The 72,089-nt window shown below is 44.5% G+C and overlaps 1 protein-coding gene across 1 annotated transcript; it reads right to left on the bottom strand.

The window, feature by feature from the left end:
- Window positions 1–16,988: 16,988 nt before the first annotated feature.
- Window positions 16,989–57,130, bottom strand: si:ch211-202p1.5 (uncharacterized protein LOC103909337 homolog). Its single transcript, XM_061706964.1, has 4 exons — window positions 56,847–57,130; window positions 34,580–34,736; window positions 18,053–18,172; window positions 16,989–17,970 (listed from the first exon to the last, which is right to left on the bottom strand). Exons 1-4 carry the CDS (start codon window positions 56,923–56,925, stop codon window positions 17,877–17,879), a joined length of 450 nt encoding a protein of 149 aa, XP_061562948.1. The 5' UTR covers window positions 56,926–57,130; the 3' UTR covers window positions 16,989–17,876.
- Window positions 57,131–72,089: the final 14,959 nt, after the last annotated feature.

Genomic DNA, 72,089 nt, shown 5'->3' with positions numbered 1-72,089 from the left:
CACTAACTCCTCGGTTCGGAGAAACTTTTAAAATAAAATAAAAGCTAAACGGACTGAGTCTCCGTTAGGTGCTGGAGACGCTTCGGTTGACCCACATGTTTGAATGAATGAATGAATGAATGAATGAATGAATGAATGAATGAATGAATGAATGAATACTTTATTTGAACATGGTTAAAAATATATGTATAAATATATATATATATATATATATATATATATATATATATATATATATATATATATATATATATATATATATATATACATATATATATATATATATGTATATATATATATATATATATATATATATATATATATATATATATATATACATATATATATATATATATGTATATATATATATATATATATATATATATATATATATATATATATATATATATACTCACTCATCACTCACTCACTCATATTCTTCCGCTTATCCGTTCCCGGGTCGCGGGGGCAGTAGCCTCAGCAGAGATGCCACTTTCTTCACTCCAGCTCTTCCTCCATCTCTTCCTCCAGCTCCTCCGAAGGGAGTCCGAGGCATTCCCAGGCCAGCTGAGAGACATAGTCTCTCCAGCATGTCGCTCCTCCCGGGTGACCGAACTCCTCACCCTATCTCTAAGGGAGCGTCCAGACGCCCTGCGGAGGAAACTCTTCTCTAAGGGAGCGTCCAGCCACCCTACGTAGGAAACTCATCTCTAAGGGAGGAAACTCATCTCTAAGGGAGCGTCCAGCCGCCCTGCGGAGGAAACTCATCTCTAAGGGAGGAAACTCATCTCTAAGGGAGGAAACTCATCTCTAAGGGAGCGTCCAGCCACCCTGCGGAGGAAACTCATCTCTAAGGGAGCGTCCAGCCACCCTGCGGAGGAAACTCATCTCTAAGGGAGCGTCCAGCCACCCTGCAGAGGAAACTCATCTCTAAGGGAGCGTCCAGCCACCCTGCGGAGGAAACTCATCTCTAAGGGAGGAAACTCATCTCTAAGGGAGCGTCTAGCCACCCTGCAGAGGAAACTCATCTCTAAGGGAGGAAACTCATCTCTAAGGGAGCGTCCAGACGCCCTGCGTAGGAAACTCATCTCTAAGGGAGGAAACTCATCTCTAAGGGAGGAAACTCATCTCTAAGGGAGCGTCCAGCCACCCTGCGGAGGAAACTCATCTCTAAGGGAGCGTCCAGCCACCCTGCGGAGGAAACTCATCTCTAAGGGAGCGTCCAGCCACCCTGCGGAGGAAACTCATCTCTAAGGGAGCGTCCAGCCACCCTGCAGAAGAAACTCATCTGTAAGGGAGCGTCCAGCCACCCTGCAGAGGAAACTCATCTCTAAGGGAGCGTCCAGCCATCCTGCGGAGGAAACTCATCTCTAAGGGAGCGTCCAGCCACCCTGCAGAGGAAACTCATCTCTAAGGGAGCGTCCAGCCACCCTGCGGAGGAAACTCATCTCTAAGGAGCGTCCAGCCACCCTGCGGAGGAAACTCATCTCTAAGGGAGGAAACTCATCTCTAAGGGAGTGTCCAGCCACCCTGCAGAGGAAACTCATCTCTAAGGGAGCGTCCAGACGCCCTGCGGAGGAAACTCATCTCTAAGGGAGTGTCCAGCCACCCTGCAGAGGAAACTCATCTCTAAGGGAGTGTCCAGCCACCCTGCAGAAGAAACTCATCTCTAAGGGAGCGTCCAGCCACCCTGCAGAGGAAACTCATCTCTAAGGGAGCGTCCAGACGCCCTGCGGATGAAACTCATCTCTAAGGGAGCGTCCAGCCACCCTGCGGAGGAAACTCATCTCTAAGGGAGCGTCCAGCCACCCTGCGGAGGAAACTCATCTCGGCCGCTTGTATCCGTGATCTTGTCCTTTCGGTCACTACCCAAAGTTCATGACCATAGGTGAGGGTAGGGGCGTAGATTGACCGGTAAATCGAGAGCTTTGCCTTTCGACTCAGCTCCTTCTTCACCACGACGGTCCGGTACATCGACCACATAACTGCGGACGCTGCACCGATCCGTCTGTCAATCTCACACTCCATCGTTCCCTCACCCGTGAACAACGAGATACTTGAACTCCTCCACCTGAGGCAGGACTTCTCCACCCACCCGGAGAAGGCACGCCACCCTTTACATATATATATATATATATATATATATATATATATATATATATATATATATATATATATATATATATATATATCTATATAAAAAACCTAAAACAAATCAACAAGCCTCACAAGCAACCAAAACATGTTCAAAAGGATTAGGAGGAAGTCGTAGATTTATTTAATCCTAACCCTTATTTTGATTATCATCGTCAGCACAAAAAATCTTATCCCAATGTGGAATAACTTTAACGGAAAATAGAAAATATTGTATTTTAACTTTAATGTAAATATTATACTATGGCTGTACTTCCAGTATTAAATCTTGTAATATTTATTTACACACCACTTATATTATATATATATATATATATATATATATATATATATATATATATATACACATTTTGGTTGTTGTCCTCTCTTTCAGGGTTCAGGGAAACATGTGGCGACAACGATTGGAAAGGTTTCTGGAATTCAGTATTGATCAGGCTCGGCCACACGGCCTCCCAGAATCCTTCCAGCCTTTCAGCGATCACACGGCCCAGAGGGAGTTTATGTAACATTCTCTGCCAAAATCCAAACAGATAATAATTCCTTCAGAACATGCAATGATTTATGTGGTTTGGGAAACTGTGTGAAAGCTCTCTTTAATGGGTTTAATTAAGTTTCCCATGAAGTGGACCAGGATCCGGTGGACTGGAGGAATCGGCTTTAGGACTTAGTCTGATATCAGAATCTCCACCGCAGATAAGGTTAGTTCATGTGTTCATAGCTGGAACCCATACCAGAACTCGTTTCAGCTAAGATTAAATTTAAAAAATCTAATTTTAAAATAGAAAAATTCCCAATCAGAACAAGGAGCACAAACATTAACAGAGATATCAATAACCTTTTTACACCAACATTAACTCCAACATAAACACCAACAAAAACACCAAAATTAACATCAACATTAACACAAACACCATCAACACCAACAATAACACCAACAGTAACAGCAACAATAACACATACTACTTTCCCCATTATCCCGGAACTTCCAGCTCCGCCTTCAGCAGGAGAAACTCTCACTGGATCCTCGTTCAGACTGAAGTTTAGAAGTCTTTGACCGGGTCGTTCCAGAACTGGGATTCTTTTATTTTTCATCATTCTGGTGTCGATCTGCTACCGTGTTTGGGATCCCTCAGGGAGGCCTGGAGGCTTTTTGTTTTTGTTTTTGCGTTTCAGAGTCTGATCTTGGGGTAGATCTGCTGGGACGTCCACTTCTGGGAGGATTTTTTTTTCATTTTTTTATTATTTATTTCATTTCATTAAAAGAAAAAAAACAGTTGAATATAATTACAACAAATTTCTTTCCTTGAATAAAAAGGAACAGAAAGAAGACTAAGCTTATTTTATCTGTCCCTTTTTCCTAAGAAATCAAATTTCAATTAATGTAATAATACAAAAAAAATTACGCAATTTAAAAAAAAACACTTTCCAATAAACGTAATGTAAAAAAACAACAAACAAACAAAAAACATAAAACAAAACTACAACAGAGTTATAAAATAACACCAAATAGCTGTCGTCAAAAAAAGGTTGTTGTATTCTTTATTGATTCAAAGAAAACAAATATGACAATGGTGCTAAAAAGAGAGAGGAAATAAAAAAAGAAAACCCACCTAACTTAACAATTATCATGATATTTTTTCTTCAAACTGGCTTTTATTCTTCTTTTAAATGTAATGTTTGATTTGCATTCTTTGACTTCTGTATCCAGTTTGTTCCATAAAGTGATACCTTTTACAGAAACACAACGTTCCATTAATTTCGTCCTGAATTCTGTTTTTTTAAAGATCTCTGTTCCTTTTAAGTTATACTTATTTTCATCTTTTTTCACATTTTTTCTGTATATTGATTGGCAACATTTTCTTACGAGCTAATTCCCACAAAATTTGCAGAATTCTGTGGTTCCACTAGGATTAACAACCGAAAGTTTTCCCCTTGTGCATAATCTTTGTCACTGTTGAACACTGAAGTCCAAAAAGTTTGGAAATGCTTTTAAAACCTTTAAACAGCCAGTGGATGAAGTGGATGGAGGCAGTAGGTGGGTACTTAGGATTGTGTCAGGGTTTGACACTTCCCCCCAGTTTGAGTTTCAGTTCTGTCCCCCCTGTTTCCCATTTGCCCTGATTGTGTCTGCACCTGTGTCTCGTCGTGTCTCGTTATCCCCTGTGTATATCTGGTCTTGTCATACCCTTGTTCCCTGTCGGTCCGTACTGTTTGTTCCCTCCATGTTTCCCCTGGTTTTTTGGATTCCTGTTTTTGTTGAGTTTAGATCCTGCCAAGCAGTGCTTTTGTTTTTACCAGTTGTGGAATAAATCCTTTTGTTTTTGAGAACTCCTGCCTCCGGCCTCCCTCTCTCTCCTGCGTTTGGGTCCACACCTTACGCCCACACGTGACCTAACGGACCGACCAGCATGGACCCAGCAGGAGAGAGTGCCGCCTTCTGGGCCATCGTTTACCAGGAGGCGGCCCTCACGATCCCTGGAAGGCAGCACCCCGACGAGCTGGACTCCCCGGACGAGGAGGAGTCCCCCTTCTGGGCAACACGCGTGGCTCGAGGTGGCCCCCGAAGCATCCAGGCTCTGGGGCGACGACTACGGCGTCGATGTCAGCCCCAGCTCCGCATCCTGTCTGCCCCTGTTCCGGCTCCCCGCATCCTGTCTGCCCCTGTTCCGGCTCCCTGCATCCTGTCTGCCCCTGTTCCGGCTCCCCGCATCCTGTCTGCCCCTGTTCCGGCTCCCCGCATCCTGTATGCCGATGTTCCGGCTCCCCGCATCCTGTCTGCCCCTGTTCCGGCTCCCCGCATCCTGTCTGTCCCTGATACGGCTCCCCGCATCCTGTCTGCCCCTGTTCCAGCTCCCCGCATCCTGTCTGCCCCTGTTCCGGCTCCCCGCATCCTGTCTGCCCCTGTTCCGGCTCCCCGCATCCTGTCTGCCCCTGTTCCTGAGGCGGTCCCGCCGCCAGTCTCCGTTACTGAGGCGGTCCTACCCATCTCTGTTCCTCTTCCTGAGGCAATCCTGGATGGATCTGCCCAGCCCCGAGAACGGCCCTCTGGCCGGTGTGCCTGGTCCCGAGTCTGGTTCCGGGGTTGGCCCCCCAAAATGACTCTCCGGTCGGCCCGGCCCCGTCGGCGTCCCCCGGAACTCTCTCGCCGGTCTGCCCGGCCTCGAGGGCGGCCCCCCGGAACTTTGGCCGTGTGTGGCCCCCCTCCAGGCCCCCTCCGCCCGCCCTGGGTGTGGACTGTGGGGACATCTGGGATCTGTCCCTTGAGGGGGGGGTACTGTCAGGGTTTGACACTTCCCCCCAGTTTGAGTTTCAGTTCTGTCCCTCCTGTGTCCCATCTGCCCTGATTGTGTCTGCACCTGTGTCTCGTCATGTCTCGTTATCCCCTGTGTATATCTGGTCTTGTCATTCCTTTGTTGCCTGTCAGTCCGTACTGTTTGTTCTCTCCATGTTTCCCCTGGTTTTTTGGATTCCTGTTTTTGTTGAGTTTAGATCCTGCCAAGCAGTGCTTTTGTTTTTACCAGTTGTGGAATAAATCCTTTTGTTTTTGAGAACTCCTGCCTCAGGCCTCCCTCTCTCTCCTGCGTTTGGGTCCACACCTTACCCCCACACGTGACAGGATTGCCCACATATTATTTGTTTAGGCCTTATTTTTGTTAAATAGTCAAGGGCGCAATAGAAACATTTACGTCACTGTTCATCTGAGGTCTAATTTTGTTATATTTTTCAACAAAAATGTGGATTGAAAGACCAAGTACTAGGTTTTTTCACCACTGTCAGCATTATATTGTTTTGACATCATTGCAAACCTTGAAACTAAGTGGTTTGAAAGAGTTCCGACTCGCCGTTTCCACGGCTGCTGGACTCGGTAGGTGTCCTGGAGAGTTTTCACTCGTCAGCTGAAGGAAAACGCCTTCATGAACTGCTGTTTGGAAACAAGAGGCTGACCTTCACAATAAAAGCACCCGGCTACGGCCACAGAGATGAGTTTCAAGTAACACGAAGCAGACGTTTCTCCTTCTGCCGCCTGTGGATTTAATAAAGAGAGTGATTTCAGGTTTGTAGGAGAATCTGCTCACCTGAGGTCACTTTATTGGCATTTTATGTAAATATCCCCTGGAGGAACATCACGTTAACACAAACCCAGCAGACGTCTTTCAGCAACGTTTGGTGGGTTTTTACGTGTCGCCTGAAGCTCCTCCACCCGGCAGAGGCCTGTAGTCAGTACTGGAGTTGAGGGGGGTTGAGAGGGATGGTATCCCCCCGCTGAAATGAAAACGGTCAAAATCATCCCCCTGTAAAACTGCCATCCCCCCTTTTCCATCCCTTATGTAATTTCATCAATGAATGTGATTTTACTGCTATTTCAACATTTAGAGTCATCACCAGAAAAATAACACCAGAAAAATAACTTATTTGACAATTTTCACCTGTTTCAAGTAAATATTCACTTGAAATAAGTAGAAAAATCTGCCAGTTGGACAAGATTTATCTTCTTATTACAAGCAAAAAATCTTGTTCCACTGGCAGATTTTTCTACTTATTTCAAGTGAAAATCTACTTGAAACAGGTGAAAATTGTTGTTTTTTCCAGTGATGAGTCTTGTTTTAAGTGTAATGGGATTTTTTTACTAAAATGAGACATTTTAACTAGAAATAAGACAAATATTCTTGTTAGGATTTGGAGTTTTTGCAGTGATCCATTTTACTTATCCTGTGAAGGACAGAGTCATATTGATAAGTTCAGAAAAGTGTTTTTTATTGTTGTGTTTTGATGTATTTGATGTAAGCCCAGTGGATATTTAAAGCTTACAGAAGGCTGCATTTAACTGCTGCTATGTCATTCCTGCAGTATTTCTGCAGCTGTTTTGGTCACTGCTATTATTTGTAATATATTATATTATTTATAATCAGCACAAATGATCTGTCCCCATATGATAAAATCCACCATCCCCCCTGATTTGTTTTTTACAACTCGAGTACTGGCTGTGGTTCTTGTTTTATCAGAATCTATAGATTAGGATAATCTATAGCCGGGCTCAGCGTCACTATTTGTAGTTTTCAACTAGAAAAAGCAGCGTTATGGTTGAGAATAGTCAAAGAACTGTTCATCTTTATGGTGCTCGCAGGCGGTGGGTTGCCTCCCTCCTACTTCTCCCCTCTGTGGGGTTGCTGGTGGCCTGGGTTCCGGGTACTTCCGTGTCGGCCTCTGGCCTCGCGGGTGGCGGGGTTGCTCCCCCCCCTCCCCCACTATAGATACACTTCAGGTAGAGCTTTGTTTGGTTTATTACACACACACACACACACACACACACACACACACACACACACACACACACACACACACGCACGCACGCACGCGCGCACGCACACATGCACACACACACACACACACACACACACACACACACACACACACACACACACACACATAGTCACTTAGTCACATGCATACACACACACACACACACACACACACACGCATGATCATATACATACACACACACACACATAGACATACACACTGGCTTGTTCACCTGCATGCTTGCTCTCTAGTTTTTGGGGTTAGGTAGCGGTAGCGGTAGCGGTAGCTTAGCTCAGACTGTGATCAGATCTCAAGATTTAGGTCGATTGCTGTTATTGTTTTGGTTGGCTCCGTGCCGGTTTCGTGTTTTGTTTGTGGTTTTTGGTTGCAGATTTCCAGTGCTTGACGTATGTCTCCGTGTGTTCCTGCTTCCTGGATTGGCAGTGGATGTCGTCACCCCCCCCCCAAAAAAAAAAAAAAAATCACTGGGTTTGTATGTGTATATTTATGTATGTGTACGCATATGTATGCGTATATATATTAAATATAGTAATAATGCACATACCTTTGGTTTCTACGGTCATGGTATCAATCATTAATATGTGTGCAGACAAGGTAAAAAAAAAAAAGAGCTAAAAATAATAAATATCCTGTAACAGCTGATATTAAAGTTCATCTGTTAAAACTGACTTCTAAAACTTTTGGACAAATAAAAACGGGCACTTTTTCATCTGGAAAGATGAAAAAGATGTTCTTCAAAATGTTAAACCATCCATCCATCCATCCATCCATCCATCCATCCATCCATCCATCCATCCATCCATCAATCCATCCATCATCCATCCATCCATCCATCCATCCATCATCCATCCATCCATCCATCCATCCATCCATCATCCATCCATCCATCCATCCATCCATCCTTCCATCCATCCGTCCATCCATCCATCCATCCATCCATCCATCCATCCATCCATCCATCCTTCCATCCATCCATCCATCCATCCATCCATCCATCCATCCATCCATCCATCCATCCACCATCCTACAGAGGAGTTTTTGATAAATATCGGTCCTGATGATTGTCGTTCCAGTTCCTCTCACAGCAGAATAACAGAATAACAGAATAACAGCAGGTACACAGACGGGTTTAGGGTTAAACAGGAAATAAATACTTTATTTTACAGTCCCACATCTGCGTGCATCATTTCTCAGAGACACGAGGACACGAGGAAGTAAAGGTGCGAAGAACAGGTACAAACACACAGAGAGAGAGAGACAGCAACGGGGTTACTGCGCGCTTCTCTACACAGGCAGATATATTATTATCATCATTATTAATTATTATTATTCACATTTATACGACTCTGAAACCTCACAGCTCCAAATCTGATGTGTTCTGGCAGGTTTTAAAACCACATGGTGCAGTTATAGTTGCTAAAAGTGTTGGCTCTTGTATCTGACAGCGCGTCTCAGGATGGGTTCCCATGGCAATGGACGGTGGTCGGTTTCCAGCCTTCCTTACGAACACATGTGCATTTCTCTGCTACGTTGCTAAATCAAATCACACTATTATTCTATTACTAAGTTCTCCTCGTGGAATTAAACATTTGTGATGTTAAGCAGAGATAAAAGTCGGCTTCAGGAAAAACACAGGAGAGAGTTGAGTTCCTGACAGATGTGCTTCCGTCTGGACGGAACCCTCCAGAAACCTCTGGAATCTGACCGAGAGTCAACGTTCTGACCGGGTTTGTGTTGTGTTGTGTTGTGTTGTGTTGTGTTGTGTTTGCTGGTTTTGGTCTGGAAGGATCCCAGCAAAGAGCTTAGCGAAGCAGGCAACTTGCTAAACAACGTTTCTGGTTTTTCCACCAGAGTACAAATGAGACGTCCTCGTCGTGCAGATGTTCACCAGAAGCTGTGAGGAGCCGGCAGCCATGATGGATCGTTTCAGGAACCGTCCAAGTGGAAGTTGGACTGAACTTGATGTCTGTCAGCGGTGTAGCTTAATCGACTACAACCGGAGGAACCGCTGGAGTTCAGCTAGTCCTGGTTTCAACTTTACTAGTCCTGGTTTCAGGACTAGTCCTGGTTATAGTTCTACTAGTCCTGGTTTCAGTTCTACTAGTCCTGGTTTCGGTTCTACTAGTCCTGGTTTTAGTTCTACTAGTCCTGGTTCCAGTTCTACTAGTCCTGGTTCCAGTTCTACTAGTCCTGGTTTCAACTTTACTAGTCCTGGTTTCAGTTTCTACTAGTCCTGGTTTCAACTTTACTAGTCCTGGTTTCAGGACTAGTCCTGGTTATAGTTCTACTAGTCCTGGTTTCAGTTACTAGTCCTGGTTTCAGTTCTACTAGTCCTGGTTTCAACTTTACTAGTCCTGGTTTCAGTTTCTACTAGTCCTGGTTTCAGGTCTACTAGTCCTGGTTCCAGTTCTACTAGTCCTGGTTCCAGTTCTACTAGTCCTGGTTTCAGTTCTACTAGTCCTGGTTCCAGTTCTACTAGTCCTGGTTCCAGTTCTACTAGTCCTGGTTTCAGTTCTACTAGTCCTGGTTTCTGCTCTACTAGTCCTGGTTTCATTTACTAGTCCTGGTTTCAGTTCTACTAGTCCTGGTTTCAGTTCTACTAGTCCTGATTTCATCTCTACTAGTCCTAGTTTCAGTTCTACTAGTCCTGGTTCCAGTTCTACTAGTCCTGGTTTCAATCCTACTAGTCCTGGTTTCAGTTACTAGTCCTGGTTTCAGTTCTACTAGTCCTGATTTCATCTCTACTAGTCCTAGTTTCAGTTCTACTAGTCCTGGTTCCAGTTCTACTAGTCCTGGTTTCATCTCTACTAGTCCTGGTTTCAGTTCTACTAGTCCTGATTTCTACTAGTCATTGTTTCATCTCTACTAGTCCTGGTTTCATCTCTACTAGTCCTGGTTTCAGTTCTACTAGTCCTGATTTCTACTAGTCATTGTTTCATCTCTACTAGTCCTGGTTTCATCTCTACTAGTCCTGGTTTCATCTCTACTAGTCCTGGTTTCATCTCTACTAGTCCTGGTTTCATCTCTACTAGTCCTGATTTCATCTCTACTAGTCCTAGTTTCAGTTCTACTAGTCCTGGTTTCAGTTCTACTAGTCCTGATTTCATCTCTACTAGTCATTGTTTCATCTCTACTAGTCCTGGTTTCATCTCTACTAGTCCTGATTTCATCTCTACTAGTCCTAGTTTCAGTTCTACTAGTCCTGGTTTCAGTTCTACTAGTCCTGATTTCATCTCTACTAGTCCTAGTTTCAGTTCTACTAGTCCTGGTTCCAGTTCTACTAGTCCTGATTCCAGTTCTACTAGTCCTGGTTTCAGTTACTAGTCCTGGTTTCAACTTTACTAGTCCTGGTTTCAGTTCTACTAGTCCTGGTTTCAGTTCTACTAGTCCTGGTTTCAGTTACTAGTCCTGGTTTCAGTTCTACTAGTCCTGGTTTCAGTTCTACTAGTCCTGGTTCCAGTTCTACTAGTCCTGGTTTCAGTTACTAGTCCTGGTTTCAGATCTACTAGTCCTGGTTTCAGTTACTAGTCCTGGTTTCAGTTCTACTAGTCCTGGTTTCAGTTACTAGTCCTGGTTTCAGTTCTACTAGTCCTGGTTTCAGTTATTAGTCCTGGTTTCAGTTCTACTAGTCCTGGTTTCAGTTCTACTAGTCCTGGTTTCATCTCTACTAGTCCTGATTTCATCTCTACTAGTCCTAGTTTCAGTTCTACTAGTCCTGGTTTCAGTTCTACTAGTCCTGATTTCATCTCTACTAGTCCTAGTTTCAGTTCTACTAGTCCTGGTTCCAGTTCTACTAGTCCTGATTCCAGTTCTACTAGTCCTGGTTTCAACTTTACTAGTCCTGGTTTCAGTTCTACTAGTCCTGGTTTCAGTTCTACTAGTCCTGGTATCAGTTCTACTAGTCCTGGTTTCAGTTACTAGTCCTGGTTTCAGTTCTACTAGTCCTGGTTTCAGTTCTACTAGTCCTGGTTCCAGTTCTACTAGTCCTGGTTTCAGTTACTAGTCCTGGTTTCAGATCTACTAGTGCTGGTTTCAGATCTACTAGTCCTGGTTTCAGTTCTACTAGTCCTGGTTTCTACTAGTCCTGGTTTCAGATCTACTAGTCCTGGTTTCAGTTCTACTAGTCCTGATTTCAGTTACTAGTCCTGGTTTCAGTTCTACTAGTCCTGGTTTCAGTTACTAGTCCTGGTTTCAGTTCTACTAGTCCTGGTTTCAGTTCTACGTCCTGGTTTCAGTTCTACTAGTCCTGGTTTCAGTTACTAGTCTGGTTTCAGTTCTACTAGTCCTGGTTTCAGTTCTACTAGTCCTGGTTTCAGTTACTAGTCCTGGTTTCAGTTCTACTAGTCCTGGTTTCAGTTCTACTAGTCCTGGTTTCAGTTACTAGTCCTGGTTTCAGTTCTACAAGTCCTGGTTTCAGTTACTAGTCCTGGTTTCAGTTCTACTAGTCCTGGTTTCAGTTCTACTAGTCCTGGTTTCAGTTACTAGTCCTGGTTTCAGTTCTACTAGTCCTGGTTTCAGTTTTACTAGTCCTGGTTTCAGGTCTACTAGTCCTGGTTTCAACTTTACTAGTCCTGGTTTCAGTTTCTACTAGTCCTGGTTTCAGGTCTACTAGTCCTGGTTCCAGTTCTACTAGTCCTGGTTCCAGTTCTACTAGTCCTGGTTTCAGTTCTACTAGTCCTGGTTCCAGTTCTACTAGTCCTGGTTCCAGTTCTACTAGTCCTGGTTTCAGTTCTACTAGTCCTGGTTCCAGTTCTACTAGTCCTGGTTCCAGTTCTACTAGTCCTGGTTTCAGTTCTACTAGTCCTGGTTTCATTTACTAGTCCTGGTTTCAGTTCTACTAGTCCTGGTTTCAGTTCTACTAGTCCTGATTTCATCTCTACTAGTCCTAGTTTCAGTTCTACTAGTCCTGGTTCCAGTTCTACTAGTCCTGGTTTCAATCCTACTAGTCCTGGTTTCAGTTACTAGTCCTGGTTTCAGTTCTACTAGTCCTGGTTTCATCTCTACTAGTCCTGGTTTCATCTCTACTAGTCATTGTTTCATCTCTACTAGTCCTGGTTTCATCTCTACTAGTCCTGATTTCATCTCTACTAGTCCTAGTTTCAGTTCTACTAGTCCTGGTTTCAGTTCTACTAGTCCTGATTTCATCTCTACTAGTCCTAGTTTCAGTTCTACTAGTCCTGGTTTCAGTTACTAGTCCTGGTTTCAGTTCTACTAGTCCTGGTTTCAGTTCTACTAGTCCTGGTTCCAGTTCTACTAGTCCTGGTTTCAGTTACTAGTCCTGGTTTCAGATCTACTAGTGCTGGTTTCAGTTCTACTAGTCCTGGTTTCTACTAGTCCTGGTTTCAGATCTACTAGTCCTGGTTTCAGTTCTACTAGTCCTGATTTCAGTTACTAGTCCTGGTTTCAGTTCTACTAGTCCTGGTTTCAGTTACTAGTCCTGGTTTCAGTTCTACTAGTCCTGGTTTCAGTTATTAGTCCTGGTTTCAGTTCTACTAGTCCTGGTTTCAGTTACTAGTCCTGGTTTCAGTTACTAGTCTGGTTTCAGTTCTACTAGTCCTGGTTTCTACTAGTCCTGGTTTCAGATCTACTAGTCCTGGTTTCAGTTCTACTAGTCCTGGTTTCAGTTACTAGTCCTGGTTTCAGTTACTAGTCCTGGTTTCAGTTCTACTAGTCCTGGTTTCAGTTACTAGTCCTGGTTTCAGTTACTAGTCCTGGTTTCAGTTCTACTAGTCCTGGTTTCAGTTCTACTAGTCCTGGTTTCAGTTACTAGTCCTGGTTTAAGGTCTACTAGTCCTGGTTTCATCTCTACTAGTCCTGGTTTCAGGTCTACTAGTCCTGGTTTCAGTTACTAGTCCTGGTTTCATCTCTACTAGTCCTAGTTTCAGTTCTACTAGTCCTGGTTCCAGTTCTACTAGTCCTGGTTTCATCTCTACTAGTCCTGGTTTCATCTCTACTAGTCATTGTTTCATCTCTACTAGTCCTGGTTTCATCTCTACTAGTCCTGATTTCATCTCTACTAGTCCTAGTTTCAGTTCTACTAGTCCTGGTTTCAGTTCTACTAGTCCTGATTTCATCTCTACTAGTCCTAGTTTCAGTTCTACTAGTCCTGGTTCCAGTTCTACTAGTCCTGATTCCAGTTCTACTAGTCCTGGTTTCAGTTACTAGTCCTGGTTTCAACTTTACTAGTCCTGGTTTCAGTTCTACTAGTCCTGGTTTCAGTTCTACTAGTCCTGGTTTCAGTTCTACTAGTCCTGGTTTCAGTTACTAGTCCTGGTTTCAGTTCTACTAGTCCTGGTTTCAGTTCTACTAGTCCTGGTTCCAGTTCTACTAGTCCTGGTTTCAGTTACTAGTCCTGGTTTCAGATCTACTAGTGCTGGTTTCAGTTCTACTAGTCCTGGTTTCTACTAGTCCTGGTTTCAGATCTACTAGTCCTGGTTTCAGTTCTACTAGTCCTGATTTCAGTTACTAGTCCTGGTTTCAGTTCTACTAGTCCTGGTTTCAGTTACTAGTCCTGGTTTCAGTTCTACTAGTCCTGGTTTCAGTTATTAGTCCTGGTTTCAGTTCTACTAGTCCTGGTTTCAGTTACTAGTCCTGGTTTCAGTTACTAGTCTGGTTTCAGTTCTACTAGTCCTGGTTTCTACTAGTCCTGGTTTCAGATCTACTAGTCCTGGTTTCAGTTCTACTAGTCCTGGTTTCAGTTACTAGTCCTGGTTTCAGTTACTAGTCCTGGTTTCAGTTCTACTAGTCCTGGTTTCAGTTACTAGTCCTGGTTTCAGTTACTAGTCCTGGTTTCAGTTCTACTAGTCCTGGTTTCAGTTCTACTAGTCCTGGTTTCAGTTACTAGTCCTGGTTTCAGTTCTACAAGTCCTGGTTTCAGTTACTAGTCCTGGTTTCAGTTCTACTAGTCCTGGTTTCAGTTCTACTAGTCCTGGTTTCAGTTACTAGTCCTGGTTTCAGTTCTACTAGTCCTGGTTTCAGTTTTACTAGTCCTGGTTTCAGTTCTACTAGTCCTGGTTTCAGGTCTACTAGTCCTGGTTTCAGTTCTACTAGTCCTGGTTTCAACTCTACTAGTCCTGGTTTCAGTTCTACTAGTCCTGGTTTCAGTTACTAGTCCTGGTTTCAGTTACTAGTCCTGGTTTCAGTTACTAGTCCTGGTTTCCGTTCTACTAGTCCTGGTTTCAACTCTACTAGTCCTGGTTTCAGTTTTACTAGTCCTGGTTTCAGTTCTACTAGTCCTGGTTTCAGTTACTAGTCCTGGTTCCAGTTCTACTAGTCCTGGTTCCAGTTCTACTAGTCCTGGTTTCAGGTCTACTAGTCCTGGTTCCAGGTCTACTAGTCCTGGTTCCAGTTCTACTAGTCCTGGTTTCAGCTCTACTAGTCCTGGTTCCAGTTCTACTAGTCCTGGTTTCAGTTCTACTAGTCCTGGTTTCACTTACTAGTCCTGGTTTCAGGTCTACTAGTCCTGGTTTCAGTTCTACTAGTCCTGGTTCCAGTTCTACTAGTCCTGGTTTCAGGTCTACTAGTCCTGGTTCCAGTTCTACTAGTCCTGGTTTAAGTTCTACTAGTCCTGGTTTCAGTTCTACTAGTCCTGGTTTCAACTTTACTAGTCCTGGTTTCAGTTCTACTAGTCCTGGTTTCAGTTACTAGTCCTGGTTTCAGTTCTACTAGTCCTGGTTTCAGTTACTAGTCCTGGTTTCAGTTCTACTAGTCCTAGTTCCAGTTCTACTAGTCCTGGTTTCAGTTCTACTAGTCCTGGTTCCAGTTCTACTAGTCCTGGTTTCAGTTCTACTAGTCCTGGTTTCAGTTCTACTAGTCCTGGTTTCAGTTACTAGTCCTGGTTTCAGTTCTACTAGTCCTGGTTTCAGTTCTACTAGTCCTGGTTTCAGTTACTAGTCCTGGTTTCAGTTCTACTAGTCCTGGTTTCAGTTCTACTAGTCCTGGATTCATCTCTACTAGTCCTGGTTCCAGTTCTACTAGTCCTGGTTTCAGTTCTACTAGTCCTGATTTCATCTCTACTAGTCCTGGTTTCAGATCTACTAGTCCTGGTTTCAGTTCTACTAGTCCTGGTTTCAGTTACTAGTCCTGGTTTCAGTTCTACTAGTCCTGGTTTCAGGTCTACTAGTCCTGGTTTCAGATCTACTAGTCCTGGTTCCAGCTCTACTAGTCCTCGTTTCAGTTCTAGTCCTGGTTACAGTTCTACTAGTCGTGGTTCCATCATGAAGCCTCCATGAAGAGCAGAACGCAACGTTTGTATCGGAGTTTTCTCTGCCGGACGAGTCGAGGAAGCAGCGGTTTTGGACGGCAGAAACAAAAAAACAGAGGTCACATCAGAATATTGGATTTTTAATCACTCTTTGTCAGAATGGCAGCATGAGAGCTGGAGCCGGAGGAGGCGTTCAGGGAACATGTGCAGATGTCTGAGCAGCAAAGCTGAAGAAAAAATGTCTGTAAGCTCCTCCAACGTTACATACGCGGTTATCATTCCTCAAAGCATGTGGGAAACCACATGTTAGCAATAGAGGGAATGCGCATGACGTCACAGATGCGACTTCATGGCGGGTTTCGCCCACTGAGTGGCAGAAAAGATTGAGTAGAAAAATACAAATATTATTTTAGAGGAGGAAGATTTTTTTTTCATTATGCACTTTGAGAAAAAAGTAGAAATTTCGAGAAAAAAGTCGAAATGCCGAGAAAGAAATCGAAATGCCGAGAAAAAAATTGAAATGTCGAGATTAATGTTGAAATACAATTTCGAGAAGAAATTTGAAATGTTGAGAAAAAAGTCGAAAGACTTGATGGCAGCATAGACTTTCAGTTTGAGCAACTGGAAAACATCTAAAATGGGAAAGAGCTGTTGTGCGATCGACTGTACTCATAGATTTAGCAAGAAATTGGAGTTATCGTTTTACAGATTGACGAAAAATAAGCTTAAGAGAGACAAATGGATCGCTGCAATTCACAGAAAGGACTGGATTCCAGGCACCGAAACGTGGATTTGCGGTTCCCACTTTGTATCAGGTAATGTTTGATTTTTGGGTAGCTAACGTTAAACGGTCAAATCATAAAGTTCGGTGTCCTCGTCACTTTAATTTCTACATCAAATCCTGCCTTGAAGTAGGACCAAGCGTCAAGACTTTTGTATGCCTTCAAGCTTTGCTTTGTGTATTTCCCCGGCGTAGAAATTAAGTACAATGTCCATGGACCACTGGTTCTTGCTAACTGTACCAAATATTAATGTCCATGGACCACTGGTTCTTGGTAACTGTACCAAATATTAATGTCCATGGACCACTGGTTCTTGGTAACTGTTCCAAATATTAATGTCCATGGACCACTGGTTCTTGGTAACTGTACCAAATATTAATGTCCATGGACCACTGGTTCTTGGGGTAACTGTACCAAATATTAATGTCCATGGACCACTGGTTCTTGGTAACTGTACCAAATATTAATGTCCATGGACCACTGGTTCTTGGTAACTGTACCAAATATTAATGTCCATGGACCACTGGTTCTTGGTAACTGTACCAAATATTAATGTCCATGGACCACTGGTTCTTGGTAACTGTACCAAATATTAATGTCCATGGACCACTGGTTCTTGGTAACTGTAACAAATATTAATGTCCATGGACCACTGGTTCTTGGGGTAACTGTACCAAATATTAATGTCCATGGACCACTGGTTCTTGGGGTAACTATACGGGTCACTGTGAAGTCCAACTGCCTTTAATTTAAGCCCATAATCAGCTGTTATCCCGTCTTTTCCACTAGTTGTAGCTGTCTTTGCTGATGTTTTGCCACTCAGTGCTAGTAAAGGGGGCGTGGTCCAGAGTAAGGGGGCGTGGTCCAGTGGGGAAGTGACGTCAATGCATTCCCTCTATACGAGTCAACTGAAACTATCGAATCAGCTCAGAAGACCTGGTGTGCATCGACCCGAAGGTCAAATTTATAAAAGTTTGATGAGAGTTATTGTTCCCTTGTTTGGACCAAACGTTTGTGAACTTGGATCTGAGGGTTCTGCCGCAGCTAGCAGAGGCTGCAGCTTCTTTTGGATGGTTGATATTTTACTGCGAAAAGTGCTGAAACTGTGGTGGATTTGCAGATGTGAGGTTTTTCTGCTGCTGAGAACCGACACAAACATCACAGATTCAACTCGTACAAGAATCGAGCTCCAGTTTCCCTCAGATAAAGACATCAGCCGAGTATTGATTAGCTTGTCAGCGGGGCAGCGCTCCTGCCCTAGTCGTCGTCATCATCGTCACGTTTACATAAACACACTGTACAAGGGCGGGCCGCCGCCAGGCGCCGCGCCATCAAAAAGGTCCAATATTTGCTATGATTGATACACTAACGACTTCGTCCCCCAGAGCTGGTGTTGCTGGTGGCTAGCCGTCGCCTCAGGTCTGCTTCACGAGAGCGTGCCTGCTCCTTTTTTCCCACAATGCAGCTCGGTAGCTCCTCCGCTTGTTCTTCACAGCCGTGTCGTCGCCTCTGAGGAGAAAAGACGGCACCGGTGGGTTTCTATGCAACGTCCATGGTGTGTTTAGATAAGCACCTGCTAGCGTGTCCTTACTGCGGCTGCATGCGGTTGGAGCAGAAGCTCAAACACTCGCCGTCCTGCGAGTCCCGGCAGAAGCAACGGCGGAGATCCCTCCTGAGTCTCACGGATCCAAACCCGTACGGCACGACGTGGCTGGAAGACATGGAGAGTGGTCATCATGTCATTGACAACAAAAGTAGTGAACGTAAACTTAACTGAAAGTAGCGAACATAAATCTAACCGAAATGAGTGAACATAAACGTAAGCAAAGTAGTGAACATAAATGTAACCGAAAGTAGTAAACATATACATGTATGTAACCGAAAGTAGCAAACATAAATCTAACCGAAATGAGTGAACATAAACGTAACAGAAAGTACTGAGAATAAATCTAACTGAAAGTAGTGAACATAAACAAAACCGAAAGTAGTGAACATAAATGTAACCGAAAGTAGTGAACATGAATGTAATAGAAGTACTGAGCATAAATGTAACCGAAAGTAGTGAACATAAATCTAACTGAAAGTAGTGAACATAAACAAAACCGAAAGTAGTGAACATGAATGTAATAGAAGTATTGAACATGAACGTAACCGAAATTAGGGTACATAAATTTAACTGAAAGTAGTGAACATAAACCTAACCGGAAGTAGTGAAAATAAAAGTAACCAAAAGTATTGAACATGAACGTAACCGAAAGTATCGAACATAAATCTAACCGAAATGAGTGAAAATAAATTTAACCGAAAGCAGTAAACATAAACAAAACCCAAAATATGTGGACATAAAGGTCACCGGAAGTAGTGAACATAAACGTAACTGTAATTAGTGGACATAAATGTAACTGAAAATAGTGAACATAAACGTATTTGAAAGTTGTGAACATAAATGCAACCGAAAGTAGGCAACATAAACGTAATCAAAAGCACTGAACTTAAACATAACCGAAAGTAGTGAACATAAATGTAACTGACAGTAGGGAACATGAACGCAACCGAAAGTAGTGAACATAAACAAAACCCAAAATTAGTGGACATAAAGGTAAGTGGAAGTAGTGAACATAAACGTATTTGAAAGTTGTGAACTTAAATGCAACCGAAAGTAGTGAACATAAACATAACCGAAAGTAGTGGACATAGATGTAATCGAAAGTAGTGAACATAAACGTAATGGAAATTAGTGAACATAAATGTAACTGACAGAAGAGAACATGAACGCAACCGAAAGTAGTGAACATAAACAAAACCCAAAATTAGTGGACATAAAGGTAAGTGGAAGTAGTGAACATAAACGTATTTGAAAGTTGTGAACTTAAATGCAACCGAAAGTAGTGAACATAAACATAACCGAAAGTAGTGGACATAGATGTAATCGAAAGTAGTGAACATAAACGTAATGGAAATAAGTGAACATAAATGTAACTGACAGAAGAGAACATGAACGCAACCGAAAGTAGTGAACATATAAAAAAACGAAAGTAATGAACATAAACAAAACTGAAATTAGTGAACATAAACGTAACTGAAATTAGTGAACATATAGGTAACCAAAAGTACTGAACATAAACGTAATCAAAGTAGTGAAAATAAACACAACCGAAAGTAGCACACCTAAATGCAACCGAAAGTAGGCAACATAAACGTAATCGAAAGCACTGAACATAAACATAACCGAAAGTAGTGAACATAGATGTAATCGAAAGTAGTGAACATAAATGTAACCGAAAGTAGTGAACATAAATGTAACCGAAAGTAGTGAACATAGCCTACAGTACATGTAACCGAAAGTAGTGAGGATACATGTAACCAAAAGTAGTGAACATAAACGTAACGGAAATTAGTGAACATAAATTTAAGTGTCAGTAGGGAACACAAACGTAACCAAAGGTAGTGAACATAAACGTAATCGAAAGTAGTGAAGATAAACGTAACCGAAAGTAGTGAAAATAAAGGTAACAAAAAGTAGTGAACATAAACGTAACCAAAGTAGTGAACATAAACCTAACCGAAAGTAGTGAACATAAAAAAAACCCAAAATTAGTGGACATAAATGTAACTGAAAATAGTGAACATGAACGAAAGTAGTGAAAAAAAACAAAATCGAAAGTACAGCACATATACGTAACCGAAAGTAGTGAACATACATGTAACCAAAAGTAGTGAACATAAACGTAATGGGAAATTAGTGAACATAAATGTAACTGACAGTAGGGAACATGAATGAAACGGAAAGTAGTGAACATATAAAAAAATAAAAGTATTGAACATAAACATATCCGAAAGTAGTGAACATAAACATAACCGAAATTAGTGAACATAAATGTAACCGAAGTAGTGAACATAGCCTACATGTAACCGAAAGTTGTGAACATAAATGTAACCAGAAGTAGTGAACATAAACGTAACGGAAATTAGTGAACATAAATGTAAGTGTCAGTAGGGAACATAAACGTAACTGAAAGTAGTGAAAATAAAGGTAAGAAATAGTAGTGAACATAAACGTAACCAAAGTAGTGAACATAAACTTAACTGAAAGTACTGAACATAAACAAAACCCAAAATTAGTGGTCATAAAGGTAACCGGAAGTAGTGAAAATAAACGTAACCGTAATTAGTGGACATAAATGTAACTGGAAATAGTGAACATAAACGTATTTGAAAGTTGTGAACTTAAATGTAACCGAAAGTAGCAAACATAAATGCAACTGAAAGTAGGCAACATAAACGTAATCGAAAGCACTGAACATAAACATAACCGAAAGTAGTGAACATAAACGTAATTGAAAGTAGTGAACATAAATGTAACCGAAAGTAGTGAACATAAATGTAACCGAAATTAGTGAACATAAACTTAACCGAAAGTAGTGAACATAAACGTAATCGAAAGCACTGAACATAAACATAACCGAAAGTAGTGAACATAAATGTAACCGAAAGTGAGAGTACTGAGAGTTCCTGGTGAAGGACCATCTACTGAGTTCCTGCTGATCTGGAAGCTCCTGAATCGTCGGGTCACTTATTTTGGGTCATGTTATTTCCATGTTATTCCTTTCACAGCTTTGTTTTGGTTGAACGTATCGTTGGCGCAGCGATGAAAGCTTCGTCTGAGGTTGTGTTTGCTTAGTACTAAGAACTAATGCGATTAGTTAATGTTCATTATGTTTCTGATCCTAAAGAGAGAGAGAGAGAGATCACTGGGAGGTTGTGAAAACACAACGTCTGGAACTGATTACCCAGCAGCCATCAATTACCTGCAGATCTCCGACTGGGAACCAACGTTTTCCACAACCACGAACACGGATCAGGGACCTCTCAAGACCTGCAGTTCTGGGAACTCTACCCCCCAACCCCCCCCGTAAGGTCTATGGTGTCAGACGGGGACATGCAGGACTCATCTCACATAGTTAAACATATTTAGATTTAGCCGCGGCGGCTGCTGTTCTGGTGTATTTAACTGGCAGCACATCTGGCTCTGGTTTCCACGGTGATGCAGCGCGACCCTTTAATCTCCAGCTAACCTCCGCCTGCCGGCTCCTGCAGAACCCAACTGGTTTCACAACTCCAGTTAACTCAGAATAGCAGCTGGCCTTGTGCTTCAGGGCTCCGTAAGAGACAATGTGTTAGAAATGCAGGACGGACCATCATGGCTAATGGTAAAAGACAGACTGACATGCAGTTTTATTGTGTTTATAAAGAGTATATATTCTGCTGGGAGGTCGGAGGTCGAGTCGGCTCCCTGCTCAGGTTACAGGGACGAGTAAATCTGGGTGACCTGAACTGTTGACCCGCCGCCGCCTGAGTAATAACCCCCCGGCATCGAACACGTGACGAGTCGGGGGTTTTTATTTGATATTTATTTTATTTCAGTTTGAAGCTTTTTATTTAATATTCATTTATTTACTTCAGGTGGAATTATTGTATTTAATATTTATTTATTTATTTCAGGTTGCAATTTTTTATTTAATATTTATGTATTTTATTTCAGGTTGACGTTTTTATTTAATATTCATTTTATTTCCGGTTGAAGTTTTTTATTTAATATTTATTTATTTCAGGTTGAAAATTTTTATTTAGTATTTATTTATTTCAGGTTGAAATTTTTTATTTTATGTGACTCATACAGTCAAACTACTGCAGTAAATGTGTTATTATTAATAAAGGTTTCCAGGTTAAATGAGGGTCCGGTTCTGTTTGGATGTTCAGCCGGATCTGGGAATAAATGCTGTCTGGCATTTACTGTGTGTGTGTGTGTGTGTGTGTGTGTGTGTGTGTGTGTGTGTGCGCGTGCGTGCGTGCGTTTGAGTTACGAAGCATCCCATAATTCCTCTGCAGATTTAAGAGGCTAAACTGCTAAATCCTAACAGACTAGCAACAATATTGAAGGATTTGGTCGCAGCGCCGCGACGTCGGACACGGCAGCGTCGGCTTTTACCGACTTTACAGCAGAAATAAACGTCTTTACGGGCTGGAACAGCAGCTTTGGGTTTCCATGGTTACGGCTGGAACAGCAGCTTTGGGTTTCCATGGTTACGGGTGGAACAGCAGCTTTGGATTTCCATGGTTACGGCTGGAACAGCAGCTTTGGGTTTCCATGGTTACGGGTGGTCGTCAGGTGAACTTAGGTGACCTTAAGCTGATAAACACCTCCGACCACAGAATCAGTGAAGTTCTGAACCTTAAACGAGACCGTCTGAGATCACCTGAGAACTTCCAAGACCGCATGAGATTGCCTGGACCGGCCTGAGACCGCCGGGGACCACCTGAAACCAACTGAGACCAACTGAGACCACTTGAGACCTTACGGGACCACTTGAGAACCGTCTGAGACCACATGAGACCCTCAAAGTGGTTTCTGATTTTTATCAGATTGTTTAAAACCATCAGGAAATGCTAAGTTCATTTTTGTAGTTTGGGGTTAACACACGTCAGATTAACGGGCTTCTTTGGCCCTTTCAGAGTAAATGTTATTAAGATCCAGTTTTAACAACATGAGAGGGAGAAACTTGGGAGTGGACCCGTCCAACGAGGCCGGCGTCCAAACCAGAGACAGACTAATAGACGACAGCAGCCCGCTCCACCTCTGGCAGCCAACGCTTATTCAACATCTGGACACGTTTGTTGTGCAGAGAGACGACAAAAAAGTACTTATTATCTGGCAGGAACCATGTCAACGGGGCCAGAAGTGTGTAATAATATCAAAACACTCTGTTTCCATGATCAAACCGTTGTTCTCCACCTCGTTATACCCCGCGGTACGCGGTACGACGTAAACCTGAGACCAGGGAGGGCATGAACGGGTGCGACCCTGGTGCTCGGTAGTAAAGTTGCTTTCGTCAACCAAAATTATGACTAAATATCGTCATCAATAGGGATGGGAATCGAGAATCGGGTCTTGTTGAGAACCGGCTCCCAGTGTTTCAATTCCTTGGAATCGTTTCCCTTTTTCGCAAACGATTCCCTTATCGATTCCAGTCGCCGCGAATGACGTCACCAAGCACGTTGCACAATGTGCACATTCACGCTCAGCAGGAAAACACGGGGACAAAGCGGCATTAACGCTCGAAAGTTTGGATACATTTTAAGAAAAAGGATGACAACAGGGCGACAATTCTTGCAATGTGGACATTTCAACAAAGGGGGGAAACTGTTCGGACTCGTCCGGCTGATGCGCTGGGAGCGCGGAGTCAGCCGGCGTGTGGTAAGGCTGATTTATGGTTCCGCGTTACACCGCCGTGTAACCTACGGCGTAGGTTACACGGCGGCACGCACCGTACGGCGCGCATCCCCGCGTAGCCTACGCCGTAAACTCTGGGTTGGTGTAACGCTGAACCATAAATCATGCTTTAGAAGAACTCGCTCCTGGCACAGCTGCAGCTCGTCAGCTCATCTATGGAGAAGTTAAAGAGCATCTAACGCTAGCTTCTCCTTTCATCAAGGCAGGGAAGAGTATCAGGCCAGAATAGATGAATGTTACCAGCAGTGACTAAGTTTGTGGTGTTGAACATGTTACTGGACATTCTTGTGTAATTGCCACAAAATAATTTGTTGTATTTAGTTAATTTCTACAGAAGATTATTTATTTTATTATTATTATCATTTTATATTAAATACATATTTTATATTACAAATAATTTTGTGGGGACCCCCTGGCACCATCGAGGAGCCCAAGGCTGGGGGCGTCTTAAATTGTTTGTTCTCCTTTTTTCCAAATAAGAATCCATAAGAGAATCGATAAAGAATCGAATCGTTAAGCAGCATCGAAAATGGAATCGGAATTGAAAAAATATTATCAATTCCCATCCCTAGTCGTCAACGAACCTTTATCACCTGAGGAAAAACGAGACGAGACGCAACGAAAAATGCTGGTCATGTGACGACAACGATAACTAAATATATAATGCAATATCGTCGACGAATAAAAACCAGACTAAAATGTAGATTACAAAATAAAAACTCTGCTAAAATGTGTCTTCATTTTCATTGACCAAAACGAGACAAAATGTTCTAACAAAGATCCTGAATGTCAATGTTAAGAAGATCCATCTTTGGATCCACTTTCCTACATAGATGTGAAAAAGAAAACCCAATGTGTCGTGGAAAAGAAAAAGATAAAAATAAATATGTTGTAAACTCAAAATGAGAGTCTTCTGTATCTGGAATGAATGTATTCTTGAGTCTATAAGGTAACAATAATATAATAATAAGATAACCTTGTTTGAATTGTAAAATGGGTTTGGATCAATACAATCATACTAAAATGGTCAATTCTGACTAAAATAAGACTAAAATGCTCAGACTTTTAGTCGACTGAAACTTGACACAACTAGAAGGAGAATAAACGTGACTAAAACTAATAAAAACTAAAATGATAGCTGGACCCAGAGACTAGACTAGAACTATTTTGAGACAGGAGGGTTTAAAAGCACCACACTTCTAAGTTTAGCTGCTGCAGCTGTTCTGGGATCTTCTCTGGAAGCTTTTAGCAGCTTAATGAAGTCTGGACGCGGCTGCGGTCGATCTGGAATCTGTGTTCAGTAAAAATAGAAGCAGACTTCCAGATTTGGTCCTGGGAGGAAGATCTACCGCCGCCAGAGAGGCTAACGAGGCTAACGAGGAGACGGCTCGTCAGATACGACCACCGCCACTTCCTGCGGTGTCCTCTGTGAGCCGGCGGGAGGAAACGCAGCGGCGGAACCCTTCGTTAGCGAACCCCTCGTTAGCGAACCCCTCGTTAGCGAACCCTTCGTTAGCGAACCCTTCGTTAGTGAACCATTCGTTAGCGCAGGCCTGCTGCCTCATTAGCGGTGCCACATGAGAGCGAGGAGCCGCCGCCGCGCTGCTGCTTCCACTTGAGACCCTACAGAGTTAAAAATAGTCCCATGCGAGAGCTTTCAGGTCCATCTCAGCATCTCAACCAGATTCAGGTCTGGACTTGGACCAGGTCCTTCCAGAACCTGGACTCTTTGATTTATCATCCTGATGTGGATCTGCTGCTGTGTTTCCTGTCACATGACAGTTTAAGCCTCTAAGGGCCAAATCCACAAATTTGCACCGGCCGCTAAACCGGTGCAAATGAGACAAAAAGAGAGCGTCTAATTCACAAAGCACCCGCAAAGGGCGAATTGCACCACAACTGCGCTGCCAAGCAAGTAGTGTCATGGTGCGCCTGTGCCATTTGCGTGCATGTAAATTAGGTAATATTCATACATTCTACGCAAAATTGCACCCTTTCTATGCAAATAAGCCTCATTGCAAAAACCGTCTAATTCCCAAAGGCCAGCGCTATTTGCCACACTCAAAAATAGTGGAGCAAATACCGTATTTTCGAAGCGTGTATTAACAGCGCGCAAACTCACTCCCCACTCCCCCTCTGTCTCTGTTTCTCTCTCTCTTCAATATCATTCAAGCCTGTGTGATACTGAATGATATTAAGGGTGAAATCTACAGTCAGACATGACTGTAGCAGTCAGATCAACGGGGGTTGTGGACTTATCTCGGATTTAAAAATAAAAATAACAGGACGGAGCTCAGGATTCATCCATACAGTAAGGGGCTGCTTTATTACCAACAATTCCACCATATAAACATATAAATCTAGAATGTGTGTGTTTACACCTTGTCCTAACTGGACGCGAGCGTCCGACTATAGAGTTGCACTGCGTGGCATCGGACGCGCTCTGTCCACACTGAACGGCCCCCACGTTCTTTTGATTGACAGCTGAAACTCTCTTTTTAAAAGGCTGATTTATGGTTCCGCGTTACACCAACGCAGACCCTACGGCGTAGGATTAAATGCATCCGAAATAGACAAACAGACGATCTATGAGTAACTTCAAAGAGAAATAAAACACAGAGAGAATATGGATAAAAGGAGGTGCCGGATCCGATCAAATACGGGATCTTGTTCCGGCAGGATCCGGCACAAATTAAGCCCTAATAAGATTCTTATTATTATATCTTTTTATCTTATCAGAACCTTCCAGCTCCCTGGGGATCTCCCTCCAGCAGCTGCCACTTTATTGAGGTTCTTGTATTGAAATGTTTCCTACAGCGCTTTCAACCGGCTTTCAACGCGAGCGACAGGAAGAAAATAGAAGCAGGACGTCCGACAAAAGTCCAGCTCAAAACGGCACGCCGCGTCGCGCTGCGCCGCTCGCAACCAGTATGGACAGTGCAATAAAAAATAAAGCAATGGAATTGTTTTTGACGCTGACGTTCGCTCGCGTCGCATGCAGTGAGGACACGGTGTTACTCAGACAAGGGACAATTGCACTCAGCTGCAAAACGTTATGGGCGTGTTTGTGCCGGTATATCATTAGAGCAAAATCTTTTGTGAATAGGACCTTAAAGCGGGGCAAATTGCGGGCGCAAATGCGGCGCAATTCACAGCGCTATTTGCGGGCGCAATCTATTCTTTGTGGATTTGGCCCTAAGTGTCAAACGTGTTATCATGTGTCTCTAGAAAACTGTTGATGTCAAGGTGATGTCTTGGTGATATCATGATGATATCATGATGATGTTGTAGTGATGTCATGATATAATGGTGATGTCAAGATGATGTTGTGATGTTGGGGTGATGTCATGGTGATGTAGTGATGTCATGGTGATGTCATGGTGATGTTGTAGTGATGTCATGGTGGCATCATGATGATGTCATGGACGTCCCCCCAGTCCGAGTTGTGGATCCCTAAGAACTGGACTGAAACCAGTCAGTCCCCCCTGGATCTCCTTCCGGGGTCGAAACACGCAGCGCGACGAGGCTCAACAGAGAGGAAAACAGCCCCTCTTACCCCCCCACCCCCATCTGGACGGCCCCCTCGCACCACCCTACCCAGAATCCCCAGCAAATCCAGCAAAACAAGATAAAACCTCTTAGCTGTCTTCAAAAGCGCAGAAGCAGCAGAACATGGAGCCGGAGGCGATTAAGGGACTCAGGAAAGTCCTGACAGGCGGGAAAGTCCAGGCCAGGCTAATCCTGGAGATGAGCAGCTTCAGCGCCGTACGGGCCCCTGAGCTAACAGAGTCCTGGTCCCGCTTCTATATGCCCCCCTGAGGCCTGGGGGCTCGGACCTGCAGCCGGGGGGGGGGTCAATGCTCAAAGACGGTGATTGAGTCTGTTTTGGCCCATTGTGGATCACAGTTTATTCTTTACAAGTCCAAGTTTTGAAAATGAACGCTCCCCACTAACATTGGTAACAGGTAAAGTCAAAAAGAGTCTGTTGCTCTGAACCTGTCACGGCCCGACTGCTCACAGTCCGGTTCAGTTGGTTCTGCTTGTTTTTTCTTCTTCTATGTCTGTGTGTCACCCACCAGACTTAACAAACCATGTTAGCTTTGGAATCTTCATTAATAATTGCTTGTCCCTTTTTTTTCTTTTTCCCGCTGCACTTTACGTTTCTGAGCACCACTGAGTTTCTTGTCGGACATTTTGCCGCTGTAAAGCCTGATTTATGGTTCTGCGTTGCACCAACGCAGAGCCTACGGCGTAGGGTACGCGGCGACACACACGGTACGGTGCTTCTAGGCGCGTACCCTACGCCGTAGGCTCTGCGTTGGTGCAACGCAGAACCATAAATCAGGCTTTAGATTGACAGGCGACAGCATTGTGATGGAAGAACGACAAATCAAATCAATGAGCTGATTGGATAGAAGTGACCCATGTTTGCCCAATCAGTGCTTTTTTTATATCATTGTAGTGTATTTACATTTAAAAAAAATGGTCTGACCAATCCAAGGGCCCCTCCACACGTGGGGCCCCTAGGCTGCAGCCTGTGCATTAATCCGAGCATGCCGGGAGGGGTTTCCTCCACCTGGATCTGTCAGGGTTAGGTCTTCTGGTGTCGGGGGAAACTCTGCCGGGACGAGTCTGGCTCCTCTGAGCTTGGTGCTGATGCCGTTCCGTCCTGGCACTATGTTAACACACACCTGAGTGTATAAAGGATGATGACGAGCAGCTCCGGGCTCAGGGAGGAGCTGCAGGAGGGACCGAGGAGCAACTACAGCCTTTTAAGAGGGCTAAAGAGGCTATAATGTATAGAGCAGTAACATAGTGGAATCAGCTTCCACCACATTTAACCATTATAAACAATAAAGCTAGATTCAAAAATGAATTAAGGAAAGCAGAACTTAGCAAGGAAGTCAGTTTTAGTTAGTTGCTTTATTCTGAAATTCTTGGTTTATTCTGAAATTCTGACTTTAAAATGGAATTTTTTTTTTGTTTGTTCTGGCTGGTTTCAACAATATAAGGGTTAAATTCCATTACCTTTCTACGGAAGAGTATCAGGGCCATGCAGGAGAAAAAATATTTGAGAGGGGAAGATTTTTTTTTTATGGTGTACTTCGAGAAAAATGTCGAAAAATGTCGAGATTAATGTTGAAATACAATTTCAAGAATAAAGTTGAAATTTCGTGAATAAAGTCGAAATTTTGCCTTTTTTCTCAACATTTCAATTTTATTCACGAAATTTTGACTTTTTTCTGGACATTTCGACTTTTTTCTCAACATTCCGACTTGAAAAATCTTCCTCCTCTAAAATATAATTTTTATTTTTCTCCTGCCTGGCCCTAATACTCTTCCGTACATCTCAGATCATTTTTGTTTAGATTTAGTTATGTTTTAATTGTAAGGATTTTATTTTATTGTTTTATGTGTGTGATGTTGGACCCCAGGAAGAATAGCCAGTGCAGTGAGGACGAATGGGGATCCGGAATAATTAAATATATTTTATCTGCATCTTTTTGTTTTCATTTTGTCAAATAAGATGAAGGATGACAAAGATGAGTCTAAGAGCTTTAAAAAGCTCAGCTGGAGCCTGGAGGAACACGGAGATGAGAAACTGCAGCCGTGAGAATTAAGGTTTATGAAGGTTTATGAAGGTTTATGAAGGTTTATGAAGGTCCACGAAGCCCTGCACTGTATTGCACTACTTTTTATTTTCATTCCAATGTATATACTGTTTCTATTTTGTAATTATATATTTTTTACTTTTTCTTTCTACCCTTTCCCTGCATGTGTGTGTTGTGTGTACTGCTGCTGCTCAAAGTGAATTTCCCCACTAGGGATGTGAACCCAGAACCGGTTATCGTTCAGAACCGATTCCCAGTGTTTCAATTCCTTGGAATAGTTTGCATAATTTTGAAACAATCCCCTTATCGATTCCAGTGAGCATGGATGACGTCATCACGCGAGTTGCGTTACGTGAGAAAGCCAGCAGTCGATAGTGTGGCAGGGTGGAAGAGCGGCAGCCACTCAGGTGATGGGACACAGGTGTGTCCCATCAACCTCTCCACCCTGCCTGCCTTATAAGGCATGGCTGGACAGCAGCAAGTGTTCGGACTGAGAAGCTGCTGGCTGCTGCTGACCTGTGTGATGCTGTGCTTGTGCACGTGTGGCGGTGTTTGGCAATAAAAGGGTTCTGCACTAAACTCTATGTCCTCTCTATCCTGCCGGTCGGCCCCCGTACACTGGCGCCCAACGTGGGGCCCGACGGGATGGAGAAGGGAGGCACGGAGCGGGCCCTGGAGGCGCTAGCCCATGCCGTGGCGCACCTGGCCGCCCTGCTCCGGGGCCCAGGGAAGCGGCAACTCGCGGCGCTGGAAGCACTGGCGGGGCTGGCGGCGCCGCAGCGGACAGGCCGGGAGGCAGTAGCTGCGGGCCTCCATCCCGTCGGGCCCCACGTTGGGCGCCAGTGTAGCAGGGCGAGTGCTACGGGGGCCCGACCGTCAGGATAGAGAGGACACGGAGTTTAGTGCAGAACCCTTTTATTGCCAAACACCGCCACACGTGCACACAGGTCAGCAGCAGCCAGCAGCTTCTCAGTCCGACCCTGCAGCTTCTCTGTCTCTCCCTTATAAGGCTGGCAGGGTGGAGAGGTTGACAGGCCACACCTGTGTCCCGTCAGCCTGAGTGGCTGTAGCTCCTCCACCCTGCCACAGATAGTAAACATGGCGCCCAAGCGATACAGACGTACGAAAGTCTGGTTACGTTTCAGTAAAAACGACGACAACAGACTAACTTGCAATACTTGCTAAGTGAATATTTCGTCAAAGGAAGGAAATGCTACCAACATGCAAAAATATTTGCGCACACAGCAGCAATAGAGGAATAATAATAATATTATTATTATTATTATTATTATTATTATTATTGAATTGGAATCGTAAAAATCGTATCAATTACCATCCCTATTCCCCACTGAGGGAGGAGTGGCCAGGGGTGGCCTGCGGTCCCCACCCCTGGTCATCCCGTTGCTGCTTCCACCTGCCTGCTGTGCTGTTGCTGTCCCTGACCCACCAGTCTGGCCCTCGGCAGGAGGGTCCCCCCTTATGAGCCTGGTCCTGCTCAAGGTTTCTTCCCTCCTAAAGGGGAGTTTTTCCTTGCCACTGTTTGGCTTAAGGCTTTTCTCCCACTAGGAGAGTTTTTACCTGCCATTGTTTATGTAATAACTGCTCGGGGGTTTATGTTTATGTTTATGTTCATGTTCATGTTCTGGATCTCTGGAAAGCGTCTAGAGACAACTCTGTTGTTTTAGACGCTATACAAATAAAATTGAATTGAATTGAAATTGAATTGAATAAAGGACGATCTAATCTAATCCGTCACCCAGGACTGGTGGAGGGACCCAGGTTGGAGGTATTCATTTATCCCCCCCCCCCCCCCGCCCCTGAAGCGTGTTATTTGGGGTATTCATGTATTCACCCCCCTCCCCCGGGGGTATTCAGGTATTCACCTCCCCTCCGCCCCCCCAGAAGCGTGTTATTAAGAGGCTCCAGGGAGGTGGAGGCTGAGATGCCGTCAGGAGCTGCCAACACCGATACGCTGATGATCCCGGGGTCTACATGGAAAAACACATTCCAGGGGTTGGATTACCTGGATGAGACATTAACCTGGGAACGTCAGGACCGCCGCCCCCCCGGCCCCCCCAGTGCAGACCTGTCCGGCTGCTGGAAATGGTTCCCAGTTTAACATCTGGATGAAGTCTGGGATGAGTTCCAGCTGTGAGGAAACAACGAGGACTTCGGCCTTTGATCCGGGTTTTAAAGGTAAATTGATTTTCTGGTTTTAGTCCAAGAGTCTAAATACGACATTGAAGAGAAATCACTGTCGACTTTTGTCACAACACTGTAATAAAACGGAGCCAAAAGACGGGCAACACTAAGTACCCTCTGGCACCAGGAACAATCTACTGACAGTCAACAGGAACGCTCAGTAGATGGTTCCTTCAGCAGGATGTTTCGTGTTTATTTTCACTACTTTCAGTTACATTTCTGTTCACTAATTTCGGTTAGATTTATGTTCACGATGTTCACCTACGTTTATGTTCACTACTTTTTTTTAAAATGTTCACTAATTTCGGTTTTTGTTTATGTTCACTACTCTCAGTTAGATTTATGTTCACTACTTCGGTTACATTTATGTTCACTAATTTCAGTTAGATTTATGCTCGCTGCTTTTGTTTTTTTATGTGTTCACTACTTTTGATCACATTCATGTTCACGATTTTCACTTACGTTTATGTTTGGTTCTTGCGGTTACATTTATGTTCACTACTTTCTGTTACATTTATGTTCACAACTTTCTGTTACATTTATGTTCACTACGTTCTGTTACATTTATGTTCACAACTTTCTGTTACATTTATGTTCACTACTTCAGTTACATTTATGTTCACTAATTTCAGTTAGATTTATGCTCGCTGCTTTTGTTTTTTAATGTGTTCACTACTTTTGATCACATTCATGTTCACGACTTTCGCTTACGTTTATGTTTGGTTCTTGCGGTTACATTTATGTTCACTACTTTCGCTTACGTTTATGTTTGGTTCTTGCGGTTACATTTATGTTCACTACTTTCGCTTACGTTTATGTTTGGTTCTTGCGGTTACATTTATGTTCACTACTTTCGCTTACGTTTATGTTTGGTTCTTGCGGTTACATTTATGTTCACTACTTTCTGTTACATTTATGTTCAGAACTTTCTGTTACATTTATGTTCACTACTTTCTGTTACATTTATGTTCAGTACTTTCAGTTTTGTTTATTTTCACTACTTTCGATTACATTTATGTTCACTACTTTCTGTTACATTTATGTTCACTACTTTCTGTTACATTTATGTTCACAACTTTCTGTTACATTTATGTTCACTACGTTCTGTTACATTTATGTTCACAACTTTCTGTTACATTTATGTTCACTACTTCAGTTACATTTATGTTCACTAATTTCAGTTAGATTTATGCTCGCTGCTTTTGTTTTTTAATGTGTTCACTACTTTTGATCACATTCATGTTCACGACTTTCGCTTACGTTTATGTTTGGTTCTTGCGGTTACATTTATGTTCACTACTTTCGCTTACGTTTATGTTTGGTTCTTGCGGTTACATTTATGTTCACTACTTTCTGTTACATTTATGTTCAGAACTTTCTGTTACATTTATGTTCACTACTTTCTGTTACATTTATGTTCAGTACTTTCAGTTTTGTTTATTTTCACTACTTTCGATTACATTTATGTTCACTACTTTCTGTTACATTTATGTTCACTACTTTCTGTTACATTTATGTTTACTACTTTCTGTTACATTTATGTTCACGACTTTCTGTTACATTTATGTTCAGTACTTTCTGTCACATTTATGTTCACTACTTTCTGTTACATTTATGTTCACTACTTTCTGTTACGTTTATGTTCACAACTTTCTGTTACATTTATGTTCACTACTTTCTGTTACGTTTATGTTCACAACTTTCTGTTACGTTTATTTTCACTACTTTCGATTACATTTATGTTCACTACTTTCAGTTTTGTTTATTTTCACTACTTTCTGTTACGTTTATGTTCACAACTTTCTGTTACGTTTATTTTCACTACTTTCGATTACATTTATGTTCACTACTTTCTGTTACATTTATGTTTACTACTTTCTGTTACATTTATGTTCACGACTTTCTGTTACATTTATGTTCACTACTTTCTGTTACATTTATGTTCACTACTTTCTGTTACATTTATGTTCAGTACTTTCTGTTACATTTATGTTCACAACTGTCTGTTACATTTATGTTCACTACTTTCTGTTACATTTATGTTCACTACTTTCTGTTACGTTTATGTTCACAACTTTCTGTTACATTTATGTTCACAACTTTCTGTTACATTTATGTTCACTACTTTGTGTTACATTTATGTTCACTACTTTCTGTTACATTTATGTTCACTACTTTCTGTTACATTTATGTTCACTACTTTCTGTTACATTTATGTTCACTACTTTCTGTTACATTTATGTTCACAACTTTCTGTTACATTTATGTTCACTACTTTGTGTTACATTTATGTTCACTACTTTCTGTTACATTTATGTTCACTACTTTCTGTTACATTTATGTTTATTACTTTCTGCCACATTTATGTTCACAACTTTCTGTTACATTTATGTTCACTACTTTCTGTCACATTTATGTTCACTACTTTCTGTTACATTTATGTTCACTACTTTCTGTTACATTTATGTTCACTACTGTCTGTTACATTTATGTTCAGAACTTTCAGTTGTGTTTATTTTCACTACTTTCGATTACATTTGTGTTCACTAATTTTCTCAAGGGCAAACCGCTAACGTGGGAGAAGCATGAGGCAGGTCTGCTGCTGCGGGACGTGATCTTCGACCTCGGAGGGAACCGGTTCCCGGTCCTGCAGACCCGACCCGGGTCTGAGTTCCCAGCAGAACTTTCCCCCATGTTGTTGGGAGGTCTGGAAGTGCTGGGTCAGCAGCCGGGTCCAAAACTCGACCAACGAGCCTCATAACGAGCCGTTCGTTCCAGCAGCGATGAAAAACAAAGGTTCTAGATCTGCAGCCCCCGGAACTAAAGTCCAGATCCTGACTGATCCTGGCTGATCCCGTCTAACAGTGGGGTCCGGTTCCCCCGGTTCCCCCCCCGGCGTCTCCCAGACCTCCCGGCTACCGCTCCGCCGTCTTATCATCACATTTTAACGAGCGGCGCGGCGGCGCGGCCCAGCAACAACAAACAAACGGCCGGGACGTTTGCTATTCCTCACCTCGGGGTGTTGACCCAGACGATGCCGATGTGGCAGAAGAAAATACACTCCTTGTCCTTCTGGTTCTCGCAGGAGCAGCGCTTCTCCCGCCGGTGGGCCGTGTGGCGCAGCTCCGCCGTGGGGCCCTCCTCCTCCGCCGTGGGGCTCACCTGGGAGGCTGGGGGACAGCAGGGGGGGAGGGGCAGGGGTCAGTTTCCATGGTAACCGGCACCTACGTGAAGAACTCACGTAGACTCAAGAATACATTCATTCCAGATACAGAAGACTCTCATTTGAATTTAAAACATATTTATTTTTCCACATTTCTCCCCATCTTTTTCTTTTTCAACGACACATTGGGTGACACAGTTTAGCAGAGTTTTATTTTGTAATCTACATTTTTGTCTTGTTTTTATTCGTAAACGATATTGCATTATATATTTAATTATCGTTATCGTCACATGACCAGCATTTTCGTTGCGTCTCGTATCGTTTTCCTCAGGTGATAAAGGTTCGTTGACGACGATATTTAGTCATAATTAGCAACTTTGCTCCTAACGAGTCTGTTACGTGGTAACAGTTTTGAATATGAATCTTTAAGAAACACCAAGACAACCGTAGTCCCACAGGGACCAGTTCTGGGGCTCCAGGACAACCGTAGTCCCACAGGGACCAGTTCTGGGGCTCCTAGACAACCGTAGTCCCACAGGGACCAGTTCTGGGGCTCCTAGACAACCGTAGTCCCACAGGGTCTTGTCACAGCTTATGCAGATGATTCCCAGATCTACATTGAACTGTCATGACTAGGATCCTTTTTTTATTCCATAATTTAGTCTGGTTTTTATTCCTCTACGATATTGCATTATTTATTTAATTATTGTTATCATCACATGACCAGCATGTTCGTTGCGTCTTGTCTCGTTTTCCTCAGGTGATAAAGGTTCATTGATGACGATATTTGGGTCCCCCCACGTCCGGGAAGCAACTTTACCTCTTTACCTTTACTGAACACAACGTTACGTGAGAGGAAACCCACAAGCCCATAAAGCAGACGCTCTTTGATGTCGCTCGCTGTGCCGACGGGAACGTTTGTGCGTCTAACGAGACATCAGGGCTCGGAATAACAGCCTCCTCGCCGGGGGTCTCCCTGCTGCCCAGACCTGAGGTCGTTATCCCCGTTTTGGTTCAAGTGGAACCAGAGTCTCGTGTTTGTGTCTCCCAGGAACTTAACGACTCAATCAGGTTCAAGATTCAGGATTGTATTTATGGATATGTATATTTATTTGTACCAAGGAACTGCAGATGCAAATTAGCCTAAGGCTAACTCTGGTGCTATGCATCAAATGTTTACATTTATGTTTTTAATTGCACATGGTCCCTCTCAAATAAAATTTAAGAAAGAAAGAAAGAAAGAAAGAAAGAAAGAAAGAAAGAAAGAAAGAAAGAAAGAAAGAAAGAAAGAAAGAAAGAAAGAAAGAAAGAAAGAAAGAAAGAAAGAAAGAAAGAAAGAAAGAAAGAAAGTTCTAGTATCTGTATCTGTATCTACAGAAGAGCATTAAGGCCAGGCAGGAGAAAAATAAAAATAATATTGGAAAGGAGGAAGATTTTTTTTTCATTATGCACTTTGAGAAAAAAGTCGAAATGTCGAGAAAAAAATTGAAATGTCGAGAATAATGTTGAAGTAGAATTTCGAGAAAAAAGTCAACATTTTTTGAATAAAGTTGAAATGTTGAGAAAAAAGCCGAAATTTCGACTTTTTTCTCGAAATTGTACTTCAACATTAATCTCGACATTTCGACTTTTTTCTCGACATTTCGACTTTTTTCTCGATGCGCACAATAAAGAAAATCTTCCTCGTCCCAAATACTTTTTCTCCTGCATGGCCCTGATACTCTTCCGTATCAGTATCTGCTGATCCCGATATTACTGATCACTGATCAAAGCGTGAAATCCATAAATTCTTCAATAGTGTTGTCTCATTTACAACGCTGACATTGTATAATTAGGTATCAAAATGAGGAGATGAGAAAGTATCATGAATTGTCTGTTTTATTGCAGGCTGAGGCAATATGCAATATTTTAAGCTCTAGAAACTGTTAGAGATGATTAAGGCCACGTTTCCACATAGCCGGGTATTTACAAAAACTGATATTTCCCCCTCTACGTTTTGAAAAATCCCATAATTTCCAGGAACCTGCATAAATATCTGTTAAGGTGCTATGAGCAGCCAAACCTGCAGGGGGCAGTGTAACCAGAAGATAAAGTCATGCTAGCCAATCAGAATCCTGGAAAAAACCATCAACAAATGACACGTGGCCAAACTAATTGTAAACACAGGTCACACACATGACGCTGTGCCTGGCCTCGTAGCCAGTACTGGAGTTGAGGGGGGATGAGGGGAGGATGGCATCCCCCCCCTGAAATAAAAACGGTCCAAATCATCCCCCCCTGAAATAAAAACGGTCCAAATCATCCCCCCTGAAATAAAAACGGTCCAAATCATCCCCCCTGAAATAAAAACGGTCCAAATCATCCCCCCCTGAAATAAAAACGGTCCAAATCATCCCCCCCTGAAATAAAAACGGTCCAAATCATCCCCCCTGAAATAAAAACGGTCCAAATCATCCCCCCTGAAATAAAAACGGTCCAAATCATCCCCCCTGAAATAAAAACGGTCCAAATCATCCCCCCTGTAAAACTGTCATTCCTCCTTTCCATCCCTTATGTCATTTCATCAATGAATGTGGTTTTATTGCTATTTCAACATTTAGAGTCATCACCAGAAAAATAACACCAGAAAAATAACTTATTTGACAATTTTCACCTGTTTCAAGTCAATTTTCACTTGAAATAAGTAGAAAAATCTGCCAGTGGAACAAGATTTATCTTCTTATTACAAGCAAAAAAATCTTGTTCCACTGGCAGATTTTTCTACTTATTTTAATTGAAAATCTACTTGAAACAGGTGAAAATTGTTGTTTTTTCCAGTGATGAGTCTTGTTTTAAGTGTAATGATATTTTTTTTACTAAAATGATACATTTTAACTAGAAATAAGACAAATATTCTTGTTAAGATTGTGAGTTTTTGCAGTGATCCATGTTACTTATCCTGTGAAGGACAGAGTCATATTGATAAGTTCAGAAAAGTGTTTTTTATTGTTGTGTTTTGATGTATTTGATGTAAGCCCAGTGGATATTTCAAGCTTACAGAAGGCTGCATTTAACTGCTGCTATGTCATTCCTGCAGTATTTCTGCAGGTGTTTTGGTCACTGCTATTATTTGTAATATATTATATTATTTGTAATCAGCACAAATTATCTGTCCCCATATGATAAAATCCACCATCACCCCTGGTTGTTTTTTACAACTTGAGTACTGATCCAGATAGACACGTGGGTCCACATCAGTCCAGGATCTGAGGGCCCGGCCTCAAACAGGGACGCCGACGTGTTTGGGTTTGATTAAAGAAAGTGAATATAATCGTGATTGCAATATTCCTGGAAGGAGCCTCTACTGTCCAGAAGAGTCCCGAGAACCGCGACCCGACTTGCAGTGACATAATTTGTTTCTACTTCCAACAAAGAACCTGTCGCTCAAACGCCGTCAGGACGGAAACATCCGACCACTCGCTGTATTTCTATTTCTGAAAGGTGGCAACCCTACTTGAGGGGGATCCTCCTCCAGGGTCCAAACCTCCACCATCATCCGTGTTTTCGTCTGCCAAAGGAAGATCTGGGAAGATCTGGGTTCTCGGGCAAAACAGAACAACTTTTACTGCAACTGTTCAATGAAACGGGCAGTCCTAAGTACCCCCTTAGTAAGGCCACGTTTACACAGAGCCGGGTATTTACAAAAACTGATATTTCCCCCTCTCTACGTTTTGAAAAATACCATCATTTACACGAACATAAATACGCTGTTAAGGTGCTATGAGCAGCCAAACCTACAGGGGGCAGTGTAACGAGAAGATAAAGTCATGCTAGCCAATCAGAATCCTGGAAAAAAACATCAACAAATGACACGAGTAACTTCCAGTTACTTCCAAGATGAACCAAAGTCTTTGGTTTGGAGTGACAGAGAAGTGGAGTTACTTTTAAGTGTGACGTTAGAATATAAAACAGGTAAAATACAAGAAAATATTGACGGTTACAAACTAATTGTAACCACAGGTGTCACTCATGACGCTGGTGACGTTTCTGTCTCATAATGTGACGTTCTGAAGCCTAAATGTCCATTTCTCTGTGTTTACAAGCAAACGTGAAGACGGGGTTTTTGCAAATCTCCACTTTGGCCGGAGTTTTCAGAAATTATGGTTTTTGGAGACTTTGAGCTTTGTTTTTGTGTAAACGAACGGCCAAAACGCATGAAAACACCACCGTTGTTGCTACGTGGAAACGGGGCCTAAGACATCTGGAACCATCTAAACCAGGGGTGTCCAGTCAGAGGCTAAGAGCCACAATTTGTTACTGTGTTCCTGCAAAGAGTCACATCAAGTACCCATGAGCCCTCACACCTAACTGTGGTATAATGATCTGATTGGTTGTTAACTGTGGTATAATGATCTGATTGGTTGTTAACTGTGGTATAATGATCTGATTGTTTGTTAACTGTGGTATAATGATCTGATTGGTTGTTAACTGTGGTATAATGATCTGATTGGTTGTTAACTGTGCTATAATGATCTGATTGGTTGTTAACTGTGGTATAATGATCTGATTGGTTGTTAACTGTGCTATAATGATCTGATTGGTTGTTAACTGTGGTATAATGAGCTTATACCACGGCTTCTATTCTAAAGCCTCATCACTGCAGATCATTCCACGTCAGGGAAGCAACAATGTTTCCATGACAACAACCAACTGTTACATATTTTTTGACGGTTACAGCAGGTAGCTAAAACTAGCTGGTGGTAAAGTTTATTTTTTCATTTTCGTTAACAATTAATTTGGCATGTTTACGGTAAACTTTGATCTCCGGGGAGGAGCTAACGATGGATGGATGGATTGAGGAGTTCCTGTCTCTGAAAAAAGAGACGAGCAAAAGTCGACATACAGAACTAACGTCATGAGAGATGGGACAATTTTTTTCCACAGTGGGGATATTTTTACTGGATAATATGTATTTCTGATTAATTAAAAACTACATAAAATAGATTATTGGTAACCGTTTTATAAAAGCAAGGCATCATTTCGCCGCTCAGCTGTGATATAATGAGCGTATACCACGGCCTTGTCGTGATGTATTGCTTAAATATTAATATTTAACTTATATTAAACTCTCCCACTCTGTTAAAAACGTCCTGTGTTCATCTTCACATTTTCGTTTGGCCGTGAATTTTTCCCCTGCCATTCTGAGAGTGCATTTTTTTCCCCACCAAGTTATTTCCGTCACAAACACAAGGGTATGCAGCTGGTGCATCATGGGAGTACTTGGCATTGACCGTATGACCGAAGGAGCCGCTTTCTTTCTCCTCACAAGTCGGGTCCCTCTGAGGAACCTGAAATGACCTGAAACTACCTGAAACGACCTGAAACGACCTGAAACGACCTGAAACGAGCTGAAACCAGCTGAAACGACCTGAAAAGAGCTGAAACGACCTGAAACGACCTGAAAATGACCTGAAACCAGCTGAAACGAGCCCCGCGAGCGGCAGCAGGAGGTGGAAGGTTCACGTCCTGCAGCACCAGACCTGCTTCATGCTTCTCCCACGTTAGCGGTCTGTCCTTGAGCAAGGCAGCCGCCGCGGGCCGGTTCAGCCGAGGTTTCATCCCGCTGGGAGGTTTCATAACAGAAACAGAAACAGGCCGGACACCCCCAGACCCCCCGGAGCTCGGAGTTATGAGAGCGTCTGCTCGGCTCCGAGGGGCCACATCTGGTAATAAACAGGTGGATCAGGTGCTGATCCGGGAGGCCTGGGGGGGGCCGGTGGACCGGCGGGACCGGGTCTGCAAGTACACAGCAGTCAGGTTCCAGGTGGTTCTGCTGCCCCGACCCGAGCAGCCCCGGTTCCTCTGGGACCAGTTAAAGGTCCTGAGCCGACGTGAACCGGTGTGCCATTTTTTGCAGCTTTGCCAAATAATGCTCCCTAATGGTTTTCTACCTTTGTAAAGCTACAATTTTACTGTGTTTTACTCCCTAAACCACTTCCTTTTCCCCCAAGTGGTCCTGTCTCTTGCCAGGCCGTTATATAAGAATGTTCTTAATGACCTGCCTGGTTCAATAAAGGCCAATGACTGAATGAATATCAAATAAAGCAATAGAATTGTTGGTTTTTTCTCTCTTTATCGAATAATGTTCACAAAGTGTAAAGCAAGTCATGTCATGGGTCGTGTATTTTGAAGGATCAAATACTCAACATCCCATATTATCAATTTTACATCGTGCAAGAAATGATTAGCATGGCAATCAAACTTCCACTGTGAAAATCCACTGTGCGCATGCGCAGAACCACAAAGTAGCATTTCTCAGCAGGTAGCAGAAATTGGCAGAACACCGGTCCTACCAGACCTGGAACCCCGGCCACTCCGAAGGGGGGTCTCAAACAACAACAACCCCCCAGAGAGCCTGGAAAGGTGACCCGCCACGGCCCCGCGGCGCCGTGACCCCCCCGTGACCCCCCCGTGACCCCACCATGACCCCGACCCGGTGCAGGAGGACGGATCCCGGGGGAACCAGGCCCTAACGTTTGTAGTATAAAGGTTGTCAGAGGGATGAAAGGGGGGAGGTAACAGCAGCTCTGGACACGTTATAAAACCGGCCTCTGGTCCACATCTGGGCCGGACACGCCCGCCTGTGATGTCACAGCGGGACACGCCCCCCTGTGATGTCACAGCTTTCTGAAGAGTTGCTCATCAAGCCTCGGCGCCATGTTGGCAGGAACCGCCGCGGCCCCGTTAATCCAGAAGTCGGTGGGAACCTGCTGGGACACGCCCACCTTAGCGGATGCTAACCGGTCATGCTAACCGGTCATGCTAACTGATGATGCTAACCGATGACGCTAACTAATGTTACATGCAGTCGGACCAAATATGTCACATGTCGTCATCACAACAGCAACGAGCTCAGAACTGTGAGACGTGTTCCAGGTCCAGGTCCAGGTCCAGGTCCAGGTCCTGGTCCAGGTCCAGGTCCAGGTCCTGGTCCTGGTCCAGGTCCCCCCCCCCCACCTCGACCCCCTCAGGAAAACCCAAAACTGTCCACAGGGACCAAGGAAGCCGCGTCCAGACCGGCCTGGAGGGGGACGATGGTGGAGGGTGATGGTACCAGGACCACCACCCCTGCAGCTATTCAATTAAATTCAATTCAATTCAATTTTATTAATATAGCATCTGTTACAACAGAAGTTGTCTGTAATATCTTTCCAGAGACCAGAAAATGACCCCCGAGCAATTATCTCGTTATTATTATGATGCAATTATGAGCATAATCAGAGGTGATTACAGGGTTTTACGGCTGATTGCTGTCAGACGAACAGACGAACAGACGAACAGACGACCCGCTCTGTCCATGTTCGACTCTAACTCGACTTGTTTGTAAACTTGGTTTTTGTGGCAGGGTGGAGGAGCTGCAGCCACTCAGGCTGACGGGACACAGGTGTGGCCCGTCAGCCTCTCCACCCTGCCAGCCTTATAAGGGAGGACTGGGAAGCTGCTGCTGGTCGTGGTGCTTGTACACGTGTGTCCTGGGTGTGAGGTTCCGGTGGATTAAATAAAGGGTTCTGCACTAAACTCCGTGTCCTCTCTATCCTGTCAGTCGGGCCCCGTAGCACTCGCCGTGCTACAGTTTTTTTTTTCAATTTTGCTAATAAAAAAAAACAAAGTGAGGACTGATGAGGTGATCCAGGAAACGGCGTGTGTTTGGATGCCACCGCCAGAGACGTCCCTGCTGTTATACGGGCTGTTGGGACTCATCTGCAAACCGCTGCCGTCTCGTCCTGGGACTTTAACGTGCAGCGCTCGCTGATGGAAGTCAGATGTCTGGCAGAAAACATGCAGCGCAGATCAGGCTGCCGGGGAGAGACGAGGTGGTTTCAGTTCTACTAGTCCTGGTTTCAGTTACTAGTCCTGGTTTCAGTTCTACTAGTCCTGGTTTCAGTTCTACTAGTCCTGGTTTCAGTTACTAGTCCTGGTTTAAGTTCCACTAGTCCAGGTTTCAGTTACTAGTCCTGGTTTCAGTTACTAGTCCTGGTTTCAGTTCTACTAGTCCTGGTTTCAGTTCTACTAGTCCTGGTTTCAGTTCTACTAGTCCTGGTTTCAGTTACTAGTCCTGGTTTAAGTTCCACTAGTCCAGGTTTCAGTTACTAGTCCTGGTTTCAGTTACTAGTCCTGGTTTCAGTTCTACTAGTCCTGGTTTCAGTTCTACTAGTCTGTTTTGTTATGAATATATGATGCTAACAGTCCTGGTTCCAGTTCTACTAGTCCTGATTTCAGTTACTAGTCCTGGTTTCAGTTCTACTAGTCCTGGTTTCAGGTCTACTAGTCCAGGTTCCAGTTCTACTAGTCCTGGTTTCAGTTTTACTAGTCCTGGTTTCAGTTCTACTAGTCCTGGTTTCTGTTCTACTAGTCCTGGTTTCAGATCTACTAGTCCTGGTTTCAGTTCTACTAGTCCTGGTTTCAGTTACTAGTCCTGGTTTCAGTAACTAGTCCTGGTTTCAGTTCTACTAGTCCTGGTTTCAGGTTTACTAGTCCTGGTTTCAGTTCTACTAGTCCTGGTTTCTGTTCTACTAGTCCTGGTTTCAGTTACTAGTCCTGGTTTCAGTTACTAGTCCTGGTTTCAGTTACTAGTCCTGATTTCAGCGGATGCACTTGTTTCCTGTCGGTGCCTCCACACATCGTTCCCCCGTGTTTTTCTCAGGAGGAGCTCGGACGTCCTACTGGTCCCGCTGTGAGAGCAACAGCGTGATTTAATGAAGCTGCACGTGTGGACGAGCCTGACGCTGCCAACACGTGCTGCACACATGACAGCCGGCCGACGCCGCATCTGCACACAAAAACGACTGCAGGAAGAAACTGGAAGCTCCAAGTTGTCGTTTTCCAACTGGGAAGTTGGAGAAACTTCACTTTTAGCAAATGAAACATCAATCCATCCATCCATCCATCCATCCATCCATCGTCCGCCGCTTATCAGTTCCCGGGTCGCGGGGGCAGCAGCTTCAACAGAGTCACCCCAGACAGCTCTTGCTCCGGCTCTTCCTCCATCTCTTCTGAGGGGAGTCCGAAGCGTTCCCAGGCCAGCCGAGAGGCATAGTCTCCCCAGCGTGTCCTGGGTCTTCCCCGGGGTCTCCTCCCGGTGGGACATGCCTGGAACACCTCCCTAGGGAGGCGTCCAGGAGGATCCGGTACAGATGCCCAAGCCACCTCAGCTGACTCCTCTCAATGTGAAGGAGCAGCGGCTCGACTCCGAGCTCCTCACCCTATCTCTAAGGGAGGAAACTCATCTCTAAGGGAGCGTCCAGCCACCCTGCGGAGGAAACTCATCTCTAAGGGAGCGTCCAGCCACCCTGCGGAGGAAACTCATCTCTAAGGGAGGAAACTCATCTCTAAGGGAGCGTCCAGCCACCCTGCGGAGGAAACTCATCTCGGCCGCTTGTATCCGCGATCTTGTCCTTTCGGTCACTACCCAAAGTTCATGACCATAGGTGAGGGTAGGTGCGTAGATTGACCGGTAAATCGAGAGCTTCTTCTTTCGACTCAGCTCCCTCTTCACCACGACGGTCCAGTACATCGACCGCATTACTGCGGACGCTGCACCGATCCGTCTGTCAATCTCTCGCTCCATTGTTCCCTCACTCGTGAACAAGACCCCGAGATACTTGAACTCCTCCACCTGAGGCTGTAAATGAAACACTCGTATTTAACTGTTTCCAGCGGTTCTGTTTTCATTTATTCACTTAAATTAGAGATACGCTCAGTAAAGTTGACTTCTAGCAGTGGACATATTGCTGTTTTGTTAAATGAAGCGTTTGTTATGAATATATGATGCTAACAGTCCTGGTTCCAGTTCTACTAGTCCTGATTTCAGTTACTAGTCCTGGTTTCATTTCTACTAGTCCTGGTTTCAGTTCTACTAGTCCTGGTTCCAGTTCTACTAGTCCTGATTTCAGTTACTAGTCCTGGTTTCAGTTACTAGTCCTGGTTTCAGTTCTACTAGTCCTGGTTTCAGTTACTAGTCCTGGTTTCAGTTCTACTAGTCCTGGTTTCAGTTACTAGTCCTGGTTTCACCTTAACTAGTCCTGGTTTCAGTTACTAGTCCTGGTCTCAGTTCTACTAGTCCTGGTTTCAGTTACTAGTCCTGGTCTCAGTTCTACTAGTCCTGGTTTCAGTTCTACTAGTCCTGGTTTCAGTTCTACTAGTCCTGGTTTCAGTTTTACTAGTCTGACTGATAAAACTCCTCGTCTCCGTCTTCACTCCTGTTTGGTCTTTGTTTCTAAAATGTTTTTATTGGGGATTTTTTACGACTGCTGCTGATTTATGGCCTCTTTCCGCGGAGAAGTACATGGAAACTTGGAGCTTTCATCTCCTGGCGGAGCGGATAAAAAGTCCAGAAGAAAATGAGAGGTTTTTAGTGCGGATAAGAAATGACTGTTGGCAGTTTGTTGTCTAGAAAACAATAACCATCTGAAAAAGCTCCAAGTTCCACCTCTGAGGTTCGGAACAAGCAGCTGCATCTGAGTTCGGGGTGGAGGGAAGGACGAGGGAGCCGGATAACGAGCTTCACCACAGTCTGGAACCTGGACGGAGACACACGAGTGTAAACAACGCCATTGTCTGTAAAACCTGAAAATCATTTCCAGGCAACGACTGAAGTCTGCTGTAACGCTGTAAACGTAAAGCTGTAAACGTAACGCTGTAAACGTAACGCTATAAACGTAACGCCGTAAATATAACGCCGTAAACGTAACGCCGTAAACGTAACGCTATAAACGTAACGCTGTAAACGTAACGCTGTAAACGTAACGCCGTAAACGTAACGCCATAAACGTAACGCCGTAAACGTAACGCTGTAAACGTAACGCTGTAAACGTAACGCCGTAAACGTAACGCCATAAACGTAACGCTGTAAATGTAATGCCGTAAACCTGACGTTGTAAACGTAACGCTGTAAACGTAATGCCGTAAACGTAACGTCGTAAACGTAACGCCGTAAATGTAACGTTGTAAACGTAACGTTCTAAACGTAACGCTGTAAACATAACGCCGTTAACGTAACGCCGTAAATTTAACGCCGTAAACGTAACGCCGTAAACGTAACGCCGTAAACGTAACGCCGTAAACGTAACGCCGTAAACGTAACGCCGTAAACGTAACGCCGTAAACGTAAAGCTGTAAACGTAATGCCGTAAACGTAACGCCGTAAACGTAACGCCGTAAACGTAACGCCGTAAACGTAAAGCTGTAAACGTAATGCCGTAAATGTAACGCCGTAAATGTAATGCCGTAAATGTATCGCCGTAAATGTAGCGTTGTAAACGTAACGTCGTAAACGTAACGCCGTAAACGTAACGCCGTAAATGTAACGCCGTAAATGTAACGTTGTAAACGTAACGTTGTAAACATAACACCTTAAATGTAACGTTGTAAACGTAACGCCTTAAATGTAACGTTGTAAACGTAACACCGTTAACGTAACGCCGTTAACGTAACGCTGTTAACGTAACGCCGTTAACGTAACGCCGTTAACGTAACGCCGTTAACGTAACGCCGTAAACGTAACGCCGTAAACGTAACGTTGTAAACGTAACGTTGCAAACGTAACGTTGCAAACGTAACGCTGTAAAACATAACGCTGTAAACGTAACGTCGTAAATGTATCGTTGTAAACGTCCCCTGCCCGTCTCCGGAGCGTCGTTGGAGGACGTAGGCGTCCCCACGATCCCCCGCCCGTCTCCAGAGCGTCTTGGCGTCCCCACCGATCCCCGGCCCGTCTCTGGAGTGTTGGAGGACGTTGGCGTCCCCACCGATCCCCCGCCCGTCTCTGGAGTGTTGGAGGACGTTGGCGTCCCCACCGATCCCCGGCCCGTCTCTGGAGTGTTGGAGGACGTTGGCGTCCCCACCGATCCCCCGCCCGTCTCCGGAGCGTCCCGGACTTCTGAGGATGTTGTGAAGGAAGCGACTGAGGTCATCCTCGTCCGCTGTCCTCGCCCGTCTTCCAGGTCCTTTGATCTTCTTGTTTTCGTTCCATTTAAGGAAGAAAACAAGTCTCCTCCACTTAGATTCACGTCTCCCTGGACCTGGTCTTGGTCCAACATCTGCCAGGACCCGATATCAGCTCCAGACCTGCAATCTGCCGCGTCTGTCTTCACAAAATGGAGGAGCGTCTCTTAAAATGGCCGTAATCCCCAGCTGGCGAGGATTTCTGTAAACCCGTTGGATCGGGACCCTGGTTTCAGTTCCACTAGTCCTGGTTTCATCTCTACTAGTCCTGGTTTCAGTTCTACTAGTCCTGGTTCCAGTTCTACTAGTCCTGGTTTCAGTTCTACTAGTCCTGGTTTCAGTTCCACTAGTCCTGGTTTCATCTCTACTAGTCCTGGTTTCAGATCTACTAGTCCTGGTTTCAGGTCTACTAGTCCTGGTTCCAGTTCTACTAGTCCTGGTTTCAGGTCTACTAGTCCTGGTTTCATCTCTACTAGTCCTGGTTTCAGTTCTACTAGTCCTGGTTTCAGTTCCACTAGTCCTGGTTTCAGTTCTACTAGTCCTGGTTTCAGTTACTAGTCCTGGTTTCAGGTCTACTAGTCCTGGTTTCAGTTCTACTAGTCCTGGTTTCAGGTCTACTAGTCCTGGTTTCAGTTCTACTAGTCCTGGATTCAGTTCCACTAGTCCTGGTTCCAGTTCTGCTAGTCCTGGTTTCAGTTCTAGTCCTGGTTTCAGGTCTACTAGTCCTGGTTTCAGTTCTACTAGTCCTGGTTCCAGTTCTAGTCCTGGTTTCAGTTCCTCTTTCATACTTACATTATTGGTAACAGTTTTATAAAAGCGATACATCAGTCCGCGTCAGGCCAGAGAACCTCAGCTGTGATATAATGAGCGTATACCACGGCCTGTCTATACATTGGATTGGACACAATAAGTTCTGTTCTAGCTTAAACTCTACATAAATATCACATGATGTCGTCCTATAGAGTTCACTTCGCCATTTCTGCAGAAATGGATCTTTCAACCTTTGCTCAACAGTCATCCAGTATCCACTGTAAACGTAACGCCGTAAACGTAACGCCGTAAACATAACGCTGTAAATGTAACGCTGTAAACGTAACGCCGTAAACGTAACGCCGTAAACGTAACGCCGTAAACGTAACGCCGTAAACATAACGCCGTAAACATAACGCCGTAAACGTAACGCTGTAAACGCAATGCTGTAAACGCAATGCTGTAACGCTGTAAACGTAACGCCGTAAACGTAACGCCGTAAACGTAACGCCGTAAACATAACGCCGTAAACGTAACGCCGTAAACATAACGCCGTAAACGTAACGCCGTAAACGTAACGCCGTAAACGTAACGCCGTAAACGTGACGCCGTAAACGTGACTCCGTAAACGTAACGCCGTAAACGTAACGCCTTAAACGTAACGCCTTAAACGTAAAGCTGTAAACGTGACGCCGTAACCGTGACGCCGTAACCGTGACGCCGTAACCGTGACGCCGTAACCGTGACGCCGTAACCGTGACGCCGTAAACGTGACGCCGTAACCGTGACGCCGTAACCGTGACGCCGTGACCGTGACGCCGTAAACGTGACGCCGTAAACGTGACGCCGTAAACGTGACGCCGTAAACGTGACGCCGTAAACGTGACTCCGTAAACTTAACGCCGTAAACGTAACGCCGTAAACGTAACGCCGTAAACGTAACGCCGTAAACGTAACGCCGTAAACGTAACGCCGTAAACGTAACGCCTTAAACCAGTGCTTAATTTGTCCATGAAGAGGTCCCGGAACATCGATCAAATTATGGGGGGCTTCAGCCCGTTTTTTTATTTGTAGTGAGAACATAATCCACAGCAACCGACACAAATCCATTCATGTGTATGTGTCCGCGGCGCAAGGAGCACATTGATTGTGCTGCAGCTGCCCTCATCACCGCTTGTTGCTTTTCTGATTCGTTTTGAAGAATCATGCAACTCTTCCTTCTTTTTGAAAAAAGACAGTAAATTCAGCTGTCTTTTTTTGCGTTGCTCGCTGCTGGCTCCCCAGATCCAGCAAATTTCCAAAGTTTTTTTGGTCGGGGGCGTGGTTTGCTGGCCCATCTTTTCATTGCATCAACAAATCTCCGACTCTTTCAAATGACGTTAAATCTTTATAAACAACATGAAATGCTCGGGATTTGTTCTGTAAAAGAATTTATGCATATTATAATTTTTTATACATTAAAAAAAAACTTTTTTATATTATTATTGTTTTATATATATACGAGAGGTGCCGGATCTGCCCAAATAAGTCCCGGAACGCAGGGAGGCCAAAATCGAGAGGTGCCGGATCTTGTTCCGGCGGGATCCGGCACAAATTAACCCCTGCCTTAAACGTAACACCGTAAACGTAACGCCGTAAATGTAACGCCGTAAACGTAACACCGTAAACGTAACGCCGTAAACGTAACGTTGTAAACGTAACGTTGTAAACGTAACGCTGTAAACGTAACGCTGTAAATGCAACGCTGTAAACGCAACGCTGTGACGCAACGCTGTAACACTGTAAACGTAACGCTGTAAACATAACGCTGTAAACGTAAAGCTGTAAACGTAAAGCTGTAAACGTAAAGCTGTAAACGTAAAGCTGTAAACGTAACGCTGTAAACGTAACGCCGTAAACGTAACGCTGTAAACGTAACGCCGTAAACGTGACGCCGTAAACGTGACGCCGTAAACGTAACGCCTTAAACGTAACGCCGTAAACATAACGCTGTAAACGTAACGCTGTAAACGTAACGCTGTAAACGTAACACCGTAAACGTGACGGCGTAAACTTAACACTGTAAACGTAACGCCTTAAACGTAACGCTGTAAACGTACGCCGTAAACATAACGCTGTAAACGTAACGCTGTAAACGTAACGCTGTAAACGTAACGCCGTAAACGTAACGCCGTAAACGTAACGTTGTAAACGTAACGTTGTAAACGTAACGCTGTAAACGTAACGCTGTAAATGCAACGCTGTAAACGCAACGCTGTGACGCAACGCTGTAACACTGTAAACGTAACGCTGTAAACATAACGCTGTAAACGTAAAGCTGTAAACGTAAAGCTGTAAACGTAACGCTGTAAACGTAACGCCGTAAACGTGACGCCGTAAACGTAACGCTGTAAACGTAACGCTGTAAACGTAACACCGTAAACGTGACGCCGTAAACTTAACACTGTAAACGTAACGCCTTAAACGTAACGCTATAAACGTACGCCGTAAACATAACGCTGTAAACGTAACGCTGTAAACGTAACGCTGTAAACGTAACACTGTAAACGTGACGCCGTAAACTTAATGCCGTAAACGTAACGCCTTAAACGTAACGCTGTAAACATAACGCCGAAAACATAACGCTGTAAACGTAACGCTGTAAATGTAACGCTGTAAACGTAACGCTGTAAACGTAACGCTGTAAACATAACGCTGTAAACATAACGCTGTAAACGTAACGCTGTAAACATAACGCTGTAAACATAACGCTGTAAACGTAACGCCGAAAACGTGACGCCGTAAACTTAACGCCGTAAACATAACGCTGTAAACGTAACGCTGTAAATGTAACGCCGTAAACGTAACGCCGTAAACGTAACGCCGAAAACGTGACGCCGTAAACTTAACGCCGTAAACATAACGCTGTAAACGTAACGCTGTAAATGTAACGCCGTAAACGTAACGCCGTAAACGTAACGCCGTAAACGTAACGCCGTAAACGTAGCCGTAAACGTAACGCCGTAAACGTAGCCGTAAACGTAACGCCGTAAACGTAACGTTGTAAACGTAACGTTGTAAACGTAACGCCGTAAACGTAACGCCGTAAACGTAACGCCGTAAACGTAACATTGGAAACGTAACGTTGTAAACGTAACGTTGTAAACATAACGCTGTAAACGCAACGCTGTAAACGTAACGTCATAACTGTAACGTTGTAAACGTAATGACGTAAACGTAACGCTGTAAACTTTCTCCTGCACAGCGACGCGGGTTCGATTACAGTCGCGGCATATTTTGCCCCCACTTTCACTGCACCATCAAATAAAGTTGCATGAGGCATGAGGCTGGCGAGCCGCGGGTTGGACACCCCTGATCTAGAGGAACCTGTGATTTATTCCTGTAACACACCTGGTCCAGAACCAGAACCAAGCAAGGTGAGGCAGCGTTCAGTTATTCTGCTCCTCACCGGTGGAACAAACTTCCTGTAGACCTGAGGTCTGCTCCAACTGTAGATCCTTTAAATCAGGAAAAAAAAAATTCTGTTTCATTAAATACTGACCTGCTGGACTCTACTGCCCTTACTTTTTATTATTTTACCTCTTTTCTTTTCATTTTATTTAATTTTATTTGTTATTTAAGCATACTCTTAAATTAAATAATTTTTGAAAAGCGCGTGAAGTTATGGATAAGCCCTGAATGCAGGCATTGTGATGTAAAATTGTCAAATTGGTTTGATTCACCGCACAGATTACTGTTGTAATATTGTATTTGACCCGGTCTTTGTATGTTTGGACCGTATAGAAACGTAATTCTTGCCATTTTAAGAATGAGATGTACCTGCTGTAATCTACTGCCCATACCTTTTCTTTCTTTCTTTTTTTCTTTTATTGTTTATTTTGGTCATCCAAAAAACAAAAAACAATGTTACATCGGTGCAACCATCATCATTATACAGCACACATGGGGAAAACAGCAACACCAGGGAGGAACTAAAGAGATGGCTCAAAAGATGTGACCAAAAAAGGTGTAGGCTGAAGCCTGAGCTTGTGATGCCTACCCTATTATCATACAATCAATACACACTCACACGCACGCACGCACGCACGCACGCACGCACGCACGCACGCACGCACGCACGCACGCACGCACGCACGCACAACAATAATACATCTGTTACACTATCATATATTGGTGGATGCGAAGAAGCAAACAAAAGCCCAGTAATAATACTATGAAACCACTATGAAATTTGGTGTCAATGAATTAGAATATATCCGTACAGTTTGTTACAGTATTTTTTTATACCCGTTGATAGTCTTAATTTTAAACATTCTTTTGAAGGTATGGATTGAACTACACATTCTTAAGTCCTTTTCGCAACAATTCCATAGTTTTACACCATTTACTGAAATACAATGTTCTTTTGACTTTGTTCTTGCCTTTTGGTTTTTGAATGAACCAGCATTTCTCAATTGATATTTGTTCTCCTGGATTTGGAACAGCTCCTGTATGCTGCGTGGAAGGAGATTGTTGTGAGCTTTGAATGGGACCAATAAAGTTTGCAACTTAACTATATCCCAGAATTTGAGAGTATTTAAATTTATAAAAAACACATGTTTTAACAACATGTGCTTTTTATTATTTTACCTCTTTTCTTATCATTTTATTTCATTAGGGCCTTCACACTTACAGTGCGAAAGCCCTAATGTATCTGTAGGAGATGTTTTTATTTTCCTTCTTTTTATTTTTCCGACAAAATGAGTGTCTTTTTGCCCCCCTGAACGTGCCCCAAAAGTCACCAAATTTTGCACCAAGCCAGGCCTGGTGATAAACTTGATATTTCATGGTTTGCATTAATGGGCGTGGCCTAACGGCTCAACAGCGCCCCCTAGAAAACTTTGTGCCTCAAGCCCCACAATACGGTTTGACGTACATGCACGAAAATCGGTACACACCTGTATCATGTCACAACTTAAAGAAAAGTCTCTTGGAGCCATGACCCAAACCCAACAGGAAGTCGGCCATTTTGAATTAATCATGTAATTTTGGCGCAATTTATGCCATTCCTTCGGCAGTTAATACGGCCCGAACCGTAACGTGCACCCAGGTGTGTTATACATCAAAATGTGCGTCTCCATCCTGCAACAACGCACATTACTTTTCTCAGTCAAAAGCGTTACCGTGGCGACGATAGACGCCCCCCCTTCATCTGATTGTTTGATATTTGATAGTTCCTACTTTCTACCATAACTTTTTAATGGTTTGACATAAAGACTTGTGGGTGGTGTCATCGGACATGGCTTTGAGTCCTTGACCATAATTGGTGCAAAGTTGCCCCGCCCCTTCTTCTGATCTTCGATATTTGAAAGTCCCTATTTTCTGCCATAACTTTTGAATGGTTTGATATAGAGACTCGTGGGTGGTTTCATCCACTAAATGTCCAGTTCTGAAGAATCTACATCAAGTCATACAAGCTTCCACTGCAGCCTGAACGTGCACAAGGGTGGAGGACCGTTCATCGCTGCTTGCAGCTTTAATTTACTTGTTATTTATGTTTCAATTGTGTCTTGCCTCTTTTAATTACCTTTGAATTACCTTGTGTTGAATTGTGCTCTATAAATAACTCGCCTTGCCTAACACGCCATAAAAGCGGTTTAAAGTGACTGTTAACTGGATACGGGTGGTAAGAGGTTCCCGGGGAGAGAGCAGGTTCATCTGGCCTCCATCCGGCTCCCAACAGCCGTGTAATGAAGGCCAGCCCAGAACGCCGGGAATGTGGGGCTCCTGGTGCCGCGTGCACGACCGGAGGACGGGAAGCGGTTTGTTTGCCCTAAAATAACTCCGACCGCCACCGAGACCAAAGAGCTGGAGACACCAGAGGACGGATCTGTGTCCTGGACTTAGTCGTCTGGCCCGGTCGGGGAACATTATGTTCTCCGACTGATTAGGCTCAGATTTACGGCTCAGACCCGGATTACAGGACTGGAGGAAGTCCGGAGGGAACCAGATCTGGGGGGCGACTAAAGCCTGGTGGTCTTAGTGACCCCCGGTCCTGGTTTCAGGTCTACAAGTCCTGGTTTCATCAGCTGATAAAACTCCTCGTCTCCTGTTTGCTCTTTTTTTTCTAGAATGTTTTTATTGGGTATTTTTTACAACTGCGGCCTGAAGCCTCAGCAGCGATTACACAACGTCTCATTACGCAGCCGCCGCCGCGGGTTCTGGTTCCCGCCATGGCGGGATTACAGGACGGCCCCTTCAGGACGGGAACCTGGACCTGATCTGGGCTTCGGTCTCGTAGGAACCGGGGGGCCGGGCCGGACCCGGGTTAACCCGTTAACGTAGTGCTGGGCGGTATGACCAAAAATTTATATCACGGTATTTTTCAAAATGATATCGGTTTCACGGTATATCACGGTATTTTTTTTTTCATGCACAACTGGGTGTTAACCACATTTTCTAATGATTTGGAAAGTAATTGCTGCAGTAAATTGGCTTAGAATGGCCTATTTTACTGTCAAATCAAATAAAATAAATTTGATTTAGGCTTTTCAAAGAAAAAAATCTTTTACAAAATTACAAGGTAGAAAATATTTATTGAACATAAAAAACTGAACATTTTTTAATTTCCAGCATTATGTTGTTTTGGTTCCACCTCCTGGTGAATGTTGGTAAAATTCTTATGTGGTTAGTTTTTGGTTGGCCAACGATTTATGTTTGTGGTGCAATAGTTACGGGAGCGGCCAGTCTATTTCCTTATTTTACAACGCCGTTATTAATTGTTCGTTTTTTTTCCCACTTATTCCACCGAACACCGAAAGTGTTTTTTTTGCCATTTTCGGCCGAACAATTTCAGTTACCGAACAATCGTGCATAACTACTGCTAAACAGTCCCCTCGGCGGAACGTAGCGCCGCGCGGCGTTCCCAACGTTGTGTACGCTACTGTACTGACTCACCGGTATTACGGTATATGAAAAATTCATATCATAAGAAAAATAAACACCGGTATTCGGTATGAACCGGTATACCGCCCAGCACTACGTTAACGCGCTAAAGGCTGGATTATGGTTCTGCGTTAAATCCATGCCGAGCGTGCGCTGCAGGTTGCGCTGCGTCGCGCACCCCACACCGTAGCCTGACGCACCTCCCACAAATTGTAATTACGTTGAGAGGTCGCAGACCCAACGCAGACGCTGTGATTGGTTCACTTGGTAGCAACGCATTTCCGGTTCCGGTTCACGAAGCAGTCGTGAACTTTCAGCCTCTTTTCTTCGTGTGTGTGGGATTTTTTTTGTTTTGTTTTTTTTGCACAATAGTTGTCCTTATCTCTTTGATTGACCGGAAAAGTTGGATAAAGCATTCAGGAAAAGAAAGCAACCCCCTAGCGCTCTGGGGGGGTATTGCACCGCGGCGAGTAACAGAGAAGCCCCCCCCCCTCTGGTAATCCCGCTGCTGCTTCCACCTGCCTGCGGTTTTCTTGCCACTGTTTGTCTTAAGGCTTTTCTCCCACTAGGGGAGTTTTTACCTGCCATTGTTTATGTAATAATTGCTCTGGGGTTTATGTTCATGTTCTGGGTCTCTGGAAAGTGCCTAGAGACAACATCTGTTGTATTAGACTTATATACAAATAGAATTGAATTGAATTTAATTTAATTCCGGAGGATTCACGACGGAACGGCAACGGCGTGTGCTCTGCGTTGGTGTAACGCAGAACTTTAATCCAAGCTTAACGGGGAACCTCCACCTGGAACCTCCACCTGGAACCTCCACCTGGAACCTCCACCTGGAACCTCCCCCTGGAACCTCCACCTGGAACCTCCACCTGGAACCTCCACGTGGCTCGGCGGCACGTGGGCACGCGTGCCGTCAGGAACCTGCAGGTGAGGGAACGAGTTCCAGACCTGCTCCGCATTCCTGAAGAGACCCGTCAGGAACCGCCAGACGCCGGCGGGGGTTTACTCTGAACCAGCTGGGAGCGGTTCCTGGAAAACAGTTCCTGGAAGACAGTTCCTGGAAAAAGGTTCCTGAAAAAAGGTTCCTGGAAAATGGTTCTTGAAAAACGGTTCTTGAAAAACAGTTCTTGAAAAATGGTTCCTGGAAAATGGTCCTTGGAAAATGGTTCCTGGAAAATGGTCCTTGGAAAATGGTCCTTGGAAAACAGTTCTTGAAAAACAGTTCCACAAAAATGGTTCTTGGAAAAACGGATCCTGGAAAACGGTTCTTGAAAAAGAGTTCTCCAAAAATAGTACCTGGAAGATTGGTTCCTGGAAAATGGTTCCTGGAAAATGGTTCTTGAAAAACAGTTCCTGAAAAGTTTTCCTCGAGTAACTCTGGAGTCCTGTTCCAAAACTGGACTGGCTACAAAGAACCGGAGAAACTGTACGTTTTTTATGCAAATTTTCCAAACGATTTCCTTTTCGATTTCATTAGGCGCGAATTACGTCATCACGTACGTTGCTAAGCAACAAAGTGCATTAGTCAGCAGTCACTAGTAAAAATGGCGCCCAAGCGATTCAAACGCTCCAAAGTCTGAATACATTTCAGTAAAAAAGACGACAACAGGGAACTTTCAGTACCGAGTAGATATTTCATCACGATCAATGACCAACGTCATTATTTCTCAACCCAGCAGCAGCAACGTTAGCATTTCCTCGGCTAATAACACTGAAGGTAAATAACTAACAGCCCATTAGCATCATATTAGCGACACTTGCCTCATATTTGTCAGCTTTTTCCAAAAGAGAGTCAATAAAGAACCGAATCGTTGAGCAGAATCGAAAATTAAATTGTAAAAATCGTATCTGGACCCTAGTGGTCTGTAGAGGACCTGCAGGTCTGGATCTGGACCCTAGTGGTCTGTAGAGGACCTGCAGGTCTGGATCTGGACCCTAGTGGTCTGTAGAGGACCTGCAGGTCTGGATCTGGACCCTAGTGGTCTGTAGAGGACCTGCAGGTCTGGATCTGGACCCTAGTGGTCTGTAGAGGACCTGCAGGTCTGGATCTGGACTCTAGTGGTCTGTAGAGGACCTGCAGGTCTGGATCTGGACCCTAGTGGTCTGTAGAGGACCTGCAGGTCTGGATCTGGACCCTAGTGGTCTGTAGAGGACCTGCAGGTCTGGATCTGGACCCTAGTGGTCTGTAGAGGACCTGCAGGTCTGGATCTGGACCCTAGTGGTCTGTAGAGGACCTGCAGGTCTGGATTTTAAGGATTTTGAAGTCAAACACTGTAGAAAAAACGAGAGAAAACTGGGAACCTGAAGGAACGATTGGAAACAGGAAACTACAAGCAAGAACTAAAGTGTTTCCAACCTTTTTCGTTTTGAATATCTGGTTAAAATATCAAGTTTAGCAGGTTCTGGACCAGGACCTGGACCTGGCCCCGGGTCCTGGTTCTGGGGGTCTTACCTTGGTACTGGTGGATCAGCATCAGGGTCAGCAGCAGCCAGGAGTAGGTGAAGTCCATCCTGCCGGAAATCCTCAGCATCCACGATCTAAAAACCCCCCGGTCCTGTTTGTTCCCGGGTCCAGGTGGAGCCGAGGCTGGTTCTGGTTCCTGTTTCCCTCGGGGGGGTCCAGAGGGTCCCTGTTTGGGTCCGGTTCAGGTCCAGGTGATCCCTCAGGTCCTCAGGTTCCTCAGGTCCTCAGATCAGCAGCTGCAGGGCAGATAAGAGCTTCCTCAGCCGTTCTGCTGCTGCTGCTGCTCCGACTCTCCGACTCTCCGACTCTCGGCTCGGGGGAAAGTGAGGCGTGATGGTGGGAGGAACCGGGAACCAGGGGGGGGCGGACCGGGACCGGGGGGCCGGCCCTGCACACAGACACCTTCACCGCCGGACTCCTAAATCCCAGCCGTCTCCTCCTGCAGCTCTCTGGTTGCTCGGTGGTCTCCTGGGACCCGGAACCTTCGCCCCCCCCCCTGCTCACACCAAACCCCCCACCAGGGGCGTCAATTGGGTACGGCAGCGGCCACACCTTGGCCCTGAGGGGGAAATGTAAATGTTTGTTTTTTAAAATAAATTTATGGAATTACTCTGTGTCTATTTAGGGCCCGAGCACAGACAGTGCGAAGGCCCTATTGTATCTGTAGGAATTGTTGTTATTTCCCTTCTCTGAGGGCCTTTTTTCCCCCTAAACGTGCCCCAAAAGTGACCAGATTTTGCACCAAGCCAAGCCTGGCGGAAAAATGTGATATTTAATGGTTTGCATTAATGGGCGTGGCCTAACGGCTCAACAGCGCCCCCTAGAAACCTTTGTGCCTCAAGCCCCACAATACGGTTTGACGTACATGCACGAAAATCGGTACACACCTGTATCATGTCGCAACTTAAAGAAAAGTCTCTTGGAGCCATGGCCGAAACCCAACAGGAAGTCGGCCATTTTGAATCAATGGTGTAATTTTGGGGCAATTTATGCCATTCCTTCGGCAGTTAATACCGCCCGAACCGTAACGTGCACCCAGGTGTGTTATACATCAAAATGTGCGTCTCCGTCCTGCAACGACACACATTACTTTTCTCTTTCAAAAGCGTTACCGTTTGACCGTATTGACCTTTCATTTTTTTTTTTATTTCTGTTTGACTTTGGGCGCTTGTTGCTAGGCAACAGGTTATCGTAGAGACATCGTACAAATGTCCCCTGACTCGGCACGCTGTGGTCTTCAACATACTCAAATTTCATGAAGCTGGGATTTAAGGAAATTTTATGTCAAAATCCAGGCCAAATGGCCCCATTCATTCAGATGGGGTTTTGTACCACGGTGGAAAAGAAAACCTATCCGTTAACGTAGCCTGAACCAGAACGTGCACCCATGCACGGCATACATCGTTAGATGCGTCTCCATCTTGCCTCGATGGGCATTACTATTCTCAGTCAAAAGCGTTACCGTGGCAACGCTAGATGCCAAAAAGCGCGCCCCATTAATAACTATTGGGAGCACAGGAATGAATGAAATACAACCGTAAACACCTCAAACTGACATAGAGCCACCCTAAACACAACCACTACAGCCCCAAACCAAAGCAGCGAGAGGGGACGAATGGGCGGTAGGGCACGCCCATATCAAAATTTCCAGAAATTTTCTAGTTATTATTATTATTATTTTATTTATTGTGGCATAAAGTGTATTTTATGTCTGACATCCAATGACAATAAAGTCTTTTTATTCTATTCTAAAAAGGTGTAGGTGGGTCACGATATAAACAACATCCTGCACAAAGAAACATCCCTCAATCTGTCCAGACCTGAACTTGGTCCAAGTCCAGACCTGAACCCGGTCAAAGCCCCGACCTCAGCCTTCAGAATGGACCAGAACTGCTCCAGAACCACATGCGAGACCATTAAAGTCCATCTCAGGTTTTATTTGTCTGAAACTAAAACCCCAAACTGTCCAGAGCAGGTGACGGGTGGGGAACCCGCGTGGGGGTGATGGATCGCTGGGATTCTGGTTTCAGGTCCGTCTTCCAGGTCCGCCGGGGCAGTTCTGGGGAAACCCAATCAGAACATTCTTCACCGCAGAATCTGCCTCCCAGATGTTTGGATTAGTCCTCGTTAATCTGCCTGTGATGGTGAAACCGCGGCGGCCTCTTCCTGAGACGCTTCCCCCTCCAACTCCAGACAAACATCACAGGGAGGAACCGGGAACCACCTTCTGTGGTTCTGTTGGGTTCCTGCTTTATTACCGGCAACCTCCCGGACCAGAACCGAGGCCCGTCTGCAGGAATATTACCAGTACCTCTTTATGAGGTATAAGGATGGTGAATTGCATTAACAATCTATATGGTGGGTATAGTATGTAGTAGTATGTATGTGTATGTGTGTACCGTTACGTAAGTATGCAGGTATGTGAGGATGTAAGTATGTTGTATATGTGTAAGAGAAAATACAATATTTTCTATTTTCTTTAAAGTTATTCCACATTGGGATAAGATTTTGTGTGCTGATGATAATGATATCTAAATAAGGGTTAGGATTAAATAAGTCTACGACTTCCTCCTAATCCTTTTGAACATGTTATGGTTGCCTGTGAGGCTTGTTGATTTGCTTTTGTTTTGTCTTGTATCATGGTGATTTCATGATGATTTCATAGTGATGTCATGATGATTTCATAGTGATGTTGCGGTGATGTCATGGTGATGTCATGATGATTTCATAGTGATGTTGCGGTGATTTCATGGTGATTTCATGGTGATGTCATGGTGATTTCATGGTGATTTCATGGTGATGTCATGGTGATTTCATGGTGATTTCATTATGATTTCATGGTGATTTCATGGTGATGTCATGGTGATGTCATGGTCATGTCATGGTGATATCATGGTGATTTAATGATGATTTCATGGTGATGTAATGGTGATGTCATGGTGATGTCATGATGATTTCATAGTGATTTCATGGTGATATCATGGTGATGTCATGGTGATGTTATGGTGATTTCATGGTGATTTCATGGTGATATCATGGTGATGTCATGGTGATTTCATGATGATTTGATGGTGATTTCATGATGATTTCATGGTGATGTCATGGTGATTTCATGGTGATTTCATGGTGATGTCATGATGATTTCATGGTGATGTCATGGTGATGTCATGGTGATTTCATGGTGATTTCATGGTGATTTCATGATGATTTCGTGGTGATGTCATGGTGATTTCATGGTGATTTCATGGTGATATCATGGTGATGTCATGATGATTTCATGGTGATTTCATGGTGATGTCATGGTGATTTCATGGTGATTTCATGGTGATATCATGGTGATGTCATGGTGATGATCTCAGGGTAAATCTCCTAGGATTCCTCCTTTCAGGAATGATTGACAGCCGTCTTGAATGTCAACAACGTTGGTCAGCGGAGGTTAAGACTTTTTGATTACCATTTACACATTCATGCTCAGGAGCAGTTGCTTATCTTGGACTCGTGCTGATGTCTTTCCCTTTTTGCCGTTGTGTCAACACACACCTGCATTCTGCTTCCATGGTGGTCTGAACATCTGCTGATCATCAATCAGGTCATCAATGACGGCGATCAGCAGCAACCTTCTCATTACCTGAGGTTGTCTCTATCATACAGAAGAGAATCAGGGCCATGCAGGAGAAAAAATATATGATAGGGGAAGAATTTTTTTTATTGTCCACTTCGAGATAAAAGTCGAAATGTCGAGATTAATGTTGAAATACAGTTTCAAGAATAAGGTCGAAATTTCATGATTAAAGTCGAAATTTCGACTTTTTTCTCAACATTTCGACTTTTTTCTCGAAGTGCATAATGAAAAATATAATTTTTATTTTTCTCCTGCCTGGCCCTAATACTCTTCCATACTATCACTAAAGGTGGTCAGATGGTTCTTATTGGGTCGGTTTCCCCGGTATCTGCCCCGGCTGTGCAACGTCTCTGATGGGGAGAAATCCCCGTAGAGGGGAATCCTGGCGTCTCTGACGGGGTCAAATCCCCGTAGAGGGAATCCTGGCGTCTCTGACGGGGTCAAATCCCCGTAGAGGGAATCCTGCCGTCTCTGACGGGGAGAAATCCCCGTAGAGGGAATCCTGGCGTCTCTGACGGGGAGAAATCCCCGTAGAGGGAATCCTGGCGTCTCTGAAGGGGAGAAATCCCCGTAGAGGGAATCCTGGCGTCTCTGACGGGGAGAAATCCCCGTAGAGGGAATCCTGGCGTCTCTGACGGGGAGAAATCCCCGTAGAGGGAATCCTGCCGTCTCTGACGGGGAGAAATCCCCGTAGAGGGAATCCTGGCGTCTCTGACGGGGAGAAATCCCCGTAGAGGGAATCCTGGCGTCTCTGAAGGGGAGAAATCCCCGTAGAGGGAATCCTGGCGTCTCTGACAGGGTCAAATCCCCGTAGAGGGAATCCTGGCGTCTCTGACGGGGAGAAATCCCCGTAGAGGGAATCCTGGCGTCTCTGACAAGGACAAATCCCCGTAGAGGGAATCCTGGCGTCTCTGACGGGGAGAAATCCCCGTAGAGGGAATCCTGGCGTCTCTGATGGGGTCAAATCCCCATAGAGGGAATCCTGGCGTCTCTGATGGGGAGAAATCTCCGTAGAGGGAATCCTGGCGTCTCTGATGGGGAGAAATCCCCGTAGAGGGAATCCTGGCGTCTCTTACGGGGTCAAATCTCCGTAGAGGGAATCCTGGCGTCTCTTACGGGGTCAAATCTCCGTAGAGGGAATCCTGGCATCTCTTACGGGGTCAAATCTCCGTAGAGGGAATCCTGGCGTCTCTGACGCGGTCAAATCACCGTAAAGGGAATCCTGGCGTCTCTTACAGGGTCAAATCCCCGTAGAGGGATTCCTGGCGTCTCTGACGGGGTCAAATCCCCGTAGAGGGAATCCTGGCGTCTCTGACAAGGTCAAATCCCCGTAGAGGGATTCCTGGCGTCTCTGACGGGGAGAAATCCCCATAGATGGAATCCTGGCGTCTCTGATGGGGAGAAATCCCCATAGATGGAATCCTGGCGTCTCTGATGGGGAGAAATCCCCGTAGAGGCATTCCTGGCGTCTCTGACGGGGTCGAATCCCCGTAGAGGGAATCCTGGCGTCTCTGACGGGGTCAAATCCCCGTAGAGGGAATCCTGGCATCTCTGACAAGGTCAAATCCCCGTAGAGGGAATCCTGGCGTCTCTGACGGGGTCAAATCCCCGTAGAGGGAATCCTGGCGTCTCTTACGGGGTCAAATCCCCGTAGAGGGAATCCTGGTGTCTCTGACGGGGAGAAATCCCCGTAGAGGGAATCCTGGCGTCTCTGACGGGGTCAAATCAACGTAGAGGGAATCCTGGCGTCTCTGACGGGGTCAAATCCACGTAGAGGGAATCCTGGCGTCTCTGATGGGGAGAAATCCCCATAGAGGGAATCCTGGCGTCTCTGATGGGGAGAAATCCCCATAGAGGGAATCCTGGCGTCTCTGACGGGGTCAAATCCCCGTAGAGGGAATCCTGGCGTCTCTGACGGGGTCAAATCCCCGTAGAGGGAATCCTGGCGTCTCTGACGGGGTCAAATCCCCGTAGAGGGAATTCTGGCGTCTCTGACAGGGAGAAATCCCCGTAGAGAGAATCCTGGCGTCTCTGATGGGGAGAAATCCCCGTAGAGGGAATCCTGGCGTCTCTGACGGGGTCAAATCCACGTAGAGGGAATCCTGGCGTCTCTGACAAGGTCAAATCTCGGTAGAGGGAATCCTGTCGTCTCTGACGGGGTCAAATCTCCGTAGAGGGAATCCTGGCGTCTCTGACGGGGAGAAACCCCCGTAGAGGGAATCCTTGCGTCTCTGACGGGGTCAAATCCCTGTAGAGGGAATCCTGGCGTCTCTGACAAGGTCAAATCCCTGTAGAGGGAATCCTGGCCTCTCTGATGGGGAGAAATCCCCGTAGAGGGAATCCTTGCGTCTCTGACGGGGTCAAATCCCTGTAGAGGGAATCCTGGCGTCTCTGACAAGGTCAAATCCCCGTAGAGGGAATCCTGGTGTCTCTGCAGGGAGAAATCCCCGTAGAGGGAATCCTGGCGTCTCTGACGGGGTCAAATCCCCGTAGAGGGAATCCTGGCGTCTCTTACGGGGTCAAATCCCCGTAGAGGGAATCCTGGCGTCTCTGACGGGGAGAAATCCCCGTAGAGGGAATCCTGGCGTCTCTGACGGGGTCAAATCCCCGTAGAGGGAATCCTGGCGTCTCTGACGGGGTCAAATTCCCGTAGAGGGAATCCTGGCGTCTCCCACAGGGTCAAATCCCCGTAGAGGGAATCCTGGCGTCTCTGACAAGGTCAAATCCCTGTAGAGGGAATCCTGGCGTCTCTTACGGGGAGAAATCCCCGTAGAGGGAATCCTGGCGTCTCTGACGGGTCAAATCCCCGTAGAGGGAATCCTGGCGTCTCTGACGGGGTCAAATCCCCATAGAGGGAATCCTGGCGTCTCTGACAAGGTCAAATCCCTGTAGAGGGAATCCTGGCGTCTCTTACGGGGAGAAATCCCCGTAGAGGGAATCCTGGCGTCTCTGACGGGTCAAATCCCCGTAGAGGGAATCCTGGCGTCTCTGACGGGGTCAAATCCCCGTAGAGGGAATCCTGGCGTCTCTGACGGGGAGAAATCCCCGTAGAGGGAATCCTTGCGTCTCTGACGGGGTCAAATCCCCGTAGAGGGAATCCTGGCATCTCTGACGGGGAGAAATCCCCGTAGAGGGAATCCTGGCGTCTCTGACGGGTCAAATCCCCGTAGAGGGAATCCTGGCGTCTCTGACGGGGTCAAATCCCCGTAGAGGGAATCCTGGCGTCTCTGACGGGGAGAAATCCCCGTAGAGGGAATCCTTGCGTCTCTGACGGGGTCAAATCACCGTAGAGGGAATCCTGGCGTCTCTGACTGGGAGAAATCCCCGTAGAGGGAATCCTGGCGTCTCTGACGGGGTCAAATCACCGTAGAGGGAATCCTGGCGTCTCTGACGGGGTCAAATCCCCGTAGAGGGAATCCTGGCGTCTCTGACGGGGTCAAATCCCCGTAGAGGGAATCCTGGCATCTCTGACGGGGTCAAATCACCGTAGAGGGAATCCTGGCGTCTCTGACGGGGTCAAATCCCTGTAAAGGGAATCCTGGCATCTCTGACGGGGAGAAATCCCGTAGAGGGAATCCTGGCGTCTCTTACGGGGAGAAATCCCCGTAGAGGGAATCCTGGCGTCTCTGACGGGGTCAAATCCCCGTAGAGGGAATCCTGGCGTCTCTGACGGGGTCAAATCCCTGTAGAGGGAATCCTGGCGTCTCTGATGGGGTCAAATCCCAGTAGAGGGAATCCTGGCGACAGCCAGGGAAATGCGAGCCGGGCCGAGTCACGGCACCTCCAGACCCGATCCAGACCCCAACCAGAACCGTTTGATGCTTCAACACATGCCTCAACACAAAACAGACCTTCCCCTCCGTTTCTGTTGTTGTTCTCACCCGCAAATCCTCGTTGTGTGACATTAAAAGTATTTCAAAACACGAGGGGCCTTTGATCATACTATTATTCTGCAGAAATGTTGAAATGAAAAGAAATTAGCAGATGTTTTTGCGCCAATAGTAAAAACAGTGACAGCTATGAAATCCAAAAAACATTCAAAGGGTTAAACCTTCAAGTTACAGACTTTTCTCTCATATTAATCAATATATTATGACAATCATAATGTTTGGGTGTCTTAAAGACGGAGATCTGAGTCGTTGCTGCGTGCCCGAAAGGTAAAACGCACATTAATGGTTTCATGCGTCCACCGGGCTCCAGGCTGGGTTTGCTCTGGATTATGTCCAAAAATAATGTTATTAAAATTCCCTCTTAACAATATGTCCAGATGGGATCTGTGCCGGAGTAGATTTCATGGTGGGACTGTGGTTTTTGTGGAGTGCCCGTCTGTAAGGCGTGGGGTAGGGTTGGGGAACTAAAACACTCGGCTAATCCGGTCGCACCTCCGCCTCAAACAGCCCGCACTGATTTATTTTGTTCTTTTTTGCCTCTAAATGACTCCAAAAATGAAGCAGAGCTCTCCAGGATCACCTCAGCGGTCATTATCCCATCTGCAATTAGTTAACGAACGATAGAAGAACCTCCACGAAAACAGAAAAACACAAGCCTTTGGAATCTGCAAGAGAGAAAACAAAAAAACAAACGTGAACAGGAAGAGACCAGTCCAGGTCTGTAAAACTGAATCAAGACTAGGGCCAATCCCAATACACCCCTACTTTCAAAACAAAACTTACTTATAATTTTTGAAAATACCCATGTCTGTAGATAATATTTTGGTATGAAAACCTTCCTGAGTGGCAGCTGGATCATCAGTTATCAGCTCATGAAGTCACCCAGCCCCTTCAGAAAATTACATTTTAGATGCTGCTGCATATCCGGGTTTAGACTCATGTACAGGATTTCTGTCAATGTTTCACAATATTGTCTTTGGTATGATTTTAAAGGACACCTTTTAAGCATTCATTCAAGCTAAGATGTGAATCTTTCTGACCAACATAGAGGTCACTGCAGCTCTTAAAGAAAAGTCTCTTGGCGCCATGGCCGAAACCGGACAGGAAGTCGGCCATTTTGAATTAATCGTGTCATTTTGGCGCAATTTATGCCATTTCTTCGGCCGTTAATACAGCCCGAACCGTAACGTGCACCCAGGTGTGTTATACATCAAAATGTGCGTCTCCATCCTGCAACGACGCGCATTACTTTTCTCAGTCAAAAGCGTTACCGTGGCGACGCTAGACGCCAAAAAGTGCACCCCCCCTTCATCTGGTTGGTCAATATTTGATAGTTCCTACTTTCTGCAATAACTTTTGAATGGTTTGACATAAAGACTCGTGGGTGGTGTCACTGGACTCGGTTTTGAGTCATTGACCTTTATTGGTGAAAATGAGTCTTTCTGACCAACATAGAGGTCACTGCAGCTCTTTAAACTATAAACAACACACATTTTTACACAATTTTCGCCTAATTGATATACTATCTTTTATCCCTGTGTCATCTAGGAACAACAGAGGCACAAAATACAAAAACTGGAATACTGATAGGACCAAAATGATTCAGGAAATGTATAATATACCACATACTATATCATTGTTGCAGGTCATTGTGAGCCTTAAACTAGAAGAGCATCATTAGGCTCCTATGAAACTATAACAGCCACTAATGTCACAAACTGGTCTTTATCATGCAAATACACCACATAAAGGACATAATGAGATAAGGAACCAGCTTAGTTTTATAAACAAGCATCTCAAATGTAATTTTCTGAAGGGGCTGGGTAACTTCATGAGCTGATAACTATGATCCAGCTGCCACTCAGGATATGGACATGGATATTTTCAAAAATGATAAGCAACTTTGTCACCTTGAGTGGTACTGACATCTGGTCTGGAACATGGACTATAAGAACCAGTAAAAATCTCTAACCCAGAGTAAGGACTGACTCACTCCAACTAGGAATGGGTGATATTTTACCGTTCACGATAAACCGTCAAAAAAATTCCCCACGGTAAGAATTTGTATCTCACGGAAAAAACGATAGATTCCCGTTGATGATGTTTTTGTGTAAAACTGATTTATGGAAGGAAGGAAGGAAGGAAGGAAGGAAGGAAGGAAGGAAGGAAGGAAGGAAGGAAGGAAGGAAGGAAGGAAGGAAGGAAGGAAGGAAGGAAGGAAGGAAGGAAGGAAGGAAGGAAACAAGGAAAGGAGGACGGAAGGGAGAAAAGAGGAAGGGAAGAAGGAAGGAGAGAGCAGGAGGAAGGGAAGAAGGAAGGAGAGAGCAGGAGGAAAGAAGGAAGGAAGGGAAGGAAGGAAGGAAGGAAGGAAGGAAGGAAGGAAGGAAGGAAGGAAGGAAGGAAGGAAGGAAGGAAGGAAGGAAAGAAGGAAGGAAGGAAAGAAAGGAGGACGGAAGGGAGAAAAGAGGAAGGGAAGAAGGAAGGAGAGAGCAGGAGGAAAGAAGGAAGGAAGGGAAAAAAGAAGGAAGGAAGGAAGGAAGAAAGAAAGAAAGAAAGAAAGAAAGAAAGAAAGAAAGAAAGAAAGAAAGAAAGAAAGAAAGAAAGAAAGAAAGAAAGAAAGAAAGAAAGAAAGAAAGAAAGAGAAAGAAAGAAAGAAAGAAAGAAAGAAAGAAAGAAAGAAAGAAAGAAAGATAAATTCCCGTTGATGAGGTTTTTGTGTAACAAACATGGCAGATCTGAGAGAGAGATAGATTTATAGTTACAAAGGTGGGGTTGAAATGGTATTTTTTTATCGTCATTTTTATCGTTATTGGGATAAATGCCAGAAATTATCGTGATACATTTTTTAGTCCATACCGCCCATCCCTAACTCCAACATAAAGACCATCCAACCTGGCAACCCGCCTGAAACTTTGCACAGACTCCAACATTTTTTTCTTCTGCAGTCAAAAAGTGGATTTTAAGGAATCAGACTTGTCAACATTCATTTTATATCTAAACTGTTTTACAATTGTTTTATAACGTATTTTCTTATTTCCCCCTGTTATGTAATATGTTTTGTACATGAGTGTGTGAGTGATGTGTGATGTGTGGGTGTATGTGTGTATGTGCATGTGTATATATGATTGATTTGTTTTGTATTTGATGTTCTTACCTTACCGGGAAAGGGTGGCGTGCCTTCTCCGGGTGGGTGGAGAAGTCCTGCCTCAGGTGGAGGAGTTCAAGGATCTCGGGATCTTGTTCACGAGTGAGGGAACGATGGAGCGTGAGATTGACAGACGGATCGGTGCAGCGTCTGCAGTTATGTGGTCGATGTACCGGACCGTCGTTGTGAAGAAGGAGCTGAGTCGAAAGGAGAAGCTCTCGATTTACCGGTCAATCTACGCCCCTACCCTCACCTATGGTCATGAACTTTGGGTAGTGACCGAAAGGACAAGATCGCGGATACAAGCGGCCGAGATGAGTTTCCTCCGCAGGGCGGCTGGACGCTCCCTTAGAGATGAGTTTCCTCCCTTAGAGATGAGTTTCCTCCTCAGGGTGGCTGGACGCTCCCTTAGAGATAAGTTTCCTCCGCAGGGCGGCTGGACGCTCCCTTAGAGATGAGTTTCCTCCGCAGGGTGGCTGGACGCTCCCTTAGAGATGAGTTTCCTCCGCAGGGTGGCTGGACGCTCCCTTAGAGATAGGGTGAGGAGTTCGGTCACCCGGGAGGAGCTCGGAGCCGCTGCTCCTTCACATTGAGAGGAGTCAGCTGAGGTGGCTTGGACATCTGTACCGGATCCTCCTGGACGCCTCCCTAGGGAGGTGTTCCAGGCATGTCCCACCGGGAGGAGACCCCGGGGAAGACCCAGGACACGCTGGAGAGACTATGTCTCTTGGTTGGCCTGGGAACGCCTCGGACTCCCCTGGAAGAGCTGGAGGAAGAGCTGGAGGAAGAGCTGGAGGAAGAGCTGGAGGAAGAGTCTGGGGTGAAGGAAGTCTGGGCATCTCTGTTGAGGCTGCTGCCCCCGCGACCCGGGAACGGATAAGCGGCGGACGATGGATGGATGGATGGATGTTCTTACCTTTTATTATCCATAAACCTGCCCAGGGACGACGGATGGAAAGTAGCTAGTGAGCTAAATCCGGTACAACGCATCTTTTCTCATCTCTGAGACTAATGTCATTTTGTACATTGTTCCTGACACAAATAAACTTTATAAATTAAAAAAAAAATAAATAAATAAATCCGAGTTATCCAAACGGAATGAAATGAACGCCTGGATCAATGATTCAAAATTCTGCGTGGAAAGACAGAATTTCCCTTTTGTGAAACGTCATACTGTACATGATAAAAACAGGACTTAACAGTCATAATTTGGCCCTCCAAATTTAAAATCACTGTCCACCTTAAATACAAAAACCCAGAGACAACAATCACAGGGCGAAAAATAACAGTGCTCCTAGAACTGAGCCCTGTGGGACCCCACATAATAATACTAATACATTTTATTTCTAGTGCACTTTTCATTAAAACCTAATCTCAAAGTGCTACAAGTTAAAATCAACCATGAATAAAATCAGCTGGTGGGTTTCTAGGCCACAACATGACAGTGCGCAGGATAATTCAGAGCCTGAAATCCTGACACAGAAGGATCTAAACCCCCCCTCTCCACCTCCACCTCCACCTCCACCTCCACCTCCCTCTGCCTGCGGCTTACGTAAACAAACCTGGTGAGAGTCGGTCAATCACAATGCAGATCATCCATCTGCAGTGAGAAAGGAAAGGAACCCCCCCAAAAAAAACAACCAGGAGGAACAAAAACAAGCACCAACAGAGCGGTAAGTGGTGCAGATAATACTTACCGCTGTTAATACGGCCCGAACCGTAACGTGCACCCAGGTGTGTCATACATCAAAATGGGCGTCTCCATCCTGCGACGACGCGCATTACTTTTCTAAGTCAAAAGCGTTACCGTGGTGACGCTAGACACCAAAAAGGGTGCCCACCCTTCATCTGATTGGTCAATATTTGATAGTTCCTACTTTCTGCTATAACTTTTGAATGGTTTGACATAAAGAGTCGTGGATGGTGTCATCGGACTCGGTTTTGAGTACTTGACCTTCATTGGTGCAAATTAGCCCCGCTCCTTCTTCTGATTGGTCGATATCTGATAGTTCCTTTTTTTGCCGACTTAGTTTTGAGTCCTTGACCTTTATTGGTGAAAATTACACGTGCAAGGGCCCGTTCATCGCTGCTTGCAGCTTTAATTATTATTATTATTAGGGCCCAAGCACTGACAGTGCGAAGGCCCTATTGTATCTGTAGGAATTTTTTTTTCCTTCTTCCGACGAAATTAAGGTTTTTTTTCCCTCTAAAGGCTGAAATATGCTTCTGCGTCAAACCAACGCAGAGCACACGCCGCAGCCGTGACGCCGTGCTGAACCCTTCTGACTTCTCCGTCTCTCCGTTTGGTCGCGGTGCAGTACCCCCCGCGGCCACTAGTTAGCGATCTTTTTCTGAATGGTTTATCCGACTTTTTCCGGTCACAGTAAATCAAAGAAATAAGGACAACTATTGTGCAAAAAACCAAAACAAAAAAAATCACATATAAACGAAGAAAAAAGCCCTGGAAGTTCACTACTGCTTCAAACCGGAAACCGGAAATGCTTCGCTTTCAAACGAACCAATCACAGCCCTCTCGGTCTGCGTGTGGTCTGCGTCTCCTCGACGCGTACTTACAATTTTCGGGAGGTGCACGTCATTGACGGCGTAGGTGACGGCGTGTCCTCTGCGTCGATCCAAACCACACGCCGTAGGCACGGCGCCATTTTGACGCAGAAGCATAATTCAGCCTTAAACGTGCCCCAAAAGTCGCCAAATTTTGCACCAAGCCAGGCCTGGCAAAAATGTTGATATTTAATGGTTTGCATTAATGGGCGTGGCCTAATGACTCTGTAGCGCACCCTTGAAAATGTATATAATGATACAATCGAGCCTGTCGCCCCAGATTGACATAGAAAAACGAAATTCGCTACACGTGTACAACATGACAAGACGCACCGAAAAGTCTCTTGGACCAAAACGCTAAGACCAACAGGAAGTCGGCCATCTTGAATCAAATGACCGATTGTTCGCCATTGTCACACATCATATTTGAACAAACTAGTCCTAGGGATTTTATCACACCTTCTTCTGATTGGTCGATATGTAATAGTTCCTATGTTCTGCAATAACCTTTGAATGGTTTAATGTAAAGAGTCGTGGGTGGTGTCATCGGACATGGTATTGAGTCCTTGACCATAATTAGTGCAAATTATCCCCGCCCCTTCTTCTGATTGGTCGATATTGGATTGTTCCTATTTTCTGACATAACTTTTTAGTGGTTTGACATAAAGAGTCGTGGGTGGTGTCATCGGACTCAGTTTTGAGTCCTTGACCTTTATTGGTGAAAATTGCACGCGCAAGGTCCCGTTCATCACTGCTTGCAGCTTTAATTATTATTATTATTATTATTATTATTATTATTAATTGGTGGGAGGGGCCTCCTGTGATTGTCTAGTTTGGTAACCAGCAACCTGAAGCCTCTGTTCCCACCAGGAAGTCCAGATCCAGGACCAGATCCAGGTCCAGATCCAGGACTGAGACCCTCCAGAAGGGATTTCCAGAGCGTTTCACTTTTCAATAGGTGAAAACAAACCGATCCGAGCTCTGAAAGTGGAAGGAAAAGCGAATCGCTTGAGTTTGTCTCATCAAGTCTCAGGGCGAGATAATTAGAAAGTAGAAACAAAACACACCTCAGTCACTCTGCCGTCGCCCCGGGACACAACAAAATTACAGAGGCGTAGCTGAGATAATGTTGGAGAGGTCGGGGAGGGAGGAATGTGAGGAAAATAAAGAATCACCCTGAAGGTTCAAAGAGAGACGAGGAAGACTTATGGTTCCTCGTCACTTCAGGTCCAGACCTGTTGTATTTTTCATTAACTTCTATATCGCAAAAAGCCACCGTGTTGGAGACGACGGGTTGGAACCAGACTGTTGATGTAAAGATTCCAGCGGGAGGTCGGAATATTCTCTGAATCGTACAAATGGGGCGGAACTGAAGAAGAAGATTTGTTACAGTTGAGGTCAAGATCATTAGCTCCTTAAATGTTCCCAAAAGACCAACGACAAATCTCCATGAAGCTTAAAAGAAGGAATAATGAATGTTCCGGGACAAAAACTAGCGGCTGTTGGTCAAAAATCAATAATCATATTGATCTGTCAGTGTGTAACATTTTGGAACAAACTGGATGAGGACATGAAAATGTGCATTTACTCAAAACTATTTAAAAATAAGTATAAACAAACACTCCTGGACAGCTGCAAAGGACTGGACAGATAATTATTATTTATTTTTTTTAGACAGGATTTTATTTTGTTAGCATGTTTGTAACGTGGGTTTTATTTATATTCATTCACATTAAAGTTAAATGTTCTGAATTTTATAGATTGCATTGATTTATGGATTATGAATATTCTTACGGAATTGAATTTTGTATGAATGTGTGTCTGTATTTGTGTGTAAATGGATGTATGTATATTATATATATAAATAATAAATATGATAAGAAAAATACAGAAATATATTTTCTCCTAAACAAAACGTATTTAACATTTTTCAAGTAACAAAATAACATTTGAACCATTTTTCAGACAACAAAATAACATTTGAACCATTTTTCAGACAATAAAATAACATG

Source organism: Cololabis saira, chromosome 18 (assembly GCF_033807715.1).
Source record: "Cololabis saira isolate AMF1-May2022 chromosome 18, fColSai1.1, whole genome shotgun sequence".
NCBI lineage: Eukaryota > Metazoa > Chordata > Actinopteri > Beloniformes > Belonidae > Cololabis > Cololabis saira.
Note: the sequence above shows the minus strand (reverse complement) of the source record. Positions and strands in the feature narration are given on the sequence as shown.

What these genes read in the sequence shown, in the direction of transcription:
- si:ch211-202p1.5 (XM_061706964.1), bottom strand. Translation starts at nt 56,925, where the DNA reads ATGCTGAGGATTTCCGGCAGGATGGACTTCACCTACTCCTGGCTGCTG. An exon ending in GCTGATCCACCAGTACCAAG is followed by an intron (nt 34,737 to 56,846) that starts GTAAGACCCCCA and finishes GCTGTCCCCCAG; the next exon opens with CCTCCCAGGTGAGCCCCACG. An exon ending in GTCTGGGTCAACACCCCGAG is followed by an intron (nt 18,173 to 34,579) that starts GTGAGGAATAGC and finishes CATGTCTTCCAG; the next exon opens with CCACGTCGTGCCGTACGGGT.